At 44.5% G+C, this 65,504-nt stretch overlaps 3 protein-coding genes across 3 annotated transcripts; all 3 read left to right on the forward strand.

The window, feature by feature from the left end:
* Positions 1-32,710: 32,710 nt before the first annotated feature.
* On the forward strand, positions 32,711-38,223 carry LOC101774777 (putative disease resistance RPP13-like protein 3). The gene is made up of 5 exons (XM_022825427.1): positions 32,711-32,849; positions 32,939-32,974; positions 34,105-34,973; positions 35,585-37,667; positions 37,751-38,223. The coding sequence occupies exons 3-5, from the start codon at positions 34,135-34,137 to the stop codon at positions 37,940-37,942; spliced, it is 3,114 nt and encodes a 1,037-aa protein (XP_022681162.1). The 5' UTR covers positions 32,711-32,849; positions 32,939-32,974; positions 34,105-34,134; the 3' UTR covers positions 37,943-38,223.
* A 10,800-nt stretch (positions 38,224-49,023) lies between these two features.
* LOC101775185 lies at positions 49,024-49,573 on the forward strand. Its single transcript, XM_004954621.1, has 2 exons — positions 49,024-49,224; positions 49,343-49,573. The coding sequence occupies exons 1-2, from the start codon at positions 49,024-49,026 to the stop codon at positions 49,571-49,573; spliced, it is 432 nt and encodes a 143-aa protein (XP_004954678.1).
* Positions 49,574-53,894: 4,321 nt separating this feature from the next.
* On the forward strand, positions 53,895-54,521 carry LOC101757068. The gene has a single exon (XM_004951543.1). The coding sequence runs from the start codon at positions 53,895-53,897 to the stop codon at positions 54,519-54,521; it is 627 nt and encodes a 208-aa protein (XP_004951600.1).
* The last annotated feature ends 10,983 nt before the right edge of the window (positions 54,522-65,504 follow it).

Raw genomic sequence — 65,504 nt, forward strand, 5'->3', positions numbered from 1 at the left:
CTTGATATTCGATGTGTGATATTTCTTTGATCTCTTATATTATGCACCCAAAACTATGCATATTTCTTGACATATGATGTGAAGTGATGCAAGTTGCCCGGACACAGCGTGGTGAGGGTGGCGGACGTGGAGGCACTGCTGAACGTGTCGGAGGTGCAGCCGTACCTCCATAAGGGCCACCATGTTATGTTCTTGAACAAGCGGCTCATGGTCGGGCAAGGCAGGGCCAGCGAGATCAGGTGCCACAGGAGTGTGAGCGGGCACTGCTCGATGCAGCTTGTCGCTTCTGCTCCATTGGATGCAAGGTGAGATCTCTCGGTTCCTTGTGTGGTACTTGATACACACATGTTTGATGCTACACATGTATTTGTGACCAGACGAACTACACATGTTTTAAATATTTTATTACATATATGTGCTTGCTACTTGTATACTTGCTGACACACAGTTTCCATTTACTGATGTTAGCTTGCAGCGTTACCTGAGGATCTGGATTTTACCATCTCATTTCGCTGTTCCACCACCAAAAAGTGGCAGCCAATCAGGTGGCAGTGATTCAGACTCCTCAGAGATGATGATAGCCCATCCAGCCTGACCAGTCCTGTGAAAGTTGGGAAATGAACTTTAGCTCAGGAGGGCGGAGACGCAGGGATCAACGCCGCCTCCATGCTACAAACCACTATGGCTGCCGAGCCGTCGTCCATCCAGCATCACCAGAGAATGGTGTCCTTGATAAAATCTGATGTTGTTTGCTCACCATGCATCGCCTTCATGTTGGACCATGTAAGAAATAATAATAGAGTTGGAACATAGAGGATGGTTTTAGTTTATATATCAACTCGATTAATCGATGGGTGATATTTTCTTTCGTTTCTATTATTGTGCACCCAATACTATAAATATTTCTTGACATATGATGTGGTGTGTAAGTATAATTTCAAAACTTCATTCCGAGGCATTTCTGCTAACTTGTTGGTCTGTTAAGGTTTTATACATATGCAATGTTGTGCAAAGTATCTTTAAAAGTTAAACTTGTGCGAAGTGTCAGAAAGGAGAATAGTGTCAGAGAGATTGAAAACGAAATGAACTTTCTTACAAATTTTCAAAAATATTGGAAAACCCCACATCTATGGGTAAGGTTATGTCATGATTTTATACATTTTTTTCGTGTCTAAACTCGATTCCTACCATTCATGAGGTACAATCTCCTCGACGCAGCATGTCGCTTCTGCTCCATTGGCTGCAAGGTGAGATCTCTCAGTCTCTCTTTCATACATGCTTCATTTCCTCTGTGTACTTGATACACATGTGTTCGCTACACACAGTTTTGTGACCAGATGAACTACCATGGTAGACTTCTTTTTGTAGAATATGTTTTTAGGTAACTGATTATGTATGTGTTTGCTACTTGCTTGGTGTAATTGCTGACGGTCCCAGCAGGGATAAAACCCTCCTGTTTCATCAAAAAATTGCTGACGGTCAGTTTCCATTTACCTCTGTTAGCTTGCAGTGTTGCCTGAGGATTTGGATTTTACCATCTCATTCGTTGTTCCACCAAAAAGCGACAGAGAAACAGGAGGCAGTGATTCAAACTCCTCAGCAGCTGATGATGGCCCTTCTCGCCTTACCAGGTCTGTGAAATTCGGGAGAAGAACTTCCACTATGCTAGAAAACTATTGTGCTGGCGGAAAGAACATATTATTTGTGCAGGTGGGTTCCAGAACCGCAAGCAACCTTCTACCAGCACAATTGTATTTGTAATGGCAGGCGTCTTATGGCAGCCACCAGCACAGCTTGATCCCATTCATGCAACATAATACTACCACTGTGTATTTTCCACCCCCAAAGACCTTCACCATGTACTACACATCTTGGTACGATGCTCAGCATCCATATGGTCATTGTGATGGTTGGTCGTATCATATGGTTTTGTCCAAAGTGCATAAATAGGCCTCCAACTGGTGGCATATTTATGCTGTCATTGCTAGGTACATACATGGTGATATATTGATTAGACAAGAAAAATATTGGACATGAATCATCATTAATCTAAATATTTGACAGGATATGGTGGCAATATTTGCAGTCTCCTACTTTTTGATAAATTCTTTGTGAAATGATTACTCTTTTTAGAGACCCTAAGTGATATGTGGATACAACTTTTTTATGCCAATGCATGAGAAGACATGGTCTCTAGCTCCATAATATAGGCCTTGTTTAGTTGGCCAAATTGGGAGATGCAAAATTACTGTGCCAGCACTGTAGCACACTGTAGCGTTTCGTTTGTATTTGTGAATTATTGTCCAAATATTAACTAATTAGGCTCAAAAGATTCATCTCGCAAAGTACAATAAAACTGTGCAATTAGTTTTTAATTTCGTCTACATTTAGTACTCCATGCATATTTAGTACTCCATGCATGTACCGCAAGTTTGATGTGATGGGGAATCTTCTTTTTGCATAGTGTCAAAGCTGGGAGTTGGGAGGTAACTAAACATGGCCATACTGTAGTGATCTCTCATGTTGCAAATGCAACGAGCTAGTGGAGAGAAGGATTTTTAGCGACACTAATTTTGTTTCAAACCATTTATAAGTTATAGCAAGAAGGATCTGCGCATATGTTTGCTCATGTGGACTCACCATTTATTCATTGTGAAACTATGACGAATCACCTGCACATATAAGTTATGGACATAAAAAAAAAGCCAAGGTAAGGAAAAATGTAGGACACCTGCAACCTGACTACCTGGTGATCCATTTTCGAAGGAATATACTCACCACCACTCGCCAGGTCGTCTAGTTTTGGAGCCAAATTCGAATTTCAGTTATTTCACATATAAATTTGTCACCGTGTGCCATTTCACACAAAGCCTAAAATATAAATATTTTGGTAACTTGTTCTCATTCATGCACACAATATATCTCTAAGATCTGGATCAATTAAGCACCAAATTTCCCGATCATCCAGGTATGTTATATTGTGTGTGTGTGTGTGATGAGTGATCTCATGTCGCTAATATGTCTCTGATCCGGATCAAGCACCAAATTAGAACACACATGCGCTTGATCTCATATCAGGTTTTCTTGGCTGATCTGATGTGTCCTGGTATGTTAATTAGAACACACGTGCGCTTGATCTCATGTCAGGTTTTCTTGGCTGATCTGATGCGTTGTGTGTGTGTTCTGCAAATATATACTTGCTGATGAGCTTCATCTTATGCTGTTATTAGGCTAAAGTAATAGAGGACAGGCTTGATTTCAACATGTCATTCGTTGTTGATCCAAAAAGCGACAGCTCAGGAGAGGAGTTGTCGTTGGAAGCAGATGACGATATCCCATCCAACAAAGTTTCGGAAGCTCAGAGACTTATCAGGATCTAGGTAGGTTGCCGCTAGCCAGTGGCGGATCTAGAATTTTACCATAGGGTATGCCTGAAAAAAATTTTATTCAATTCGATAAAATCATTTACAATTCGATAAATTCAAAGATTAAGCTAGAAATAATAACAAATCACAATATAAATAGTTCGAAATATAAGCATAAAATAAACTTACAATAAACTTACGAACTGAAATAAAAAAAATACTCATACATAAATAAATAAAAATATTTAAGAATATAAGTTTTTCCAAATAAGAAATAAAATAGAAGATAGATTCATCTTTAACCTTCTTGTGAAGTTTTTCTTGTGGATGATCAGAAGTTTTCGTGCAACAGCACAATGTCCCACACGCAGTCGCGCAAACGCGCTGGCCGGCCCGGGTGGCCTAGTGCGGCAGCTGGTGGCGTTGCCGTGGAGAACGGGAGGAGCCGTGGTGATCTGACGTCGTCATGGCGGCGCTGCAGCGGAGGAATCATCGCGTCGAATTGATCTGCTGGGCTGGATGTCGTGGCAGAGCCGCATAGGACTAGGGTCCGGAGGGATGGATCACGCTCATGGAGTCACAGGAGGAATCGTCAAGTTGTGGCCTCGTGGGCTCCTGCCTCCTGGGCTGCAAGTTGGTTTCCACGTCGGGCAGAAAAGGAAGCACCGAACTAGGCAGCAGGCGTGACGATTCAGGAACCAGGCGGGCTGCACGCGACGGATGTACTCCGTTACTCCATACCAGGTAATTAAGATGCTGGGACCAGGGTATGCCTGAGACCACCCGGCATACCCTGTAGCTCCGCCAGTGGCGCTAGCGGACACCGGTCTAGGTAGGAGGAGGCTAAGACCAGCACAAATATGCTGCCAGCTGCCTAGACAGTGTATCAAGAGTAACATGCATGAAATAATGATGAAGAAATTGGAAACATGTTTATTAACATTTTGCTTTGATTTTGTTAAAAAGCTGATTATATTAGAGAAAGTTGCACCTTAGTGCAGCACAGATTAGATGTTGTAACTAGCTAACCTTAGTGCGGCATAGATTAAAATCTATTTCTTCTTAATTGAAAGGCAGAGCTCCTATTATTTACTAAAAAATAATTTTACCGCTCACTGTTTCGAGGAAAAGTACATGACTGCATGTAAAACACTTCAAGTTATGTGTGTACGCGCGTGTTGATGGCAGTTAGCATGCCAATTTGTGAAGCGCAAGCGCACGGATCAGTTGTAGTTCTTCCCTTGAGTACTCCCCCAAGGTTTATCAATCTGTGAAACTTATAGCACAAGATCTATTTCAACTAGCATTGTTAGTATAGACTTGGTGTTCACGAGTGATTCAGATCCAATCTACTAAGCATGTACAGACAGATAATAGATATAGAGCAAAGGTAACTAATCTAGAGCAACCTAGACTATGCATATGTTGTAATTGTGAGCATAGATAGCAAAGCAACATAGATATGATCTTAGTAAAAAATATCTTAAAATCTACACCTCCAATCCGGTTCCCGAAACCCCCTATCTTACACAAGAAAGATCCCATCACGATCCCCTCTATCAGCATAGGTAGACTAAGGGCACGATCAAAAGAACATGTTATACTCATCGGTAGATCAGGCATGCAAATCTGGTCACCACAACTACAAGAACATCATAAGCAATTTATCATCGATTAATAGATTGAAAAGAAAGCAAACCCGATAAAGCATAAAACCATCAAAGGAGATATTTAGATTGCTAAGTACATGAACACATCTATTGCTTCACCATGAATGATTGTACATCATAAGATTATCACCGGGATCCTACCTTGATCTGGATGACTCCTAGCTCCAGAACTCCAGTGTGATCTTCCTCACAGGGTGATCACGCCGGTTGAGGTTCAGCTACACTAACCCCTGACAACTGCACGGTCCTCGGCTCTCCAAAGTGGTATTCCTCAAGCTCCTACTTCTCTGCTGCTTCACGTCGAGTACGACGTCTCCAATCTACGGGCTTGGTGGTTTTGGGGGGTATTTATAGTCCAGAGGGCGCGTGGCAAAAATTGGAAAGTGAGGGGCTGAAGGAAACCCCAGGCTGATCAACCTGGGAGGGTTCAGGCTGATCGGCCTAGGCCTTCCTTTTACCCTCTTGCGTCCTCTTGCGTCCTGCTTCGCGTCCTAGTCTCCTCAGGTGCTCTAGAATCTTCTTTTTTCTTGCATGTCGGCCTGGCGCGTCGGTAGCTTTAGGATGAGATTGATCTTCAATGACTTTCCAAATCTCTGCTTGATCTTCTCGGATTCCTTTTTGATCCCGAGCTGGTCCTTGCCATATCTTCATAAACTTAGCGCCTATGTAACTTTGGAGGATGGCTTGCCAAAGATGGGCACCATAGGGTGCTAGGCCGATCGGCCTTGGCTCCTCTAGGCCGATTGGCCTAGGCCCCTCCTGAGCCTGTTGACCTTCGTCTTCGTCTGATTCATTGCTCGTTCAGTGCTTTATTCAAAAATACGCTTTTAGGTCCAATTTCCTGCAAAAGCACAACATCCTCCAAAATATGTTGCAGATGTGAAAATGACTGGTTTATTAGGTGTGATTAATAGTTTAGATATTAAATTTATGTCATTATTAAAGATAAACATGAGTAAAAGTGTGTCAATAATGAACGTCAACAATTAGCAGAAGGCTTTATTAAGCTATTATGCTTCACACTACAAGGCCTTAATTAAGCTAGTACTCCTATCCTTCGGCAGAAGGCTTTATTAAGCTATTATGCTTCACACTACAAGGCCTTAATTAAGCTAGTACTCCTATCTATCAGCATGTGTTGACGCTTATTATTGACACACTTTTACCCCTATTTATCTTCAATATTGGCATATAAATGATATCATAACTATTGATCATACTCAATAATCGAGCAATTTTCGCATATACATTGTATTTTGGAGGACATTCTATTTTCGCAGGAAATTGGACTTAATTGGAATATTATTGAATGAGGCTCAGGACAAGCAATGACCCAGAGAAAGACGAAGGCCAGAGGCCCCAAAAAGGGGCTAGGCCAATCGGCCTATGGAGCCCAGGCTTATCGGCCTAGGGTCCCATGGAGCCCATTCATGCTCATCTTCGGCGAGGACTCCTCCAAGAAGACTTAGGGGCTAAGTTTCATAAGATATGGCATGTTCACTTTAGGATCAAAGATAGAAGCAAGTAGGACTTTGGAAAGATATCAAGATCCATCCTTATTCCGAGGCTATCAACGTGCCAAGCCCGCATACAAGTAAAAATAAGTTTCCAAAACATCAGAGAAGATTTGGCGACGAAGTTGGACGTGAGGGGGCAAAAGGAAGGGCCAGGCCGATCGGCCTGGACCCCCCAAGCCGATCGGCCTGGACCTTTCCCTTGCCCAATTGACTTGCCTTTTGGATGATGGCCTCTCTGGACTATAAATACCCTGATATTTCATCGAGCACGCAGATTGGATTGAAGATTCGAAGCAAAAGGAGCCAAGGAACTTAAGGGACAACCATCTACACAGAGCAGAGGGCCATGCAGTTGTTCAGAGGCTAGCTTAGGCTAGGCTCTAGCCAGTGTAATCACCCTATGAGGAGGATCCACACCGAAGTTCTAGAGCTAGGATTCACAAGTCACGGATGTGGCCTCAGTGGAGATCTTGTGATGAACAATCATTCATGGTGAAGTAATAGATTGGTTCCGATTCAATAGTGATCTATATGTCTCCTTTTATGATTTCTCCTGTTATGAGTTTGCTTATTCCAATCTATTTACGTAGTCGGTGACTAGAATTGCATGCCTGATCTATCATAACAGCTAGGCATGTACTTTATGTTCATGCCCTTAGACTGTTTGTGCTGATAGGCAGGATCGTGACAGGATCTGATGCTGTGTAAGGTGAGGATTTTCAGGAGCCAGACCGAAGGTGGTGGTTTAAAGTTGCTTTGAATGAGAACCATGTGTTTGCTTTCCATCTAGCTAGAACTACAACATATGCATAGTATAGGCCTTGCTCTAGATGAGTTACCTCTTGTTCATATATGCTCATGCTACTTATCTATCCATGTCTATTCATGCCTATTCACAATCACTTCATGACTCGAATCATGTTTCCTGATGCTTAGTTAGTCTAGATCACGTGACCTTAATTATTTTCACGAATTGATAAACCTTGGGGGAATACTCTAACGGAAAAGCTAAAACTGATTCGTGCACTAGCGGTTCAAATTGGCGCGCTAAGAGCCGTCAACAACATGCACTAAGGCTTCATTGCCGATAGAGAGTCTATTTTCCGTCCACTGCAGAAGCCCCCTCTTGTGCCACTCAAACCACCACCATGCATTAGGAATAGGTAGGTAATTAATTGGTCAGGTCCATAGCCATATAGACCTTGTGGCTACGTGGTTAAGCCTAGTTACAGGCTTCGAGAACTTGTCCTTAAAATCCAAGGCAATAATCCAGCACAAACCCAAAAAACCAAATAAAAAAACCATCAAACCATCGTACCACTCTTTACATCCATTTTCCACACCAACATTATCATTAGGTTCCCAACCTCCTTAACTTTATCACCAGAATTATACAAGATTAACTTTATTAACCCAACCCATCCATGCTTGCAAGGCTACTATGGAACCAAACCTAGACTTCATCTAGTAAACCCTAACATATGTTAGGATTCAAGTTTTACTTAGCATGCAACTAATAGTCTAACTACACTATTAAAATAAAATAAATTAGGTATTGGGATCAAGGACACTTGCCGTAAAATTAGGATTGATCGACAACGTGGGAACATACAATTAAACCTAAGAAAACAATATACCAAACATTATAAAACAACTTATTAAATACCTACTGATGGTACTCATTTCTACGATCATTTGAGCATAAGAGTCGCTGAAAACGGTGTTAAAATGAGAAAGACATAAATTATCGAAGAAAAATATTGAAAGACACAAAAAAACCTAACTAAGATATTAAATTAAATGAAAAATATGGTTTAGATAGATATTTATTTATAGAACTGCTGGACATACTGTGGATATATGGGAAAAGAGCTAGTGTACATGACATCTGCATGATGTGTGTACTAGTTTGTATTTGTCCACATGCAAGCAGGGATTAAACTGGTCGTAGCACGTGATTTGCTAGCATGCATAGGGCACTGTGCTGCTACGTATAGATAAGGGATGAGCAGGCTGTAGAGATCAAATTTAATATGGACGGCCTGGGCGGAAAGCCGGAAACCTCACCCGAACGGCGGCAGCCGTGAGAGTTCTTGCCGGGCACCAAGAAAGACGATAGCGCGAGAGCTCGTTCTTGGAGTGCCTGCTGGATCGGAGGGCAAGGTGAAATGGTAGAGATCTATCTATGATAAGTTGTGAGAGAGCAAGATTGAAGGAAATTGGAGTGGGGAATTATTAGTTTCACACATTGGTGGGTTTGGGTGTGGTTTGAATGTGCACTTGCAGGAACTCGAGCAGTCGTCGACTGTGTCTGCCAGGGGGGAATCAACCATAACAGATTTGAAAGGAGAGCCGGCACAAGCAGTTTAGAAATTGATTTATAGGATTTAAAAAGTAGAACGAAAACCTAACCTTATTTTCGAAATGATTTAAATTCATTTTTGACCCAAAACACTATGTAGTCAGCATGAACGCAACATCCCACATAAACTTGATTTAAAATTTTAGAAAATTATTTTACGTATATATAAATCGATAACAAATTAATTAAAGGTTGGTAAACTTTAGAAAATATTGAAATAATTCATTTTATTTATTGTTATGTATTCACAATGCTTGGTAAATAAATATGCCAAGAATGATTTGCAATTATATGAGAATGACAAGATTAAACATGATTTAGAGTTGTATAAGTGATCCAAGTGCAAGTGCATACGTTCTACTGGAGTAGGGGGCGAACAATCCAGGAACCAGGACCGTCCTGCGGACCATCTGCTGCATTCCTTTTGCTGGCCACCTCCCACCTTAAACTTTATGATACCGTCAAATAGCCCCCTTCATGTGGTTTTGCAGGGCTATTATGGCATGGGTCTAGTTGTTAGCCCTTGTCTCCTCCCTCCCTTGCAATGTCCATCACTAATATGCATTTGTGGATGAGCTCCTCGCACTTTGGCTGACGAGGCAGCGTGTCAGCGTGCTTCACCTACTTTCAAAGATCCATGAGATGCTCTTCTATAGTATGGGCACTGGCACTAGTACCAACATTAGGTTTTATGACTTGAGCCAGGACGAAGGAGCCGAAGGATGGCGCGTCCCCTCATCGAAGACTTGATGACGAACCAGCTACAACCAATGAGCGGGACGTGCAATGCGCAATAGTGATGAGTATATGTGCCTCCCCTCCCTCTTCTCAACTATGGCAACCTCTACACCATCACCATTTTCCATCCGATTCAATCACTCGTACAGTGCGCCACTATCCAATATTACATCCCCTATCGTCATGCCCTTTCTCTCACTATAGCATTTAGCTAGTGGAAAGCACTTCTCCCACAAGCCCTTGGAAGCCACGCGGCTAGAGGCAAAGGACGGCAGCTAGGGGCATGGACGGCGGTGCTAGGACCCTCGGCTGGGGGTGTCAAAGGGCAGCGCACGCACCTAATTGGCTGGAGTGGTGGACGGATGGTGCAGGGAGCAGACTTGATAGGTGTGAAACAGGATAGGTGGCACACCGCTGGCATTTCTGAACCATGTAGAGGTCATAACTTTCCACAACCTTTCTTATCTGTATGGGGCCCATGCCAACATGCATGGCATATATACCACGGTGGCAAAACAGCCTTGCAAAACCACCCAGGGGTCCTCTCTGAACCGTGTTGCATTTAAGGTGCATAATACCTAGTTTTTTAGTTGGAGAATGAAGTAGTTAGGTTGGAGGTTATGTAGACCTTTTCCAAAATGTCAGCAATTCTTAAATGAGCTTAAAAATTTTGTTGTTACACCTAAGTATATTCTCCTTAGAGGGGCCATGGTATTTGTGGCCCCCCGAAGCACGATATTTTGGCATGACCCAAAGCATGACACGGCATGATAAAATTGGCCAGCAACGCACAAATGTGAGGTCCGCGATATCTAGGAGCTTGGTATGATAGGCAGCACAGGAACAGCCTAGCTTGACAGTCTCCATCCAAGTAAATCATAATTAAAATCTACATCGTATGCATGGAAATGCGACCGTTGATTCATAAAACAACGAAATTTGATGCCTTCCATGTTGCCATGGGCAAACCTATTCGCCTGCAATAATGCCTATATAATAAGGTTCATCTCCTCCATTAATTTTTGGAACTTTTTTTTACCATATGGGGCCAATAGCTAGCATCACACATAGACACAACTATGCTTTAGTACGCTCTTATCAACATGGTAGGTTAGCCACCAAGGTCACGATCGACTCTCAGTGCAATGGTCTGGCCTATGCATGAGCGGGCAGAGATGACAAACACAGGGCCATGCTTGGCCTAGCCCAATATATCATGGCCTGTGCTTGGGCCTATGGAAAGGCTTGTCGGGCTGTGCCAGCCACCTAGTGTGTGCCTAGAATTTTTAGGCCCGAAGTGGCATTAGACATGAAGGGGCCGTACTGTGCCAAGGTCCAAGTCCGAGGTCTCTTTCCTATCTAAATAAGAAGGAAATTAATTGGCTAGAAATGAGAAATAATTTTGCACCTAATATGTGACAGACAGTTCATTTGTGTCAGGCAAGCATTTACTTATTTGCTAAGCCGGATTGTTACAGGCTAGCAAATAATCAAGTAAATGTTTGCCTAGAATGTGATCGTCTGGCTCTAAACCCTTATCTGGAGTTGGAATATTCTCTTTTTAAAAAAGGAAAGTCGCAAATAAAGCATACCAGGTTATTTGCATCCTGGACATCTTTACGAAATGGTGCATTTCCAGAAAGGGTTGACTATACCAAATGAGCAAATGTAGGTTTGCATGAGGTGTACTGACGGTGGCTAGGAAAAATCGAATAAAAACCTTTTGGAGTGACCTGGAGTGCTGCTGTCTACACGGATTAAGTTGTCAACTCTTCGTTTGCAAATTCCAGTCACGCTTTCAGGCCGGGCCCTCCCTCCCAAAGTTAATTGTTTCCAATTTTACTCTCATTCCCGCTGGCAAATCAAATTTTGAATTTTTTGCCGCGTCAGCCTCCAAATCCCCACCAACCCTCCGCCATCCTCCTCTACGATTATATATACACAGCTCTTGGTCTTCATTCTTTGCATCTCGAGTCTCTTTGTAGCTCCAGTAGTATACATGCGCGCCGCCGTGTACTGGTTCCTCTTGGTTAACCTGGTCTCGCTCTCGCTCCTACAAGACGTCGCAAGCATGCCAAGCATCAAGGCCATGGCTCTCGCCGACGCCGAGCGCGTCCCCCCGGCCTGGCTGCAGCCGCTGCTGGAGAAGAACTTCTTCGAGGACTGCCCCAACCACCCGCTGAGTAACTGCAACTTCTTCTGCACCGTCTGCTCCGACCGCGCCATCTGCACGGGCTGCCTGCCTGACCACCCCGGCCACCAGGTCATCCAGGTACGGTAGAACACAAGCCTGCAACTTCTCTATATTTTCTCAACTTTTCTTGGCTGATTGTGTGTACTTGTGTGGGTACCTGCAGATCCGCAAGTTGTCCGGACATGGCGTGGTGAGGGTGGCGGACGTGGAGGCGCTGCTGAACGTGTCGGACGTGCAGCCGTACCTCCACAACGGCCACCATGTCATGTTCTTGAACAAGCGGCCCATGGCCGGGCGAGGCAGGGCCGGCGAGATTAGGTGCGAGGAGTGTGAGCGGGCACTGCTTGATGTAGCGTGTCGCTTCTGCTCCATTGGATGCAAGGTGAGATCTCTCGGTTCCTTGTGATACTTGATACACATGTGTTTGATGCTACACGTGATTTTGAGACCAGATGAACTACCAAGGCAGTTTTATTTTGTAGAATATATTCTAGATATCTGATTACAGATGTCTTTGCTAGCTACTTGTATATACTTGCTGACGCTTGGTTTCCGTTTACTGCTGTTATTAGCTTGCAGCGCTGCCTGAGGACCTGGACTTCACTGTCTCATTCGCTGTTCCACCAGAAAGTGACAGCGAATCAGGAGGCAGTGACTCAGACTACTCAGCAGATGGTGATCGCCCTTCCGGCCTGACCAGAACTTCAGCTCAGGAGGGCGGAGAAGCAGGGACCAGCGCCGCCTCCAAGCCACAAACTACTGTGGCTGCTGAGCCGTCGTCCGGCCAGCATCGCCAAAACAATAATAGTGTCCCCAAGAATATCTGATGTTGTTTGCTCGCCGTGCATGGGCTGCCTGTTGGACCATGTATGAAATAATAGTAAAAGAGTTTGGAAACACAAAGACATGGTTTTAATTTATACATCGTCTCGATAATCAATGGGTGGTATTTTCTTCTGTCTCTGTGTTATTGTGCACCTCTAATACATTTCTTGACATATGATGTGGTGTGTAAGTTTCATGGCATTTCTATGAACTTGCTGGTCTGCTAAGGTTCAGTATGTGTGCACTGTTGTGCAAATTGTCTTTCAGATTTTGATTCGATGGACATGCCAGGCAGGATAATAGTGTCAGAGAGATTAAAAATGAAATGAACTCTCTTACAAATCATACTAGCAGGTTTTAAAAAATATTGAGAAATCCCATGAATGGGTAAGGTTATGTCACGATTTTATACATCGTTTTCTAGATCAGCTATACTCTGGGCTGGCTTATAGAGTTAGCTGTCAGGAATTGTAATCATGGTGTGAGTTAATGAAGCTAGCTCTCGATCCCAAAAGAAAAACTCGATCCCATTCATGAAAGACAAAAAATGACAATTTAAAAGTCTAAACTCAATTCCTCCCATTCATGAGGTACAAACATTCCAACACTTATAGCTTCCTGATGAAGAAGGCGGTAAGTTGCATATCAAACACTATCATCAATTTTGTTTCAGATATTTTTTGTCACTCACTGCCATTGCATGCAGTACATCCGTTTTCTTTTGAGAAACAAAGAGGCATACAGGGTTGCCCCTGCTATATATTATATTGAAAAAGAATACACTAGCTAGTATAAACCACCTAGTGTTTTCGGTTTGGAGCTGTTTGTACAGGAGCTTTCTGAACCGTCTGTGGCTCGTCGAGTGCATAAATGATTAATTATTCACCTATTTCTACAGGCGGGTGAGCATCCGATGGTGCAAAACGTTTTTTGAGAATATGCATTTCAGAGAGGGATGGCTACCAAATTAGTCAATTTTTTTTGCATGTGACAATAACATTTTGTGTTCATGTGTTACACTAGAAGAAGCACACATTGTTCAGAAATGAAGAAGGGAAATTTGGCCAAAAAAAGAGCGACGATTTGCCAATAATGGGGGGCAACGTGCTAGGACTGTTACAGCTTTTCCTTCTAAATGACCGGATACTTCTTAATTAAGAAAAGTGCATGTGCCAAGTTTTGACGTGACGACATTCTCTACGCATAAATATGATGGTATATGAAAAGAACCCAATAATATATATTTGGTTCATTATCTCTTGATTGTGTTTTGCGGGTAATATACTACAATGTAGTAATCATATGCCATCCTATATCCAATTATATTTTTATGTGGCAATTGTAACAACTCATATGTGACATCTATACTTAGTGCTTGATCATTCATAATAAAGACTTTGTATAAACCGTGTGTGCTGTATGAGAGGACTATTTATATGGAATTATCTTGCTAGAAACTAATGGTTTATAATGAGAATTTCATAATAAGTTCCCGCACGACATTCACAGTTAGACTTGTGCAAACCTAATATCTCCACTGCTTGAGACGATGATTGTCCAAACCCTTTTGCCATTCTTCTTATTTGCCAGCACCAGTTCTAATCCACCCACTGTTGTACCAAATGCGCTCCTCACTCTCATATAAAAAGGATAGCAATTAACCTTGTAGTACTTCATATCTAAAAATATTGAGAAATTCCACATCAATGGATAAGGTTATGTCATGATTTTATACATCATTTTCTAGATTGGCTATACTCTGGGCTGGCTTATAAAGTTAGCTTCCAGGAGTTGTAATCATGGTGTGAGTTAATGAAGGTCTCGTATTCTCCCAAAACAAAAATTCGATCCCATTCATGAAATACAAAAATAACAATTTAAAAGTCTAAACTCGATTCCTCCAATTCATGAGGTACAAACATTCCAACACTTAGCTTCCTGACGAAGGCGGTAAGTTGCATATCAAACACTATCATCAATATTGTTTCAGATATTTTTTTTGTCACTGCCATTTGCATGCAGTACATCCATTTTCTTTTGAGAAACAAAGAGGCAGAAGGGTTGCCTATTATATTGATAAACAAGACACTAGTATGAACCGCCTAGTGTTGTCGGTTTGTTGCTGTTTGTACAGGCTCTTTCTGAACTGACTGCGTGGCTCATCGAGTGTAGAAATGGATATTCACCTATTTCTACAGGCGGGTGAGCATCCGATAGTGCAAAACGTTTTTAGAATATGCATTTAGAGAGGGATGGCTTCCAAATTAGTCAATTTTTTTGCATGTGCAATAACACTATGTGTTCATCTGTTACACCGGAAGAAGCACACATTGTTCAGAAATGAAGAAGTGAAATTTGGCGAAAATAAGAAGCGACATCATCTATACTTAGTGCTTGATCATTCATAATAGAGATTTTGTATATACTGTGTGCTGTTTGAGAGGACTATTTATAAGGAATTATCTTGCTAGAAGCTAATTGATTTATAATGAGAATTTCATAATAAGTTCCTGCACGTACGACATTCACAGTGAGATTTATGCAGACCTAATATATATCTCCAGTACTTCTTGAGATGATTGTCCAAGCCCTTGTGCCATACTCTTCTTTGCCGGCACCCGTTCTAATTCACCCACTGTACGTTGTACCAAATGCACCCCTCACTCTCATATAAAAAAGATAGCAATTAACCTTGTAGTACTTCATATCTAAACAGAGAATAATGAAAGTCTGATGACTGCTATTTTATTTGGCATCAAATACACATACGTATGTTCTAGAGTTTGTGTGCCATGAACAAGCTGAGCGCTCACAACCAGTTCCTTGGCCCCATATATATGCTTACAAAGACTGACATGCACGGTTTTTTTACTACTCCGTTTGAATCATGGGGAATATGACTATGGGACCAAATCCATTGGATAGGTATCTTCATAAGCTTTCCAACGAGCACAAGAACTCCTCCATTGGACCCATATGAGAGAGTTATGTCCGTATTGTTGTAGTGCTTTTTTGGTGTAAGCGAGGTTGCTGGCTCAAGCTTAAACTTGAGGAAGAGCTTGAAGTTGATAGAGATAGAGATCGGCTCGATGCAAACTATGCAGCCAAACTTGAGGTAGTACTTGAGCTTTGTGTAAACAGTGGTCAGTTGCGTTGTAAGTAGTGCTGATCCCATGTTCCTAATAAACAATAAAACATCACAAGACTTTAGTGCCATCCTATCCTCACAAATGTTAGTATTTGCTATAAGGTATGAACACACCTCATAATTCAAGCGGCGTGCACAAGCTCTTGTCATCTGTGGGTGAGCATCAAATGGTGCAAATAAAAGCATTTTTGCGAATGCATTTGAGAAAGGAATGGCTACCAAATGACTAAATTATTGTACATGTAACAATAACATTATGTGTTCAAGTGTAATTACGCTAGGAGAAGCATACATTGTTCAGAAATGAAGAAGGGAAATGTGGCAAAAAAAAAACATCAATTTGGCGAATTGGCCAACGTGCCAGGGCTGTTAATATATATTTTTTTTCTACATGGCCAGATACTTGAAGCAACGTTCAAGTGCGAATTTGACCCAATAATGTATATTTGGTTAAGTTTTTCTTTATCGAAATTAATTTAGAGCTTGATTATTTAGTGCTTGATTATTCAAAATGGAGATTAGGTTATGATACTGTGCTCCATAAGCATACTATGTATGGAGTTATCATACTTGAGATGATTGTCCAAACCCTACTGCCGCTCTCCCTTTCCTGCTGCCAGTCCCAAATATTCGCCCACTGCACTGCTCTACAAAACTCACTCCTCACTCCCTAAAAAAAAGGATAGTAATTGACCTAAATAGTACTTTGTATCGAAACATAAAATAATTGAAGGCCAAACGACTGCTATTTTATTTGCCACAAAATATCATCTCTTTTCCACGTCACATACCCTGACATGTACTCCACCTCGACATTTTGGTGCATTATTGCTCAGCACCCATATGATCTCTGTTATTGTTTGGCTTCACCAATTGCACGCATGAATAGGCCTCCAACTGGTGGCATATTTATGCTTCACTGGTAGGTACATGCGAACCCCAATATTTCTACTGCTTGCGATGATTTTCCAACTATACTACTGCACTCCTTTTGCTGGCCGCCACTCCCAATTCACCTACTCCTCACGCCCTATAAAAGGGTAATAAATCTATATAACTCCCCAATCGAGTATTATGATATGAACCTTGAACTCTATAATACCATTCAAATGGCCCTCTCGGGTGGTTTTCAATGGCTCTTTTGCCACCATGGCATACCCATGGCTCCCCCTCCCTTGCTTTCCCGACGACAAGCTCTTTATTGATGCACTAGAAACTGTAAGCCGCGCCTCCTAGGATTTTTAGCCAGTTTTTTAACGTGTTGGAGGTACCTTTTAGCATTTTGGATAGTGCCGGTGCTCTAAATTTAAGTAATTATGAGCTCTTATTTTCTTGTGGATGTACTCTATGCATTGGCAATTGACATGGGACTCTATGCAACTTACCATCTACGTGTAATTTTAGTTGCATCTCATAGTTAAAAGATTGTGATCTTGATACGGTGCTAGATCTCCAATACAACACCAATTTTAAACTCCACTCTATGCAACTTACCATCTACGTGTAATGGTAGTTGCATCTCATAGTTAAAAGATTTGTGATCTTGATACGGTGCCAGATCTCCAATACTGTACACCAATTCTAAACTCCATTTCTGATTTGGTTTAAACAATGGTAACATCCACAAAATACTATAGTGAGAAACTGCAAAAGCTGTTTTTTTGGCATAGGTCACCCATAATTTTGTGAATTTACATACAACGAGCATGCAACAAATGATGTAATGTTTTTTTGGACAGATTAACTTACAATAAGTAATATGTTAATACCTATGGGGTGGCAATTAATTTGAAATGCCATGCTACAAATACTTTACCCTGCAATTAATATGAACACAGTTTGATCTCTGCACTTAGGAGTGCATGATGGCAAAGATGCGGAACAGGAGTAGTGTGCAGTAAACTGGCAGTACTCTGTGGAGTAGTACTTGCTATTTGATGCACTCGACAGACTTATTATCGTCACTTTTGTCGGGCTTTAATTTAGATTGCAGGAAAAGAATGATATACTGAAGAGGGAGTGAACATTTTGTCGAACGTGTTAGGAGTGTGTAAGTGCCAGCAGCTGCAGGAGCAGGCGCCAACGGCGACGATGGATAAGAGCGAGTGAACGGAGCTTGGAGAGTAGCCCCTGTTCATGGTTCGGTTATTACGGTTTCTGGTTTGGTTCAGCGGCTGTTTTGGACAACATAGAATTTCTTCAAAAAGTTTTTTAGTCACGAACATGGCATTAAGCTCTCAGAAACATTTCTAGAAGTATCACAGGAATTCTATTGCCAAAAATAATGTAAGATTTGAGCGGGGAACCAAAGATTAGAGTGCCATATGTCCTTGCAGAATGACTAGGGCCAGCTGCTTTACAGCTGCAACCACTGCAGTAATATGGATAAAAAGAAAGCAAATGAAAAAGAAAAGTCCAAGCGTTGGTGATTAACATTAATATATATGAACACCAGGTAAATATTAAATTGATGAACTGATGACGCCAGTAGTAGCTGTAGCCTTTGGACTAGCAGCACCACATGAATGTTTTTCCGTACTTGCATAAAGAATCTATGCTTCCAACCCAGACAAATCTGCAAGAAAACAGGGCAAAGAAGTTTAGACAGTACTACGCTACTGCTCTAGGCTGCCAAAGATGACAACAAAAATTTGCAAATTGCAGAAGAGTGTGTACAATCTAGGTTGTAATATGTAGAACATGAAAATGATTGATAGATAACATGGCCAAACACTTTCAGAATACGCCAGTTGGATTGCCACCAAACTGTTTTAGAAGATGCCCAAAACCTCATTAGTAGAATATCAATGTTTACACTTTACATGCTCAAACCAGTGTCTCTGATGCAATAGAGAAGTGTTTCATTTCAGAGTTTCAAATCTTTCTGGGTATACGCCAGTACGCCACTATCTTTAAGTTATGGTAGATAAATGATTAGCACACTCATGATCTAATCTAGCTCTTGCTGTCTAAGAATGTTACAGGCCAAGTCATGTTGGTATGTCATAGTGTATCAAGATGCCAAAATTGATTATCGTCAGGATTAGAGTAATTAAGGCTCAGATGTGCAATCCTGAAAAAATTCGATAGCAGAAACTATACCCTCTGGGAAGATTAGTTGAATCATTCACTGAAATATTCTATCACAAAATCATTCACTGAATGCACAACAGATACGGAGCAGCTTCTCTTATAGTCTCATTCTCTGCACTCCCCCTCATTCTATCAGCTGCTGCTATATTCTATCCACATTAGTCACTGAATCCTCTGCATGCCAATTTGACCGGGGCTGGCTAGTTAACTGAAATCCATCAGCTTTTCACTGGTACCTTTACCTGTTAATTAACAAAAACAATTCCCCAAACACAATATGTACCTGTCAATTAACAAAAACAATTCAACCACAATCTGTAGTGGCTACTTCTATACTATCCTTTGAGGCGTACTCATAACATTAGCGTGCTTAATTGGACGAGTGGGGCGTATCCATACATGGCACCTTTCATTCTAAAATCGAAGGATTTTCTTGCAAAATCGCCATGGCTCGCGACTGAACGGCACGCGTCCGTGGAGCGTGGGGAGGAGGGCAAACAGGAGAGGATTTTGATTATTTTGATACCTATGCCATGCTTCGGATTTGGAGTCTATAGAATCAATCACCTTACTTTATCAGAAAGCCCAATCCCTGACCAGATCAGTACCCTGAACAAGCGCATGTTTTAGTAGTTCTCAAATCCATATCTCCAAACAAGAACCAAGAAATTCTTCCTATCTCTTGAATCTGAACGGTTCCCTTTCTTTGCAAACACTACTAGAAAACTGAACATTGATCCTAGCTCTTAGTACCGGTTGGTTTTTAACCCGGTACTAATGTGAGCATTAGTACCTAATGTGAGCATTAGTACCGGGTCTAACGGCTAGTTCCCAGGAGCTCCCGTGACCCCCTTTAGTACCGGGTGGGGGATCCAACCGGTATTAAAGGTCACCCATTAGTACCGGGTGTACTAATGTGCCTGAGAGCCTTTAGTACCGGGTAAAAGCTCCACCCGGTACTAATGGATGATCTTTAGTACCGTTTGGAGCGTCTAACCAGTACTAACTTCCCTCCTATAAATCAGGCGTCTTTTTCCTACTGCTCGAGCCATTTCCTCCAGCTCGGGCTTCATCCATTCATGGCGAAATATGGGGAGGTGCTGCCGGATTTTTGACCATTTCGTGGGGATTTCACTCATTCAAGTGTTCTAAATGTTAGAAACTTCATCCTCCCTTGATACATGGTTAGAATACTAAGTTTTATGCTTTAGAGCTAGAGTAATTTGTGATTTTTAGAATAAGGTACAGTGGAGAAATTTTTGATTTATATGCATGTATTATTTAGAGCTCATATTTGTGATTTTTAGAATATGCTATAATTTTTTGGATGCTATGTTTCGTATTAGTCAAAGAAATTGATATGAGGTTAGAGGAATAATTTCATAGTTTAGTCCTTTACAAATATGAGCTAAATAAATTATGGAAAAAATATAATTTGTTTATATTTTAGTCATTTGCAATATGAGCGAGATAAATTGTGTTACATAGAGATAATAAGATGAAAGAGAGGTATGTAATTAGTCATTTTTAGAATAAACTACAATGGAGAAAAATTTCATTTATGTGTTATGTGTGAGCTAAATAAATTGTGAGGAAAAATATAATTTGTTCATAGTTTAGTCATTTGCAAATATGAGATAAATAAATTATGGTACATAGAGATGGTTACTGCTGCCGGAGGTAGTGACAATGGTGGGGGCGATCGTCATTCCTCTTGGGCAAGGGGAAACCCATAGTTGGCCCTCATGATAAATCAAAGAAAATAAGGACGTGGGAGAGAGTAATGCTTCGTTATTTGGAAAGATGTCATGAAGATGCTGTTGCGGCGGGTTAGGAAACTCCTTTTGGTGGTCGTTATGCTCCACCATCAGTCCTAGGGGTTTCAGGTCCACTTAGTAATACCATCATAGGAGGCACAAATAAATCACAGGATGAGGCTAGGTCAGCGAAACCTTTGTCTTCGCCACCCAAGGATGCTGAAAGTCCTCCTAGATAGTACTCAGTGGATGGATTGTCGTAGTGTATCATGTTGTTTGGGTCTAAAATTTAAATTTGTGTATTTCTATCTAAACTTTCAGCAACATTTGAGTTTGTCGTAGTGTATCATGTTGTTTGGGTCTGAAATTTAAATTTGTGTATTTCTATCTAAACTTTCAGCAACATTTGAGTTTAATGAAATTTGTATCATGTTTGTTATGTTTCATGTATAATTCTATGGATGATCATAATATCTTTAGTTTGGTAATACTTTGTAGATGGATCGGTAATGGATGTACAGCGTGGACAAATGCTCCATGGAGTACATTAATGGCTTACGTGGTTTTCTCGATCTGGCAGAGTCCAACAAGCCGCCGTTTGGTTTCATTTATTGTCCATACTGAATTTGAAAAAATGAGAAGGATTACTCATCCAGAAAGACTATTCACGTCCACATATACAGTTCGGGATTCATGCCTAACTATTTTGTTTGGACCAAGCACGGGGAAGGAGGAGTTATGTGTGGCAGAACTGCCCAAATTAAACCGTCTCAATTGTGCTAACCATCATCTTAATATTTAATCCGGTCATACGCACTTAAAATGGTGTAATCCGACAGTCTGTCGGGTCAAGCCCGATTCAACCACTGAATACTTAGATCGAAACAACATGCAAAAAGTCTCACACGAAAGTGAGCGCAAATGATACAACATGGTATCTCAGTTTACAAATATAGAGTTCTCAATTAATTTACAAATCGAGTTTGAAATTCATAAAATATTACAAGCATAGAGTTCTTAAATAAAACACAGTGGAAGTCTAAATGATAAAGCACGAATAAAGATACATGACGATATGAGTAGCCCGCCAACATGTCATCCAACACGAGACCACCTCAAGGCGAGGCTGGAGACCACTCAACCAACCACTCTTCAGGTGAAGGATGGTCATCCCAAGGTTGACCGGCAACCAACTCTATCATTTCTTCACTAAGATCTGAAAGTAAACAACAAAGCAAGGATGAGTATATTAATACTCAGCAAGACTAACCCGACTATGGTATATACTTAGCCGATTCCTAGTATGAAAGGCTTTTGAATGAGGGATGTGTCTTGCCAAAAAGCAACTAAAAGTGGATCCTTACTTTCAGGTTTTAGCATCCAATTTAAAGTTGAGCTAACCATTCTACATGAGCACAAAACTTTTTAGTGTGAAAAAAAATAATTGATTAGATAACAACATCAACATCATTTCACATTTCCTTTCATTCGACCTGTTACTATGATGTGACACGGTGCGCATCCACATGGGCACTAGCGCACGGGGGACGAGGATGAGCAAGGCCAAGATGATTATCTCACTCATAGACCTCGGCGAGCAGGTGAAGTGCACTGACACTCTACCTCGTTGGCCAACACGAGGAGTACATCCACGGATCTCTAATATATTCAGTGTGATTCTAATGGTAGTGATGAGCATCATTCTGACGACAACCTTGAAGAATCCAGTGCTAATGCTCAGCCTCCCAAAACTACGGTGCAGGTGATGCAGTGTTTATTTGTTTTATATTTTATTAACAGGTGTTGAATGTAGGATCTTGTTATTGTTTTGAAACTATGGTTAATTACAAGATGCAACCATCATGTCTGTAGAGTAATGCTAAAGCCACTAAAACCAATGAGGGTTATGCCAATTTATCTTCACGACATGAGGGCATGATTGCAAAGGTATGTTACAAAACATTCTGCCATGGTATAGACAATGCCAATTATTTTGTTATAGCATTTGTTATAAAAAGAATGCAATTGATCTTAACTTCAATTGCAGCGGGTGCATATTGAGAATCATAATCAAGGGAATAAGGGCTATGCAGGTTTAGCTTTACCACGTGAGTACCTAACAAAATTAAGATAGGTATGTCCAAGCTATGACTTGAAATTACTTAGTGTTGCAACACTGCTTCCTATAAATAGTATGACTGAGGTTACTTGAGCAAAGTTACCTGTTGTTGATTAAAAATACTTCTATTATAGGGATCTCATAACAAAAAAGTAGCGGATCATAGCCGTCCAGTATGTGTATGTTTGTCTTTACTTTGTTATTATCTGAAATAAACATGGTTACATGTTCAGATATAATAGTACACAATTTCTTCCAATGGTAGGATCAAAAGCAAGTCTATTTGATGTCACTAAGGCACGAAAACAAACCTGTGGCCAAAGGAAACTTAGTGACTACTGATAGCACACATGTGGTTGGAGGAAACATGCTTGGGTATGAATATGTCGCTGTTGCTGTTCACATTGTTAGTGACATTGGGGATGAGGATTTGCCTAGACCATATGACAATATTTGCACAGTAAGAGATGTCATAGGCTATGTTATTGCTTGGCCTCGATCACATGTAAGTTTATCTCCATACTGATAATGTACATTCCAATTGTCGTAATTGCAAAAAACTTTTACTGATTTAAGTGGGATCCACATGTTTTTAGGTGAAAAGACCTAGGGGTTCAACGCCCAAACGTCCATAACAACTTGGTGAGACATTCTTCAATTGTTCCAACAAAGTTTGCTATGTTGATTTTTTTTATTATCTATCGAATGCCATCATCTCCTTTCTTTTTTTGAATATTATTTTGTAGACAAAACAAAGGGTTCTCACGGACTGAAGATATGGAGATGCTTCAGCTAACCTACTACTTTCTATGTCAAGAAAACTTATGTATACCAAGGGATAGCTTCTAGATAGACCTTTCTTTTTTTGAATATTATTTTGTAGACAAAACAAACGGTTCTCACGGACTGAAGATATGGAGATGGTTCAGCTAACCTACTACTTTCTATGTCAAGAAAACTTATGCATACCGAGGGATAGCTTCTAGATAGATTTATGCTACTTGATAGAAAAGTTCATGCAAACCTGTATTGAATTTGCACTGTGTATACACTTCTTTCTATGGATGTTTTATTGTATTTACTACTGCACTTGCCTGAAATATATATTTGCTGCTTCTGCTAAGTGTAACAGCTTTATTTTCTTTGTTGATCCTTACAGAAATATTTTAATACAAATCTCTATGTTTGTCAAATTTAATTTGTGCAGGAGGTCTCTCCGATTTTTAACCAAAACCAAAGAGTGCTAATGTATCTATAAAATGGCATATATGTTTCTAAACAATCCAAAATATAAAGCAGACATGTATATTGATGTATTTGTAAAAGCGTATCTATGTATCTTCATACAAAATAAAATGTCACTATACAGCGTGTCTACATCGGTAGATGCGTAATGTAAATGTGTCTAGTAAGGCATGTTTATATGTGTAGACATGCATCTAGCGTATTTACAAAGCATCTTATTTTTTTAGACACGCTTAATAAATCGTATCTACAAATCCTGACACGGTCCATACGGAGACGCTCCAGACACGCTTTACTAAAACGTATCTACACTATACTAGAGATGAATTAAAGCGTAGCTTAGAAGAAAATAAAGCGTATCTACAGGGGGTTATTGTTGTAGTATGCCAAGGTGCACCTCATGGATGTCCTCCACACGTCATAACTGTATAAGTATATATATAGGTTGGGTCTCTCATATCGTATGTAATATGGACTTAGAGTCCTACACATACAATCTCCTTCTCCTACTAGGAGTTGGTCTTGTACCCACCTACGTCTAGGACATGTTCCTAACTATATAATGAACACCACAGGCGCCTGTGTTGGTAAGCTGTTCCATACAAACCTTACATGGTAACAGAGCCAATCCTCCACAAGAACATCTAGTTGCACATTGCAATTTTTTTGTCGTCGACGCTCATGGCCTCGACTTCCTCAGCGGCTTCCACAATGTTCAACATATCTGTCTCGGAGAAGCTCAATCGAGGCAACTTTCTTGTGTGGCGAGCATAAGTTCTCCCTGCAATCCGCGGATGCCTGATGGGAATTCTAGATGGATCCTCAGCTGAGCCGTCTGCAATCCTTCAAGTTCAGAAGCTGGACAAGTCTTCAGAAGAAGTAGAAAATCCAGCCTATACAGCATTGATTGCTCAAGACCAGCAACTTCTTGCCTATCTTCTCCTTACAATAACCTCCCGACTTCTCAAGTTTGGGCGGGCACCAGCAGGAGTTAGGACGAAGGAGCAGGAAGTCGGTGCATCCACTACGGGAAACAGTAAGTTTGCCGAGTGCCCCAGGCACTCGGCAAAGCATTTGCCGAGTGTAACACTCGGCGAACAGCACTCGGCGAATAGCACTCGGCAAACTTTCCCTCGGCAAACAGTGGATGTGCCGAGTGTCAGATGTTGGGCACTCGGCAAACACTTTGCCGAGTTTCAGAAAATACTCGGCAAAACAAAACACTCGACAAAAAGGCGTTGACGGACTGTCACGATAACGGCGCCTTTGCCGAGTGCCAAACGGAAGAACACTCGGCTAACGTTTACGTTTTGCTGAGTGCCTCCATCCCGACACTCGACGAAGATTCTAAATTTGGCTGAGTGCCTCTTCACAAACACTTGGCGAAGATTCTAAATTTTGCCGAGTGTCGTACCCATGACACTCGGCGAACATTTAGTGTTGGCCGAGTGTCGGTTTCGTGGCACACGGCAAAGAAGAAGCTTCCGCCAGCTTTTATGGCACCTTTGCTGAGTGTTGTGTCGAAACACTCGGCAAGTAGTCACAGAATTACAGAAACTAGCCTCTTTGCCGAGTGTTAACACTCGGCAAAGTGTCCTTCAACCCCCTGTAAAACAGACTTGTTACATATAAAGGACCCCTCTCAAAAAACAACCACGGAAGCATCACAGGCATATAAATTGCATCACATGCATATACATTGCATCACAAGCACACAAATAATATTCAGAAGTACATATAGGTTCTAGTCTAAACAAGTAATTCACAAGTTTGCTTAACACAATAGCCATTCAAACAAGTCACTGAGGAGGATGTGTAGGTGGCCACTGCCCCCAAGATGATTGTGCATTGGATGCCGCCGATTGATTCTGCACAAAGTTAAAGAGATTGCATTAGTCACTTTCTTAGTGTAAGTTTCTAGTGCCTGTAGTTTCTAGTTTAACTCTAGATTGATTGTAAAGTTGAGAAGTGACTCACAGGAGTAGCTGCAGGAGGTGGAGGTGGCAGGAATAGATTCGGTGGCATAGGTGGTGGAGTTTGACCTAAACTCTGAAAAACACTCTGCATGTACTGGAACATCGACTTCGTCCTCTGCCTTTCTATCTGTCGATCTGCCTTGATCCTCGCCTCTAGGTCCTCCCGTCGCTTCCGTTCTACCTCCACCTGGGCCTACAATATTTCATCCCAATGTCTTATTGCAAAGCAAAAGGTACGTAAAAATCAACGAAAGATGAAACAAACAGAAATAACCTCCAGAGCTTGCATCTGTAACTGTGCAGTGGTTGGCCGTGCCCGTATCGCGGGGCTCGAGTCCGTGCTCCTTGCTCGGATCTGGGAGAGACTGGGAGTACTGGCAGTGTCGATCACGCTATCTCCAATCCAATACCGGCCATGCTTCTTGCCTCCTCCCACCCTCATCACAATTTCTGCATCAATATCCTGAGAGCTCGGATCGAACTCTAGCCCATGAACCTCCCTTGCCATTGATGTGTACTCGGTGACGCGGCTGTGGATGCTTGGATGGCTATACGCCTCGGGCGGGTCCTCCGGGTTGAAGTTGATGTCTACCATCACCTTGCCCTTTTTGGACATAACCCATGCCTTGAACCGAGAGCACTCCTGGCCATCATGTGATGACGTCTGCGGCAAAAATGCAAAAGGATTAGAAAATATGCAGTATTGGGTGTGAGAATAAAGAAATGAATTCGCGTACCCATGTTTCCTTGTATTCATCAAGGCTCAGGCTGCCTTGATGGTGTGATGCATATGGCATCTGTAGACGCCGCTCCCAGCAAGCAAGGTGGTTCTCCAACCACCCGGGCTGCAACCACACGTCCACCATTTGTTCCCAGCACCGGGTATAGGCTCGGCACCACCACGGAGGCACCTACATCATCAAGTGTGTGACATATAACAAAGAAATTAAGCGTAATTAATCTCAGAAATAGTAAATATTAACTTTCTGTACGTACCGCCATGAATTCTTTCTTGGTCAGGTTCATTGTCCTTGCCTCTTCCTGAACCCGCGCCTCGTAGTGCATGTCCTTGACGAGCTTCTTGGCGGCTTGTTCAGTGACAGAGGCCGCCCTAGCCTCGAATCCCTCCTGGCATCTATAGAAGTCCTGCGTATAAACACGTTGCATACAGTTATTATTTCAAGAATGTGCAGCGAAGCTGATGTATTAACCAATGTAGTCTACCGAATACTTACCCACAGCTCGGCCTTCACCCACTCCGCCTTGTTGGCGAATGTCTTGTGGTCACGATCACCGACGTCGGCGGCGGCGACGTAGTGGCCCATGTGTAGGCCGGCTCCTCCTGTCCGGCGAAGACCACTAGACCAGGGAAGTGTAGCCTACACAAAAGACCAAGGATGTCATTGACCTTGCGGTTGTGGCCACCCCCACTGAGCTTAATCCAACTCCTGCACATGTGATTAATATAAATTATTAGTTTATATTGTAATTTTCAACATATCAAAAGTACTGAGAATATGTAAAGGAACTTACTTTACCCCAATGGGTTGAATCAGTGGGCGTCTATGAAGAGGGATCAGTCGCCTTGGGAGGGACGAGGGACCTCGCAACCAGATCTTGGACTGTGAATCCCCTGCCTCCTCCCCTTCCTCCCTCTCCTGCTCCTGCTCCTGCTCCTCCTGTACCTCCGCCTCGTCACTAGAGGCGTGCGCGGAAGGTATCTCCTCCTCCTCAGACGACCGGGGCGAAGGTACAAGCGATGGGGGTTTCACCCCTTTACCCTTTCCTCGACCCCTGCCTCGACCTAGGACCTGTGCCTCCTCCGTTTCCTCGACCAGTGCGTCACCCCTGCCTCCACCCTTGCCTCGACAACTCCCTCGACCCCTCGATGCGTCTGACCTTGTACTTGACCCTGAAGCTGTAGCTTTGAATTTTTCGTAAAGCACTGCGATCTTCCTCGTACCGCCCACCATTGTTCAATCACCTGCATTTAAAAGTTAAATTTTCGACAGCACCTCCCCTGCACGTGGAGGTTTCCATAACCTGCATCAAATAAAATGGCACGATGGCCGACAACCACATCTACAACAACAGAACGGCACTATGGTCGACTTCCACATACAGTTCTTATACCTTAGATTGCCAAGTCAAACATCCTTTTCTAATTTCTGAAACAAAAGCCCTACCACCTCTCTATCTTATCCTTTCCTATTTACTAATTACTTTTGTAATTTCTAATTTCTATTTCATCCTACCACCTCTCTACCCTTTTCTAATTTCTAATTTCAATTTTCTAACTTGAAGAACAGAGATTGATTACCGGGAGGGGTGAGGGACGCCGGCCTAGAGAGGCGAGGGGACGTCCGGCGGCGTCGGGCACGCCAGCGGCGGAGGCGGGGACGCTGGGCCAGGGGCGTTCCGCGGGGCGGGGCGCCGGGCTGGGGGTGACGGGTGGGCCGGGGGCGCCGGTGCAGGGGCCAGTGGGGCGGGGGCGGCCGGCAGGACGGGACGCCGGGTGGTGGGACGCCGAGGCTGGGGCGGGGCGCGGGGCGGCGGGCGGGGTGGCCAGTGGCAGCGGCGGGGGGCGTCAGCGGCAGCGGAAGCGACACGGGCAGTGAGATTCGTTTTGGCGCCTAAGTGTTCGAGTGAGAAGGCCGGGGGGGCTTAAGTCAGGTGGTTTGCCGAGTGCCCGTGATCTGGCACTCGGCAAAGTCAGCTTTTGCCGAGTGCCCTAGATCTGGCACTTGGCAAAGTGAAGTTTTAATTTTTTTAAAAAAATTTCAATCGGAACACGGGCGGGTAGCGGGCCCATGTACATACTTTGCCGAATGGGTAGCAAAAACACTCGGCAAAATATTATATTTACCGAGTGTTTTCACTAGACACTCGGCAAAGTATACTTATATTTCAATTTGTTTAATAACGTGTTTTACTAACCTTTTTCTGATATACTTGAGAAAAACCTTGTCAAATTCACTCAACAATGGATATATGATTTTTCTACTGATATTATTCCATTATTTCATGCAGTTATAGCTCAAATTTAATTTATATCTATTAAAAATCTATAATTGCATTTAATAAATAAAAATTATCAAACGGATCCTAAAAATTTACAAAATTTCATATGAACCAATCTATGTTGTATGTTGCCTATACAAAAAGCTTTCAAGTCAAACCCCAATTCAAGTGTCACTTGGACTCCAAATCTTATCGGATTCTTTCTAACTTCTATGAATCCTTTTGGGAGATGAGTCGGTTTCTAAGCATCATATGTCAAAAAGTGGGCGAAACCTTCTCAATTTTTTACCATAGCCTCCACATATAATATCATGACACCTTGACAAATCTTGTGATTTTCATACTTCGTTTCCTTTTTTTAGAATTTAACAACCATTCAACCACACGTTCGTGGTCGTGTTTTCTTAAAAAAATATTCAAAATTTCTTTTGAGTTTCTGGTTGAGACCTCAATCCAGATTCAATAATATGAATATGATTTTTTTCACTGATTTTATTCCATTATTTCAATCACTTGCAGGTAAAGTTTGACTTAAATAAACAAATTTCTATTAATGCTATCAATTCATTAAAAATAGCAAACAGACCAAAAAATAGACCAACTTTTAAGATGGATTACCAAATGTCGTACGTGGGGAGTAGAAAAAGTATGGAGGGCGGAGGTGGAATTTTTTTTTTGCATTTGCCGAGTGCCTACAAAAACACTCGGCAACATTCTAAGTTTGCAGAGTGCCTGTGGAAAACACTCAGCAAACCTACAGCTTTGCTGAGTGTCTGGACGGAGCACTCGGCAACCTACAGCTTTGCCGGCAAAGTACTAACGGCTGGCAGACTGCCCTGACAGACGTCGCACGTGCGAGCCACGTGCTAGAGATTTACCGAATGTCAAATCATTGCCGAGTGTCGTTTGGATTTTTGCCGAGTGTCTTTTTCGCGACACTCGGCAAAGCTGTTATTTGCCGAGTGTATTATTTATGCCGAGTGTCTTACAGTATACACTCGGCAAACGTGGTCTTTGCCGAGTGCCCGATATAAAGCACTCAGCAAAGATTTTACACTCGGCAATGTTCCTGTTTCCGGTAGTGATATGCTAAAATGACCTACAATTTGGGATGGAGAGACTACGTATGCTAAAATGACCTACATAGATGAATACCAAAAGTTATGACCCTATTCTTCAGTAGTATTTTATATATTACATTTGACATTTACATACGTACATATATCCGTTCTTGTGTCTAAGTTCCATTTCGGCATTCAACTTCTCTCGTACTAAACAGATATTTATTTTCCTTGATGGCCCTCATGCAGGTTAAACTTCTTGGTGGAATGAGTTAATTTTAGGACCCAGGAATGGTGGCAGTGCCTGTTACCTGGCACATATTTGGTTTGACATGCCTAAATTTGTGGCGCATGTGCATTCCTTTAAATATCGTGTGCACAATATTTTCATTGTTTCTTAACTAAGAAAAAATACAAAAAAAGCAAAACCTAAAAAACTACAAAAAATATTCATATTTCTATATTTTTGTTTCTTTTTTAGTGGGTGGGTAGGGAACTCCGCCTTTGCAATTTTAAGGTAACACTTAATTTCGTATAGCTGGTCCCAAGCCCAGAAAAAGAAGGAGGGACTACCCATACGCATTCCTGAGACGATGGCAAGTTGTTGTCGTGCATGGACTAGGATTTAACAGGTACAAAATACCAAAGATGGACAACTCTGTGCTGAATTTAGTTCTATCATTGTTGAACCTAGATTAATCTATGTCTGGCCGAATTTTTTTTATGTTTAGCCGTGCACTTTTGTCTGATATATCATATATGATGCTAAACCTTGCACATTTGGTACCACATAGGTTAGTTTTGGACTGAAATATATATGTTCCTGAATGAATCTATGTTTGTCCGTGCATTTCTCTTCTTCACCTGTGGCGGCGATCACGGTCCCGACTCTCGTAGCGACGGTATATCTTCCCCTGTCCCTCCCTCTTTCCCTATCGCGGTCTCTGCTCTGGCTGCGGCGCCGCTCCCTTGCATGATCACCTCTGTCGTAGTCGTGTCTACCACGATCCCTGCTCCTCTCCCTGCCTTCCCTTTCACTGGAACCTACAAACAGCGAATTAACACCAGGTAAGTAATATTCATAACAAATACACTACCAATAAGCACGAACTGGGTGTAAGCAATCCTAAAACAGTCTGGAACATGGACTGTGTCGAGAAGAAGAATACCTCGCTGCTCAACTTCCCATCCAGCACGTCCAGACCCAGGAAGAGTCTGTGCACTTTCAGTAATGGTTAAAAAAACATAATCAGTAAGCATCCTACCTCCTCAGCCTCTTTCCCCCGCTCTTTAACTTCCTCTAGTTCTTCTTCATCAAGCTCTTTGTACCCACCACCAGGGCCACCCCTAAAAGAACAAATAATTCGTGAGACAATTCTCAATATTTAAAATAAATGTGTTTTAGTTATGAATAATTAAATGCATGGTTGCTCACTCATGGACATAACATACAACACCTAGTTGTGCTGTTCTATATATACATTTGTGTGCCGGTTTTTAACATCACATTTCACAAAATATTCACTGCAAGATTCACTACTAGCCACCAACCTTAGGAGTATTGAATCATTCTATTGTTTATTGCACTTGGTAATCATGCTTATTAACTAAATTCGATGACAATAAGCAGGCAAAAGCTGGGCTGACGTCTTAGTTTACATTTTCTAGACTGCTTTTAGCAGCAAGTTGTCACCACTTTCCAACTGCCCCACTACTTTGCATCATTTAGCTAGCTCCACGTACTGATGCTCGGCACTAGACCTAAACAACACGAGCTAATAACGCATTGTTTCACCACTAGCTACCATGGACAAGCTGCAGTAGTGCTTGGCTCATTCACTGAACCATCCCTCTGCTTTTGGGCGTCAACAAACCCCGTAGAGAGAAAGCAAATGCACAGATGGCAAATGCTCTATTTACAGGGAGTAGGAGACGATCATCGTCATCGTCAGTGTCGTCTATGCGTCCATGCTTCATGAGGGCGTTGGTTGGTTTCGAGCCCGGAATGATTCATTTTAATGAAAAGGGAAAAGCTTATGATTTCTTTGATTGATTTAATTCAAACTTAGATTTGATTTTTTGTTGGTCGAAATTCGTTCGTTCCGATTATACAGTATATGGACAATTGCGGAACCATCATGAGCTTGGGTCAACAGTTCATCGGTGCCATGGAAGAATCAATAATTCCGGTTCCAGCATACAATATCCCATTCTGTGACGCCTGGACCAGCTTGCCACTTGCATCTGGGCCAGCTTGCCTAGACTTTTTTATGTACCATCGTCCAGTGGTGTCCAGCTGATAAGTCATCATTGGAGCGGCCAAATCCTATTCCGGCCGGCATTAGCTATGGATCTTGTGGCTGGGGCCGTGGGCAGCGTCATCGGCGAGCTGCTCCAGGCGCGCGGAGTACAATAATCCTTCATCTTGAACTCAACCACCCATCAAGCCTTTATTCTTTCCTCAAGCACAATCGAAGAGCTGAAGTCGATGCCAATAAGCAGGCAAAAGCTGGGCTGACGTGTTAATAGTTTACATTTTCTAGACTGCTTTTAGCAGCAAGTTGTCACCACTTTCCAACTACTTTGCATCATTTAGCTCCACTGATGCTCGGCACTAGACCTAAACAACGCGAGCTAATAACGCATTAATTGTTCCACCACTAGCTACCATGGACAAGCTGCATTAGTAGTGCTTGGCTCATTCACGACAAGCTGCGCTTCATCTTCAACTCAATCGAAGAGCTGAACCAGAAGTAAGGTGCGTGACTTTAATTTGGCTCCGATCCCCATATCTTATCTATAATTCTTGCTTAATCCACCCGTCCATCCTTCATTCTCTCTACCTAGATCTGAAGCACACATTGGAGGAGCTGAATCAGCGAGGTAGGTGTCTTCGGCTCTCCCTAGCTTAATCTTTTCTCGATCTAGCTTTCTTTCTTTCTTTTGAACGAAAAATCCTCGATCTAGATTTCCACCCTATTATTTTTTTTCTTTCTCTTGCTTGTTCTCGATTGTGCTTGAAATCCTAGCCGGTACTAGCAGCATGTTCTTGGTATCCTGTGTGAAATCCTAGCCGGTAGTAGCATGTTATCTTGGAATGAGAGCGTTAGCAAAGGTCATACACAGCTGCTGTTTTTCATTGCTCCTTATTAGAGCCCGTAGAGATCTAGTATCAGTGACACACTGCTACCACCTTGCTACCGTTCTTACACATATCTCCCTTTTGCTACCGTTCTTACACATATCTCCCTTGTTTGTGTCAAGTTGATGCATGCCTGGGTGAGTCCATAGTCATCAGTTACTGTAATGTTTATTGCATATATCTCCCTTTTGTACCCCTGTTGACTAAGATGTATCCAGTAGCACTAGATCTAGCAGCAGATCAATGAAATTAGCCCCGTCCACCAGTGCTTAGTTATCTTTATTCGATTGTGATCACTTTTTCATCCACATTTGATATGTGTTTATTACACGAACCTTTAGTTTGAGCTATGTGTTTCGCATTAGAATCTTCATTTTCGTCACTTTCTTCGTACATGTATACACTGTCTATACAGCGATATATAGTCATCACGCATACATACATATTTCTATACATGTAACACTCGGCAAAGGAGTCAAATTATGACATGGCACGCAAAACTTTGCCGAGTATTTTGTATTCGACACTCGGCAAAGTATTTGAACTTTGCCGAGTGTTTTGTCGTTGACACTCAGCAAAGTTCATAAACTTTGCCGAGTGTTTTTCCATCTGACACTCGGTAAAAGCGCCGTCACCGTGCCATCCCGTTAACCTTTTTTTGCCGAGAGTTTATTGTTGCTGAGTGCTTATTGACACTCGACAAAAGTCTTTGCTGAGTGCCCGATGATTGACACTCGGCAAACAGTTCTTTGCCTTGTGCTCTTTGCCGAGTATTTTTAGGCCTTTGCTGAGTGCGAGGGGGCACTTGGCAAAGCTACTGTTCCCCATAGTGTATCCCATGTTTACTGTCAATAGCCTTGTATGCTTGCAGGTGTTTTTTCAACTCAAGAGCTAGCTAGGCATGGATCTTGTGGCTGGGGCGGTGGGCAGCGTCATCGGCAAGCTCGGCGAGTTGCTCCAGGCGGAGTACAAGCTGCAGAAGGGCCTGCCTCAGCAAATTGAGTCTCTGAAACATGAGCTCGAGAGTGCGCAGACGGCTCTCAGCAAGGTGGGCGAGGTGCCACCAGAGCAGCTGGATCCACAAGTCCGGCTCTGGGCTCGCGAGGTCAGGGAGGCGTCCTACGACATGGAGGATATCCTCGACACATTCCTCATCAAGGTGGCTGACCCAGCTGAGATGGATGGCCTGCTCAAACGTCTCCAAAAGAAGATGTCCAAGTTGTTCAACAAGAGCAAGGCGCGCCACACCATTGCCGGCACCATCGAGGACATGAAGAAGCGACTCCAGGAGGTGGCTGACCGCCGTGACAGGTTCTCGGTTGCGCTGTCGCAACCTGCATTGCCAACGAAGCCGGATCCTCGCCTTGCGGAGATGCACAAAGAAGCGGCGCAGCTCATCGGCATCGAGGAGTCCAAGGCTGAACTTACAGCCATGCTTCTGCCGACGCCTCACGGCAATGGAGATTCTGACATCTCTGGCAGCAATAACAAGATGAAGATAGTTTCTGTGGTTGGAGTTGGGGGCCTGGGAAAGTCCACTCTTGCCAAGGCGGTTTACGATGAGTTTCGTCCACGATATGATTGTGGAGCCTTTCTTTCCGTTGGCCGGAAACCTGACCTGACACAAGTCTTGAAAGAAATCTTCCTTCTTCTCAACGAAAAGGAGTACAAGGCCATTCGTGATGTAAAGAACGAATCCCTGCTTATTGGCAAACTCCGAAAATTCCTCCAAAACAAGAGGTATTTAAGATGACGAGCATATGTCACTATATTAATAGTTTCTCTGCTAGTTTTGAAAATGTTTCTGTTTCCTTATGAATTAGTCGAGCACAACTTTCACAAATTTTTACGACAGACCGGCACAGGAGACAACTTTATAAATTCACAAATTGAAGGCTTCAAAGTGAGCACCACATTAATTTCGGAATAGAATTGATTTTTTTTATAAATTCACATTAAAAGGCTTCAACGTGAACACCATGCGGTTGCTATTCCTTAACAATTCCAATATAGTCTTTGATATGCTATCTATTGGCTGTAAATATTTAAAGCTACTCCCTGATATGCTATCTATATCATTATACTAAAACAATTGATCTTTAAGGAATGAGACTCTATCGTAGATAAAACTCTCCTGTGGTTATAAAGATAATGTTTACTTTATAAAGTAAAATAGATAACATCAAGATCATAAATATTGAGTAGATTTCAGATAATAAAATACATTACATTGGTAAATATTTGCTAGTATTTTTAAGATTTTATTCTATACTTTGTCACTCTTCTTTTCTTTTATACATGCTCAATGGTTTACCAACTTTGGGTAATGATCTGTACTGTCATGTTGCTAGGTACTTCATTGTTATTGACGATGTATGGGACATACCAACTTGGAAGACAATTAAAACAGCCTTGGTTGACAATGATAGTGGAAGTAGAGTAATTACAACTACTCGCAATCGAGATGTAGCCAGCATGGAGGAGGTTTACAAGCTACGCACACTTTCCCTTGATCACTCGAAGAAATTATTCAAAACGAGGCTTTTTGGTGTTAATGGTGAATATCCTGCTAATCACCCTGCGGAGGCATCGGAAAAGATTCTAAAAAAATGTGGTGGTGTACCATTAGCTATCATCACAATGGCCAGTTTGTTGGTGGGTAAATCAAGAGAAGATTGGTTTGATGTGTGCAACGCTCCTGGTTTCTATCGTGGTAAGGTTAACCAGCAAGTAGATGATACTGAGTGGATATTGTCTCTTAGCTACTATGATCTGCCTTCTTATCTAAGGACCTGCTTACTGTATCTAAGTGTGTATCCAGAAGACTATGAGATTGAGAAAGATTCTTTGATATGGAAATGGATAGCTGAAGGTTTCGTGGAGAAGAAAAGAGGGACCAGCTTGTTTCAGCAGGGAGAGGAATACTTCAATCAGCTCGTAAATAGAAGCATGATCCAGGTGGTCGGGTCAGATTACATGGGCACCAGTGTTTGTCGAGTTCATGATATGGTGCTTGATCTCATCAGTGACTTGTCAAATATAGAAAACTTTGTGACTATCTCATCTAATGATAATGAAGGAATATCACCACATCAGAACAAGGTGCGCAGGTTAGCTCACCAGAATAGAATTATGAAGCAAACTCAGCACGACGATCACATGGCACAAGTGAGGTCGCTGGTTGCCTGTAGGTGTAATATTGAGAGTTGGGTCTTGCATCCAAGCTTTAAACTCATGCGAGTGCTAGATTTAGAGGGGTGCAGATTCGAACTTTGGGAAGGCTGGCAGGGTCTTAAGCACCTTGGAAATCTACTTCATTTGAGGTACCTTGGTCTACGACATACATATGGTATTCATGAGCTCCCGGAAGAAATAGGAAAACTGAAGTTTCTACAGACACTTGACTTGGAATATTCTAGCATAGGGGTACTGCCATCGGGTGTTTGCCAGTTAACGCAGTTAATCTGCCTACGTGGCAACTTCGATACGTGCGCACCGGATGGGTCGTTCCTGAGGAAGGTGACGTCATTAGAGTACCTGTCTATATGTATTAATAATTTGGATGAGGAGTCCCAGCGGCAATTTATGAAGGACGTTGGCAACCTTAGCAAAGTCAGGGTGCTCAACATTATTATTAACTCGTTGGAAGGGATGGTGCTGTCAGATCTAGTGCATTCACTAGGCAATCTCCACAAACTCCAGCATCTGGAACTGACGGGTTATAATTATGAAGCCGCAATGAGGGAGTGGGACAGAGTGGTGCTTTCGCAGCATCTCCGGCATTTGGATTTAGGTCCTATACTGCTCCGTCAGCTGCCATCATGGATTAGTCCCACGCATCTCCCCGTCCTCCGCTACTTATCATTGTGTGTGGATCATATGGATGAGTCAAGTCTGCGAAACTTGGGTGAGTTGCCAGAGCTCCGTTTCCTCTGGTTGTCAACGGATCGGCCGTCGATGTCTTGCACGGTAACTATAGCTAATATAAATACTATGGTCGATGGCTTCTTCAAGAAGTTGATATGTTGCTGGTTGGATGGCTGGATGGTCCAGTTGGTGCTCAGTGAGGACTCCACTGGTGTTTCGTTTAGCATCTGGAATGGGATGGATGCTATAGCCTTTGGTTCCAAAACAAAGGATGAGTACAACAGATCAATAGCACCACCGCCTGTGATGCCGAACCTCCAAGAGCTTTCGTATGACGTTCCCGTCAGGGCCTTATATAAGGATGGAAATGGTAGCTGCGGTGATGTCAGGCTGTCGTGCCTCCCTTCGCTTTTGAGTGTCAAAATATATGTCGACTGTGAGGATGCCTCTGCTGATGATGTGGAGAAGGCAGAGGCTGAGCTGAGAGATGCAGTACAACTCCATCCCAACAGGCCCATAATCAGTCTCGAACGATGCAAACAATCGACATACCAAGACGGCAAAGAGGTGCGTGCAGTGCATGGTAACTTCCAAGTTCCAACACGCAGTTCAACTTTTTTTTTACTAATTAAATTCCTTCCCAAATTCAGTCCAACGATGGTGATAATGTCCGAAACATGGCTACTGCAAGGTCGACGACGGCAAGCAAGGTCATCGCCAAGGCAGCTGGCCGCATCAGCAGGCGGCACCGCGAGTTCGAGTGCCGCACCTGCGGCGTATGCTTCGCCACGATCAAGGCGCTCGGCGGCCACCGGACCAGACATTTCAATCAGATTCTTTAACTCATCACTTGGACCATTCTCAAAACTGGCGAGTGAATGTTTGGAACTTTGGATCATGCTGCCTTGCGGCCTTGCTTGATCATACTGGAGTGAGTTAATTCCTTCGCTAACGAGAAGATGCTTATTTCTCAGCCTGGACTATTCCTAAATTTACCTTAAGCTATGTGATGCATTCGTGCATTTGCATATAGATGCGATAGATTGCGTTATTCCCTTATCTTATTAGTCTTTTATTTTGCGGTCACCACATGAAGGTCTCGTCTGTGTACTCCTCGAATATAAAGGGAATAATAAATATGAAATAAAAGAAGTTTACAAATCTCAAGGCCCATGACTGCCACATGTTGATGACCCAGTTGCTTCCGGTTGCACTGAGGGGTGTTCTACCAGAAAATGTCCGGTTGCCGCTCGTAAAGCTATGCGCGTTTTCTCAATGCGATTTCACAGAAGCCAATCGATCCATCCAAGCTATCAAAGCTACAGAACGATGTGGTGCAATATCTTGTCAGTTTTGGGTTGTTATTTCCACCATCCTTCTTCAATCTTATGACGCACTTACTGGTTCACCTAGTAAAAGAGATTAGTGTTCTCGAACCTGTATACCTGCACAATATGTGGCCTTTTGAGAGGTTCATGGCAGTCCTAAAAAACTATGTTCTTAATCGTGCCCGTCCAGAAGGAAGCATCACCAAGGGATATGGAACAGAGGAGGTGATCGAGTTTTGTGTTGATTTTATTGATTCAATTGACTCGATTGGGGTTCCAACTTCATGCCACGAGGGGAGGCTCCGGGGAATGGCCACCCTTGGAAGGAAATCAAGTTTCAGCAATGATACTGATTTGTTCGACAAGGCACACTACACTGTTCTACAACAGTCATCCTTTGTGTCTCTGTATATCGAGCAGCACAGGCAGATGGTAGTTTCCAAAAACCCGACCAAATCCGATGCTTGGCTTACCCGTCATCACATGGAAAAATTTTCCTCCTAGTTGCGCCAACAACTTATGGGTAACTCTGAGATTCACCCACAGCTTGCTTGGTTAGCCAGGGGACCTGCTAGCACAATCGTGAAATTCCAAGGCTATGAGATAAATGGTTATACATTTTACACGAGAGCTCAGGACCAGAAAAGCACGAAACAGAATAGTGGTGTCCGCATAGATGTCATAGATAGAAATAATAGCAAGGAGTTGTATTATGGTTTCATATAGGAGATATGGGAACTGTTGACGCCAGATTTCGTTACTAGTAGAATCGGCGCCAAGAAGAAAGGGAATCGGAAAGGCACAGTTGGGAATCGGCCGAATGGTGCTACAGTGTGAGATCGGCCGGAGACCTCTGTCTCGTTATGGGTCGAATATACCAGGGTCCCAATCGGTAATCTTTTGCCAATAAGGAATCGGCCGATTAGGAGGATGGGCTAATTGGGCCTGTATGGGCCTGGAGAGGAATAGAAGGATAAGGGGGAAATCAGCCCACGAAGCGTGGAGTAACCAACCTAGCACGAATTGTGCTTGTAGATATTCGTTTTCTGTTTGAATTAGGAATAGAATTCTAGTCGGTTAAGGAGATATCTGTACGGGGCTATAAATAGCTACCTTTGTAAATCTGTAATGATCAACCAATCAATACAACAAACTACTTTTTCCTCGTACTTACCTTCAGGCAGGCGACTTCGCCATTACTTTCCTCTTTTTCACGAGTTCGTGCGGGTTGGCAGGGCTGCATCATCTTGATCTCCGGCCGATTCTGTAAGTTCCGCTTATCGAGTAATTTCTAAGCTTTAACTTCGGGCGCATCGCTGTTGTTTCGTTTAGATTTATTCACTAGTTATCGATATTTGCTAGATTCATAGGTTTTACCTATTTTTCTAGTCTTTATCACCAGTTATCCAGCTAGGAATCGGTAGTGTCGGCTCTCTTTACTTTCTGTTGTTAAATTCATCTATTGCCGATTAGATCTATTCCTAGTGTTGTTATCATAAGCTCTGTACCGATTACTCTAGTAGTTCTCTGTCTACAAGGCTACAGTGATCGGCTGCTTTATAGCCGATTCCTTTATTAACGCAAATCGGCCGATTCGCTGATAAGCTCCTTCGAGATCGGAAACTTAGCCGATCGTAATTTCTGGACCTGACACGCGTTCTTCCTTGCCAATCAACAGGTCAGATTGGCTGGCACGCCGCGCGAACCGCACCAGGGCATTCACCCGAACAGGAGCTAAGCAGATTCTCCCGGGTCGTGTGTCGGTCGCTGGGATTCGGTTGACCGATTTCTAGCGCCAACACACTTTTGGCACGCCTGGTGGGACCCATACAACCACTATCATGTTGAAAGCTGCTGAAGTCTCTGAAGATAACGTCATCGAGGTGACGGAAGCAGATCTAAAGGACGACCAAAAGGAAGATCTGAACAAGTATATGGAACAAGTCCGGAAGACTTGCTTGAAATCTTTCAGTCGTTCCAGGAGCGGGGAGACTGTTAAGAAGACTCCTTTCCCTACTCCCCGTCAGATCACAATTTCTGAGGATTCGGATAAAATGTCCGATATGATTCAACAATCTATTCATCACGCCTTCATCGATCAATCCCCGGTGCTTTCAAACATGGTGCACAATGCCGTTGTCAACTCCTTCGCCGGAGGCGTACCTCAAGGATACAGAGGACCTACATATTTTCAGCCGATTCCACCAAATCAGACTTATCCGTATTCGGCTTCACAGCCGATTCAATTTTCTGTTGGGAGTTCAGGTGCATCTGCATCATCAACTCCGTTGGGGTATGGCTCCATCCAGCTGTCCTCTGCATCGTTCCCTCCAGTCAGCCCTTCACCCTGGGAGGCACCTTTAAACACGGCCGGTCTGAATCAATCGGCCAGTCAAGGAAACCCTCCGTTCCAGGCATCCTCCCAGGCGGCCATTCGGCCAATCATACCACCGTACCAGCCTGTCGCTCCGGAGGTTAACAAGACAGCATCACTCATGCTCTGTGATGAAACGGGTGGTTCATTCAAACAGCCGTCCTTTACTACACCGCCGGCTTACACTCAGATACCACATTTTCATCAGTCTCCTTTTATTCAGCCTCCGATTTATCAGCACGTGCCGATACCGCAGCCAATTATTCCCCAGCAACAACCAGATTGGTCGGCGCAAATTGCGGAAGTGATGCAAGAACAATTCGGCTTGAAGCCGAAAATGCAAACTTATACCTATAGAACACCATACCCATCTACATATGACTTGTTGCCATTCCCCCATCGGTACAAAGTTCCTGATTTTACCAAATTTTCGGGGATGGACGATACTTCGACCGTGGAGCACGTGAATAGATTCATCATCCAATGCGGCGAAGCAGCTACGCAAGACGCCCTACGGGTACGGCTGTTCTCGTCATCTCTGTCCGGATCGGCCTTCCAATGGTTCACGACTTTGCCACCAAACTCGATTATCACATGGGCCGATTTAGAAAGACAGTTCCACAAGTACTTCTATGCTGGGGTCCATGAGATGAAGCTGTCCGATTTGACTAGCCTCCGGCAAAGAAGTGATGAGCCGATACCCTCGTATATACAGAGGTTTCGGGAAATCAGAAACAAATGCTACTCCCTGGCTCTAACCGATGCGCAGTTGGCCGATATAGCTTTCCAAGGCCTTCTGCCACACATTAAAGAGAAATATGCTTCACAGGATTTCGAGAGCCTGAGCCAGATTGTTCACCGATTGTCCGGACAGGAGGTGCGTCCATTCGATCCGCGGAGGAATTTCCAGAAGAAAGTGGCATTCCTGGAAGAATTAGAGGATGAGGAAGATGTCGAAATCGGACTTGCAGAGTGGATCAAGGGAAAGAAGCCGATATCATGCCCATTCGGCAAAAAGGAGCCGGAAGCATTCGGTTTTGATACAACTAAGGCCGATAAAATCTTCGATCTTCTCCTCCAGGAAGGGCAGATTAAACTCTCGCCTTACCATACGATACCTTCTGCCGAACAATTAAAAAAGATGAAGTATTGCAAGTGGCACAATGCCACATCACATGATACCAACGCGTGCAAGATCTTCAGGCAACAGATACAGTCGGCCATTGAGCAAGGCAGACTCAAATTTGAAGTGCCGGCAAAATCGGCCAAACCAATGAAGATCGATCAGCACCCCTTTCCTACCAACATGGTTGGTACGGGGAAGAATTCTCTTCAAATACGGATCGCTGTACATCCCTCTATTTCTTTGCAATTGGGTGAAGCTAACTGCCGTAACCAAAGATCAGTACGGAATGACAATAGTATATCTGAGCAGGACTGGATACAGTGATGACCCATTCATACTTGCTAATGATGTGCATCAGGTGTTCTATGTGAAGGACATGTGTATCAAACCTAAGAGAAATCCAGAAGAGACATGCGAGCCAAAGTGCCACATAGTTCTTCCAGGTAAAAGAAAAATCATGGGAGTCAAGGATAAAACAGACCAATCAGATGATTATGATCAGTTTGATGGCATGCCTCCATTCGCAGTTGAAGTTGATCCAAGCATCCTGCTATCCAAAGAAGAGGCTCCGTACTTACGCCGCAATCATAATCAAGGAACTTTCGTGAAGAAGAAATTTTACAACGTTGTATTGTAATACGCTAAATTTCCATGACCTTTGTGTAGTACTTGATACAATTTTTAATTTACCCTACGTATGATTTCATGTGTTCTTAAATTTCTTAGGTGAAAATTTATTAGATAAACATGAACAATGTTAACCATATACATACATGAATTTTTTTGCGCGTTGAAATTATTTAATTGAATAATTTCTTGATCACAACGATGCAGTAAAATAAATATTTTAGAGGCTAAATGAACTGGTATAGAATTAATAACTAAATCACACTTATTGTCAATATACTCGCTAATTAAATATATTTTTGCATGTACAAAATATGTGAAGTTTTTTATTTTTCATCCTGAAATGCAGTGAAAACATAAATAAAATCCTTTTCCAAAAAACAGGCGGGAGATGAAAGTGTGGGAAAATGCCCTTTTATCCCGGGTGCCAATTGAAACCGGGACAAAAGGACCCCCTTTTATCCCAGTTGACAACTGCAACCGGGATAAAAGGGTAGTTTTCGATTCCCGCCGGGGCGTACCCTTCTATCCCGGTTACAGTTAGCAACCGGGATAAAAGGGCTCCCCCTTTTATCCCGGTTGGTGTTGCCACCTGGGATAAAAGGGTAGGCGTCCAGTCCCGCCTGGTGGACGTACCCTTTTGTTCCGGGTCCCATCACCAACCGGGATAAAAGGGGGGGCCTTTTATCTCGGTTGGTAATGGGACCCGGGACAAAAGGTCCTTTAGTCCCGGGTGCCATTACGAACCTGGATAAAAGGGGGAGGATAAAAGGCACTGTAGCCTCTTCTACCCCCACGCCAGTTACACTTAGCCAAAATTTTGCCAAGATCCCGCGCTCCTGCTCCGTCGCCGCCCGTCCACCTCCCTCGCTGGCCGCCGTCATCATCGTCCCCCATTGCCCTGGCCATCATCGTCTCGCCGCCCGACCGCCTCGCCCGCGCCCGGACCGCCTCCTCCTCCATCGCCCCGGCCCACCTCGATCCTCCTCCGTCGCGCCCCCTCAACCTCGTCGCCGCCGGCCGCCTCCATCGCGGGGCCTCGTCGCCGCCTCCGTCCTCATTGCCGCCTCCGTCCTCGTCGCCACCTCTGTCGTGCGCGTCGCCTCGTCGCCCCTCGTCGCCGGCCGCCTCCGCTCGGCATTTGCTTCGCTCCGTCCACGCCTTCGCCATCCCGCCGCCCTGGCCGCCGCCGTCCCGCCGCCCTGGCCACCTCGTCGCCCCGGCCACTGTCGACCGCGCGAGGTCCGCCGGCACTGGCGCCGGGAGTACCGCTCTTGCTGACGCACGCCCACCGGCTTGCATCAGCAAGGGCCTTTTTTTTAGTTAGAAAATAAATACAAATGAGTAGTAATTAGTTAGAAAATCAATAGATATTTGTATATGAGTTAGAAAATCAAATTAGTGGAAATTAGTAGTAATTAGTTAGTCCCGGGTTACGAAGGGCTCCGCCTAGGTTAGAAATTAATCGTCTTTTGTCGTGGTTCATTCCTTCGCATAGGAGACGCTGCCTAATTCCTGAGACGTCCGCCCTCGCCTCCGCCTAGGTTAGAAATTAATCGTTGCCGCGGCCACCTCGCTCCGTCCCCGCCTCCGCCGTCCCGCCGCCCCGGCCGCCGCCGTCCCAACCTAGGCACCGTCGACCGCGCGAGGTCCACCGGCACTGGCGCCGGGAACGAATTAGTTATAAAATCAATAGATATTTGTATATTAGTTAGAAAATCAAATTAGTAGGAATTAGTAGTAATTAGTAGTAATTTGCTAGAAATTCTAATAAATATGTATAAATTAGTAGAAATTTGGTAGAAATTCGTACAAAGTACTACTAATTTGTTAAAATTTGTATAAACATTCCGGACTTTGTGGGATTCATGTTATTGTAAAATTAGTAGGAATTAGTAGTAATTTGCTAGAAATTCCAATAAATATGTATAAATTAGTAGAAATTTGGTAGAAATTCGTACAAAGTACTACTAATTTGTTGAAATTTGTATAAATATTCCGGACTTTGTGGGATTCATGTTATTTTATGATTTCATGTATATACCCTTATGTACATATAACTAAGGCGATTTCTATGACTGTCATGTATGATTCCATGTATGTTTCAATCAATAGTTGAAATGGCAGACGACGAGACCGCAAGGTATCTCATGGAGCAGATAATCGCTGGTGATGGTAGTGACGACAACCTTCCACTATCGTACACTGATGAAGAGGGCACCTAGGCGGACATGTTCCTCAACATGTCCGCCGATGGGAATGAAGAGCATGAGCCCCAGCAACACCTTGTCGTGGCGGAAGGTTCCGGCGAGGTATATATAACGAATCTTGTATTGTTTCTTGCCACCGTTACTACTACGTACTAATTAACGAACCTTGAACTGTTAGCCCTCTGGATCGACGTAAGGGCAGAAGACCCGAGGTCGTACAAAGGTGATGGAAGGGAGGCTTGTCATCACGGAAGTGACAGAAGAGGGCAGGCTGGTTGCTCCCGATAAAGTAGCAAAGAAGTACGTGAGTCAGATCGGGGCAATCGTCCGGGACAATGTGCCTATCAGCATCAGAGAATGAAAGGGCAGAAGCACTAATCCGTACGCCCTCCTGGAGACAGAAAAGAATATGCTGTGGGAAGACGTCAAGAGACATTTCACATTCCCCGAAGGATATATTGAAAAAGATGTGAAAGCGTGGACGCTGAAGAAGATGGCTACACAAATCCAGACATTCAAGAAGATGCTGGATACCAACTACATTAAGAAGGGCCGAACTCCAGACTTCAACGCGTGGCCAAAGTTGAGGGACCACTGGGAGGCATTTGTTGAATATAAGAGGAGTGAAGACGGTGTGAAAAAGATCCTGACCAACACTACAAATGCTGGTCAGAAGGGCTACCATCATCATCTAGGGCGAGCTGGTTATGGCACAGCAATTCCTAAATGGAGGAAGATGGAACAAGATCTGATCGAACGGGGAATCGTACCTGCAACTATTGAATGGCCCGAACGATCAAAAAATTGGTATTATGCTCATGGAGGCTCCCTGAGCCAAGAGGATGGGACATTGATTTTCAATGACACAATACGTGAGAAGGTCGAACGTCTTATGAAGAACATTGAAGATTCTAAGGCTGGGAGGTTGAAGGTGGACTGAGAGAATGATGAGCTCACATTGGCCCTCATTAATCCCGAGCACCCAAGACGTTGCCGAGGGTTCGGGGTCATTTCGTGGAAGTTTGCTTTCCGAGGTGACAGCGCATCGTATAGAAGCCACAAGCGAAGAAAGGAACAGATCGAGGAGAGCTGGCGGCAGATGCTAGAATCCAAAGTGCAGGCACAAGAAGAAAAGAATGTTGGAGGAAATCAATCGTCGAGTGGCCCACGCAGTTGTGGAGTTGGTCCAATCTGGAGCATTGCCAAATCCAAACTACGCCAGCCCTTCTCAACGCCTCTTGAGCAGGTGTGCTTCTACAGGGGTCCCCGATGCGCAGACGCCCAGGTTACCCGTGGAGGAGCAACGGTTCCCCATGGATGCCATCACACAACGCACCACATGTGAGCTGCAAGCACCGGTCGGCAACCTCACTATTAAGGTATACTTATACATAATATTTATGCAATCTTGTCAATTGATCCACGCCACGTGATCAGAGATTAATAACTTGTTTACTTCTGCTATATGTACAGGTAGCGTACGGGAGTGCGTTAGCAACCCTGGCGGGGCAGAGCAGTCATGGTATGGAGATTCCACCTAATTACGCCAGCGTCCGCGTAGAGCAAATTGTTGATAGCCAATATGAAGGCCTAGAGCTCGAGCTCTCGGGAGGCGACGGGGAAAAGACACTGGCAGATGTGCTTCATAGGATCATTCTATGGCGAAAATGCTACATCATTATTCCCGGCACGGAGCCATCTCCTCAGAGCTCAAGACCGCTCCCCGTAGATCCCTAGCAGCGACCTTCTCCTCATAGCTCGAGACCGTCATCTCCTGCACAACCTGCTCCAGGACCGTTGCTTCCTGCTATATCAAGGTCTCCATCTCCACCACCTCCTGGTTGTGGGAGCGACGACGACAATAACAACACCCCTCCCCGATCACCATCACCGGCACCAAGAGCCGCTCCCATGAAGGAAAGGAACCTGTAGCACCACTAAAGAAGTCACGAGCACTGTCTCCCAAGCAAAGACAGAGAAAGAAGAAAACAAAGGAGCCTAAAGTGACTCGTAAGGAACGCTAGGAGGTAATGACTCATGCGGAACAGTGGGCAGAAATCCAACGAGAGGCCAGTGAGTGGTTCAAGAAACAAGCTGAAGAAAAAATAGCAAGGGAGATGGAGCCACCGCCAGTAAATCGAAGAGATTTAAACTTTTTTATCAGGATGGAAGAAGGAGCCAAGAAAATGAACCACTCTTATCAAACTATGAACGGGCTTTAGTAAAGGCTGATGAAAAGGACAAAAGGAAAGGAAAGTCATCTTTCAGTGGTGCTGTCCCCGACCTCAGCCATTTATCAAAAAAAGACGCTCAAAGGGTAGCAGCAATGCCCTTGGATCAACAAGCAGAAGTATTGAAATTCATGCAAGAAACAGGTCTAGGACTTGATGAATGCTTAGGGCAAGTTGAGACGCCAACTGCACCGCCCCCTGAGCCGAGATGGCCTTATGAGCTAGGCAAACCTCTTGTAAGGCCTTCGTTGGTACGGAAGCTATCAACAAAGATGTACGCATTCCATCAATGGTACATGATGGCATCCGCCGACTCGAGGGAGATGTTCGGCCTGAAGGTAAAACCGATAGATTTTTACGGCGAAGGCAAAAAAGTGTTGTGGGTAGACTTCAAGGATATATACGAAGTGTACCATCATGATGCCCTCGACATCTTTCTGATCAGCGCTTGGGTTCTGTAAGTGTCCGTTTATCTCTACATGTAAATTTTGGCGTGCGTCACCATACTAACTTCGTCTTCCATTTTATGTAGGATGCTAATTCAGACGTGCCGACGAGAGGCGTACCTACATATAGGCTTCATGGATCCATCTGTAGTTAACCAAAAACAGATACAATTAGCGCCGGAAAAAACCTTGGTGGAAGTATACAATTTCCTAGACAAACAAACATTCAAGGACTTCATACTACTTCCATACAACTTCAAGTAAGTGTGTGTATATTGTCTACTTTTGTTGTCTTTTTCCTTATCTCTACATGTTAGTTAGCTCTAATATGCATGAACATTTTACATACGCAGCTTCCACTGGATCCTGATTATAATTGAGCCTGAAAGAAGCCACATCACTGTCTTCGATTCGTTGAGGAAAGATCCGGTGGAGTACCAAGACATGCAAAACATGCTAGGCTTGTAATAATTCTAGACCTTTATCTCTATGTAAAAGTTTGTTTCTTAAATTTTATCCCTGTTACACTATATCATTCATTATTCTAATATGCAGCGTATAGAAATAATTCATAAGGACACACAAAGATCCATTCAAAGAAAAACTTACATGGAACATAGACTTCCCGGTACGTATGAAGTCTGCACATTTATTACATTGTATAACACGAATATTTCATAACTTATTTTTTTCCGCACTGAAGTGCTTAAGATAGGAACCCGGGAATAATCTATGTGGCTACTACATCTGTGAGCACATGCACAATTTTATGGGACCCAAGGGACTAAAGATGACGCCGCACAACTTTAAAGTACGTAAAAGAAAACTATTACTAGTTAATTATTTTCTAGCTCCTTATATTTATTTGTTCGTGTAACATTCACAAATTTCCAAATTATAGATGTTAAATATTCAACAAGGACTCTTGAAGGAAGAAAGAGTAGCGGCAATATGTGAAGGTCTCATTGGATTCCTAATGGACGAGGTGGTAAATCCAAAAGGAGAATTTTATTACGATGGACGACAATTAGACGCTCCGAGCAGCAACACCTCAACGGGAAGATTGTAGATATATAGTTTGATTTATTTATTTATATAATACGTGCTAATTATGATCGATTTGTACTAGTTGAATTGTGTATATATATATAGTAATTGTATAATTACAAATTTCATTCATTTAAATACTAGTTGATTTCATTCTAAAAAAATCTCAACTACTAAAGGTTAACAAAAGGGCCTAACGTACGTGATGCATGAAAATTTTAGGCGCCATGCAGGACGCCATTTAGTCCCGGTTGGGAAATCCAACCGGGAGTAAAGGTAACCCTGTCCCGCGCCTGGCGTGGCAGGCCCTTTAGTCCTAGTTGGTGACACCAACCGAGACTAAAGGGTGATCTTTACTCCCGGTTGAAAGACCCGAAACTAAAGATCCCCTTTTATCCCGGTTAGTTTATCCCGGATGGATTTTCGGGAGATATGCACCCTACCAACCTGGATTAAATGTCAATTCTCTACTAGTGGTCAGCACGCAGCCTGTAATTCTTGATCCAGAGAGAGGCCGGCGACGACGACGCAGCCATGCGCGGGGGCCTGAAGGAGATGGCGCGCCTGGGTGCGGAGCGCGCGCCGCCGGCATGGCTGCGTCAACTTCTGGGCACGAGGTTCTTCGAGCCATGCCCCGAGCACCCGGCCGTGACCGCGATCCGTTCGACGAGGAGCGTCGGCTGCAACTATTTCTGCACCAACTGCGCCGGCGGCGCCCTCTGCTCCGGCTGCCTCGCCGGACACGAAGGGCCATAAGCTCATCCAGGTTTGAATCGGCTGTGTAGTAAAACTTGGTTTCATTTCAAGCCGTCGTGTTCAAGGTGATTTGTTCTCTGACGCGTGCTCTGCGCAGATCCGGAAGTCTTCTTCCCATGGCTTGGTGAGGGTTGCCGACATCGAGCGCCTGCTGAACGTGTCGCTCGTGCAGACCTACCTCGTCAATGGCGAGGAGGCTGTGTTCCTGGACAAGAGGGAGATCTCGGGGAAGGGGAGAGCCGGCACGACCAGGTGCGAGGAATGCAGCCGGGGTCTCCAGGACCTAGCAAGCCTCTTCTGCTCGCTGGGATGCAAGGTGATGAGATGATCTTGCTATGCTCCCTTCCTCTGTCGTCCGGTTTGTAGTGTTGCCGTACGTGCAGGTTGTTATGCGGGTCATAGGACTGATGGGGTCTTTGGGTGCGATAGGTTAGAAACATGGAGAGATCTCCAGATCGAATGCATGTTGCAAGTTTTTAACTACCGTGTCTTGAGTTTTTTTTTAACGAAAGTACCGTGTCATAACTCATAAGTTAACTATGAAATGGTTGTAGAGTAGCGATAGAGGGGGATTAATTGTTATAGCAGGGTGACGAATGTGATTACCAACATCAACCTATGTCTCTTGGGTATAGCTGCTGGCTGAGAATTCAAAGTGCTTGCAAAGGTTAGTTACCAACACACCCTCCGAGGCATTCCGCGCGCATGACGGTAGGTTGCGCGTGCGATCTCCAACAAAACCCTGATGTTATTTTTTGGTATTTTTCTCTTTCCATAATTTTCTATTTTTGAAAATTTATCTAGTAGATACTTTTGCGCACAACTTTATCGATCAAACTCCTAAAAGAACTTGTCAGAACATCTTTGGACAAATTTTCAGAAAGGTCATTTGGATAACTTTTTATGAGAACTTTTCAAAGGAACTTTTCTAGGGTAAATATTTCATGAGAAATTTCTTCTAAATAAGGTTTTTCTTTCAAACTTCTCCAAATAATTTCTCCAGAAAAAAAAAGAATATCTGGAAACTTCTTCAAACAAGTTTCTGGCAAACTTCTTGTAAACAAGTTTAAAAGAAAGCATCACACGTTTTGAGAAAATGGAGAAGAAAAATGGATATAGATTAACATGAGTAGATCTATTGTTATCAAGAAATGGGAAGTAAGCAAAAGGACTCCTGCAAATCCTCCTATCGTCCAATAGTTAGTTGGGGCCTTATTAAATATAGCGTTTGCATCTTTAATCATTGTTATAATTTGTTGTTGATTTTCTAGTTACTTCTCTGAGTATTTTCCTGTGATTTGCTTATCGACGAACATTCTTATTACTACAAAGAGCATTTTTTGCGAACTGTTGAGTAAATTCACCTCATAGCTTATGCAGAACATTCTTCTTGAAACATTCGCAAAATTGACTGACAGATACGCAAAATAGTCACTAGCCTGCTGTTATGTGCAAATTAGATCTCCGAGCATACTTTAAGATATATAAGTACTTTCTAATTAGATGTTTCAGTGCTTACTTATGTTATTCCTCTTTTAACCAGATGGTAATCTTTTGCTTCCAATGTCTTCAAATCTGTTACATGCATCAAGCTCTCAATGAGCATGTATATTTAATTTCTTATGTAGGAATTAATGGTAGTTCAGGGTTCATCTATACATAAAGAAAAATAGGTGAGCGAGCATTGGATTCTAGGATCTCATATGTTTGTCAACCCCTACATCTCACCACCTGAAAACTGACCCACACCTAAGCTGATACATTTCTTAGTATTCAGCGAGCTGCAATGACATTTGGTTGCAACTGTAGCCTATGTTACATTTGATCCCTCTCCAAGCAAAATGTTACAACTCGACTGAGATATCTACTAGTAATAAACTTATAGCTAACTGCATGTGAAACGCGCTCCAATAACTTATAGCTTGGCACTTTTTTGCATACTTCTTTTGAAACTTCTGATTGGTAATAAGTATACATTGTGCAAATACCATACATGTGTTTACTAATGCCTTTTGCTTTATTTTTCTGTTGTTGATAGGCCAAAGTAATAGAGGACGGGCTTGATTTCAGCATATCATTCGCTGTCGATCAAAGGAGTGAGAGTTCAGGAGATGAGTTAGAATCAGATCGAATCAGACGATGATGACTCTCCCCGTCCAACCAAGTTTCAGAAGCAAGGAGCCTTATCAAGGTCTAGGTCGGTTGCTGCTAGAGGACAGCGATCTGTCTAGAAGTGGCTGGCCGAGACCAGCACCAAGATGCAGGATACCCCAGCAGATTGTCGACCGTGTGGACCATGTGGTTGAGACATGCATGAAATAAGGATGAAATTGGGAACATGTAGACATGATTTAAATTGTTGTCTGGAATATGTTAGCTTTATCAAGTTTGATATTTTTATTGTTCTAGTATTATGCATCCAGAATTTATTTCTTGATATTTTGGTGTGAGTATTGTTTTTTGAAAGCTGCCATCATGCATGTGGATTTTTTTTCTTGAGCGAATCCCATGTGGATGATTATATTAGATAGAAAAGAAGGCTCCATGGAACAGATTAGGCATTGTAATAACTAGGCCAGGAGCCAGAATAAATAGAAAAGAGGAACAAAATTACTTGCAATCTCGATCTCTCATCTGGCATAGAGCAAGTTAGGAGGATGAAATTAACACTTTTGGGGACTCAAAAGAAATGGCATAATATGGTGCAATATAATATGTCATAGAATATATCAAATGAAATAATTGCCGGTTCTTCATTTGTGTTATCATCTTCTTACAGCTCTTGCACTTTTGCAGAACTACTTGACCTAGAAATGTTAATTTTTTGCCATGCATGTTCGTCAAATATGCATATCTAACTTTTATGTTTTAAAATTTTTATAACTATTATTTTTACATTTTGTTCACGCATTAGTTGCAGTAGTAATTGCATAGCACCAAATAATTTATGTGCAGTTGCTTTCACAACATTTTGTTCATGATTTTATCCGTGCTATGTTAAGTTGTATGTTCTTTGTGCTTACTAAGAGGGAGGCGCCACGGCAAACTTATACGACCAGTAATGTTTTTTATTTGTTCTGGAAGCGTGCACTTAACGGTAACCTAGCTTTTGGATGATTCAATAAAGGAAGCACACCCAATCAAATAGCCATGAAACACGAAGGCATGACTGGGAATCGCATGTCTGACCGACTGGTGAGTTTGTTACACTTACTCCCCGTTCCAAATTACAAATTTATTCTAACTTTCTTGGATAGTCAAATAAAAAAATTATTTTATGTTTAACTAAAATTATCGAGAGAATCACAAAGATTTAAGGCACCGAATAGATATACTATGAAAATATATTTAATAAAAAAACTAATGGTACTTATGTGGTATCACGAATGTTAGTAATTTATTGTATAAATTTGATTTTGACTCTCCAAGAAAGTTGGAATGACTTATAATTTGGAATGGAGGGAGTACATCTTAGCACTTTAGGACAGCTTCAGAAAGAACAGGTCTCCGATCCTGCCGGCGGCGGAATTAAGGGGCTACAGGCCGGCTCTAGAAATCTGCGTACACGATCGAAGGAATCCTGCAGCTTGGCGGACGGCGACCGCAACCGGCGAGCCGTGGAAGAAACCAGCAGCAAGCGGGCGTCGCCGTTGGCTCAGCTGAAGTGACAGGGGGCAGGGAAGCGCCCAGGGAAGCCACTGACAGGTGGGCCCTGCTGGGGATCAGTCTTCAGTGGTTGACTACTTGACTCAACTGAGCAGTCTTCGGTGGCTGACTCAACAGTACAGCAGGGAAAGTTTGTCATGGGGCCTAACTAAATGCTATAGTAAGTGTAGTATTATGGTGGCAAGTGGCGTTTGTCGTCAGCACTCACACCATTACTAGCTTGCTCCTGCTGCTAACAGGGATTGTACTTTCTACTCCTAGCCCTCAGGATATGCTATTTTGCAGAGACATGAGCAACCAGAATCAAGGAAAACTGATACTAGGGGTTATTGCATTGGTGGACCTAGTTGTTTGGCTGTTCATAGTACAATTCACTTGGTGGTCATTAGATTTAATAAACATTTATGTTTCGTTATTTGGATGCAACACCCATATCACCTTAAGGGGCGTTCGGTTATCCTGAGCCGCTAGCTTGTCTGACCTTGCTTTGCCGAGCGAGGCAATCCTAAGTAAAAACTTGCCAGCATAGGTCTCAAGACAAGCTTGCCATCAGCGAACCAAACGCACAGCTCAATCTCTACCCTTGCTTAGTAAAGTTAAACTCTCATTTTCTAAACGTACCCTTAATTATCTTCCAACACGTGCTTTTTATCCTCTAGGTGCAAGAATAAATTAAACTGAAAAGGCATATGATGTGTAGAGTATACAAAAACAGTGCTTCATTGTCACATGTGTCATGTGTGCATTCATCGATCCAACCTATAGAAAATTCAACTGATTTGTTTTCCCCAAGAAAAGGGAATCAAGTAGTCAACTTGCATTTGCAAAATTTAACAATAAGAAAGGTGTTGGAATAAAAAAAATCCATCCATTTGTTGTCCCTCTATCCTCTCTCTATATATACAGTACCACCACCCTACCCATCCAAATTCCAGTAGCTACAAAATTCTCCAGCACTTGCACACAAGATTATTCCATTCCATATGGGTCTGAGGCTTTCCTGCATCCGCCATGGCAGCGCCTCGCGGCAGCTGCACCAGCCAGCGGCCTCACCACCGGCGCCAGCCAGGGTCATCGCCGCCGATGGCTCGCTGAAGGAGCTTCCAGCGTCGCCCTCCCCGCTCGCCACCGTCTCCGACGTGCTTAGCCTCGACGGCGGAGGTAATACGGTGGTGTCGTTCTTCGTGTGCAACGCCGACGCGCTCTACTTCAACGAGCACCCGCCGGCGCTGGCCCCCAGCGACTTGCTCCGCCCGGGGCAGATGTACTTCGTGCTCCCCGCGGACTTGCTCGGCCGGCCGCTGTCCGCCGCCGACATGGCCGCGCTGGCCGTGCGCGCGAGCGCAGCGCTCGCGTCGTCCGGCAAGCCGCAGCGGCAAAAACGGCGGCGGCGCGATGGCAAGAGCAAGAAGAAGGCGGTGCGCGTCATGCCGGTGCATCACGAGGACGCCGAGGACGTTGACTTGTTCAACGAGAAGCTCAACGAGCTGACGCTAGGGCAGGTCGGTGTGTTGCTGAGCCCGGCGAAGAAGGGCGATGAGAAGCTCGCTGCGGCGGGGCGGTCGCGGTTGAAGCGCGCGCTGAGCATCATTCGAGAGGATGCCGAGTGAACTAATGAAGCTGTATTAGGCTCTAGTTTCAGTACTCTCTTTTTCTTGCTTTTTGAAAACCATTTTTTATGCTATACAAGCTTAAAATGGTTTGATAGATTTACACAAAAAGGAAGGCTCTTGAGAAAGGGAAAAAAAACCTGAATATGTATGGCCTGTCTGTGTACATAATCCAGTAGTTGCAAAATTAACGTACAATAATCCAAAACGAATGGTTGGTTGATTTTCTTTCTGGTGTTCATATACTTTTCATGTTTTTGATTTTGTTGTCCATCTTATTGTCATGCTAATTTTTAAAAGGGCCAGAGGCTAGAGCAGCCTTCTGCGTCACGTGGACGCTAGGCATTGGGTTCATGCCCCAGCCGGCCCATCCTCCACTCTAGCGAGAATGCGGCCGACGGGAATCAAACCCGGGATGGCCAGCTCCCAATCTAATGAGCTGACCACCCGAGCCCGACGCCCGCTCCAACTGCCATGCTAATTTTACTAATTTTACTGTCTCAAAAGAAGTTAATATTATCGAAAAGACCCATAATTGATCAACGATACAACCAAATTAAAGCACGGTGCATGTCATTTTCTTCGCAATAAGTTATTAGAGCTTATATATTCATCCAGCACACACTGCAAACACTGCAGTGATAATGTTCAGTGAAGGAACAAGCACTCTTGTCCATATCCAAAAAACATCACACACATCTCTGTTCGTTGAGCAACAAAAGTTGATGGACCAATATGATGGAGCTCTTCAACAATGCAAATTGCAGTTTCATGGTAGGTTCCACACCAATCATCTATGCCGGATCAAACAAGACAAGTACGTCCATATCGATCGACCGGTAAGTCACTGTCACGCGTGACATCTCTCTCATGCATGTGGCTCAGATCATCACTTTACTTCTCCCCCAAGGTTGGACCCGAGAGCAACAAGAAATGTAGGAGAGCGTTGGATCAGGTGGGTGAGTGCAGAAACGTCAACGTGAGAAGCAGGGATGAAGTTGCCATACGGTCAAGGATGGAAGTCACTTATATTCAGTAATCAGTAGTCATCAGCAGTAAACCGTGTCCCCGAATCGGCACTCAGATGAATGCTTGCTTGACGCTTGCATCATTGCGTGTGCACGAATTGTTCAACTAGAGCGGCGCGCGCACTGTCGCCGGCCATATCTCAACAACTTCTTCAATTCCATAGAGGACTGGCTAGTATAGCAATTCATGGGGAAGAAAGGCTTTATCTGTCCAGATACCAGGCGAGGGCGCATCTACTGCACGTTAAGCAATCTCTCTGGATGTATATTAAAAGGAGTGATCATCTTTGAAATTTTCATGCATAAATCTTGATTAGGACGTCATAAATATGAAGGGACCGTGATGTTCTAACTTCTAAGAAGGGGTCGAATTAGGGAATCTAAATGCTAAGGTTAACTTGCACATAAAAACCTACACAATTTCTATGAGAACATGTACTCATCTGATTTGTAACTACATTTTGTCCGAGCTTAAATGTCTTCATTTTCTTTAGCTGCTTTAGTGGTCTTGTGATCTCATAAAGTCTTAAACTTAACATGTGCACTTGATATTCATATGAGTCGTTAGATAACACATGCCTACTATCTTGCATCCATGAGACCAAACCTTGTACACCAGCAAACAATGTCTAATATCGTTAGTAGTACGATCTCATTGACCATGTTGTTAATGAACCACCAAAATCATAATTATTCCTAAAGCTGGGGTCCTTTTCCCTCCTTGGTTCTTAATAGTTGAAGTTGAATCACCTTGCAACCGTTCAATTAAACAAATGATTATTCTTTTCATGGGGGAGAAAAGGCTTCATCTGGACAGATACCCACTGGTAGAGAAGTGAGCTTTAATCCCGGTTGGTAGGGTGCTTTTATCTCGAAAACGCATCCGGGATAAACCATCCGGGACAAAAGGGGGGGGTCTTTTATCCCGGGTCACTCAACCGGGACAAAAGACCCCCTTTTATCCGACGCTGCAAAAAAAAAAAAATTCCCGAGCTCCCAGGCAGGCCCCCCACACGCGCAAGTCACAAGTCACGCGATTTTTCACGCGAAATATGCACGTGCGCGGTTCGTGGGATTCGAACCCACAACCTCCAGCCTCGCGCGTGCGCGGTTCGTGGGATTCGAACCCACAACCTCCAGCCTCGCGCGTAGCTTCCTTACCATCCCACCTACACACCACATCTGACTATGTAGGGGATACTATCCTTTTGTATTAACTCGTGGGGGACCCTTTTATCCCGGTTGGTGTTACCAACCGGGATAAAAGGGGGGGTCTTTTATCCCGGTTGGTGTTTCAAACCGGGATAAAAGGCCTCTCAGAGTCTTTTTTTCCCATTAGCCTTTGCAACCGGGATAAAAGGTTCCGGTTGGTGAGCCTCCCACCAGTGACTGAGTTTTAGTCCCGGTTGGTGAACCTTTTATCCCGGGCCAACTTTAAACCGGGACAAAAGGGGGTGGATGGAAAGTCGTTTCTCTACTAGTGACCATATGCGAGAGTGCGGCTAGCCGGCTACCTTGCTAGTGAGCCCAGCCAGCCACCACCTCGTCTACCACGTGTTAAGCAATTTCTGGATATATATATATTAATATAAAGGAGTGATCATCTTTGAAATTTTCATGCATAAATCTTGACGAGGACGTCATCAAATATGAAGAGACCGTGATGTTCAAACTTCTAAGAGGGGGTCGAATTAAACTTGCACATGAAAACCTACACAATTTTCTATGATGAGAACATGCATGTACTCTCATTTGTAATTGCACATTTTCTCTCTCTTTTTTGCCTCCTGATTTGTAACCTTGTACTCTAGTTCTTTATTCTTATATAATATAAAATAACAGTAGGGGGAAACCCTCCTGATTCCTTAAAAAAATCTATCTAGATCATGTGATTTTTCTATCTGCTTTGCTATCTCTCCGCAAAAGAAGTTTTGCACCATACGATATTCAATCCTACAAACTACCTATAACAATTCATCTCTTGAATTTGTGAAACAAGTCCAATTCATCTTCTTGTTCAAGCTTCGATGTCTTCATTTTCTTTAGTTGTTTTAGTGGTCCTGTGATCTTATAAAGTCTTCAACGTAACATGTGCGTTGGACACATATATCATATTGACATGAAGCGTTTGATCACCCAAGTCCACTATCTTGGGTCCATGAGATAAAACTTTATGCACCCAGCAAACAATGTTAGTACGATCTCATTGACGATGTTGTCAATCAACTACCAAATAAAATCATATTATCCCTAAAGCTAGGGTCATTTTCCTCCTTGGTTCTTCAAATAGTTGAAGTTGAATCAACTTATTACAACCGTTTAATTAAACATGCTATTTTCCCCTTCTATATCTAGTCTTTGGAATGAAAAATAGATCAGTACGCCATTTCCCCTCTTGTTTCTTGAAAAATATATTTATATATACTTGGCATTTTCCCCCTTCTATATCTAGTCTTTGGGATGCCGCCCCGATTTATATATACTTGGCAGATGTGGAAGTCAATGTACTATTATAATATCATGCATGATATGCACGAGTACGATCGATCAAAGGGACATTGACAGGGGTATGGTGATCACGGATCACGACCGAGTGCTGAGTCGACATCCTTGACATGGACGATTGAATTTAATCAGAGAGGGTAAAGGCTCCAAGATATGTCACATGTGGGTACCTGCTGAGGAAGTGTCTATCTGCCTCGTTGTCTTGCGACAATAAGCAACCTGCAGAACTGAATATGGACATACGTACATTGGTTTCGGGGGAAAAATAGAATATGGAAAATGCATGTAAACCTCCACAGTTACCAGGGTACAGTGCCAGTGGATGTTGTAACGCCCCAGTCCTAAATATAGCTTAGTCCTACTCACACGCAGAGTAAAACATGCACTCGCATCAACCCCGCTTATGCTTTCATCCTCACTTCACGTAAAAGGGGTTAACCCAGGGGTTGTAATGCATTTGGCATTTGGGTTTATATGTTGGTGAAACTCACCCTCAACTAACAAGGCCGGATTATTATCCACACACATGCCATGCCACTTACATGGGCCTCTAGTGGGCTCAATTCATCCTTAGTTGGCTCGGGATGTCACATACACCTCCCTAAAGGACCCGACGTCCTCGTCGGCAACATACCCGCATACACTAGGGCAATTGACCAGGAACTTTTCCTCTTTGCACACATCCATGCGTCTAGTGCCGGCACATATGCCATGCCGTGTGACCCCACAGGTCTCACAGGCGCCATACACCATATGTCCGCGCCCCCAGCACGCACACGCTCATGTAACCGCGAGGGTCGGCTCTGATACCAATTGTAACGTCCCAGTCCCAAATATGGCTCAGTGCTACTTGCACGTAGAGTAAAATACGCACTCGCATCAACCCCGCTTACGCTTTCGTCCTCACTTCGCGTAAAAGGGTTAACCTCGAGGTTGGAATGCGTTTGGCACTTGGGTTTATATGTTGGTAAAACCTACCCTCAACTAGCAAGGTGGGACTATTACCCATACACATGCCATGCCACTCACATGGACCTCTAGTGGGCTCAATTCATCCTTAGTTGGTCCAGGATGTCACAGACTCACTCCTATAGCGGTTAATAAAAGGGTGATTATCTTTGAAATTTCGAACAAATCTCGATAAGGATGCCACCATTAAAAATAAATATTTAAGTTCAATAGTCGACTTCCACAAAGCTGATTATGCCCTCGCGAGCCAAGAGGCGAGACAGCATGTGGGCCGGGGGTAAAACACCTTGGCGACCAGCCAACCGTGGCGCTACGCAAGTGTGTGTTTTTTCTTTTTTTCTATTCAATTTTTCCATGTCATTTGTACTCGGTAAATATTGCTTGCGTATAAGTTATGTGTAAATTGTTTAACAACATTCTCATAAAACTGTGGAAGTTATGCGTAGAAGTTATGTATATCATGAAAGTTATACATAAGATTGTTGTTAAGAAAAAGTTATGCGTATAAATCGCGTGTATAAGTTATAAGTTTGTAAAAATAAAAAATTGAAGTTGTTCTTTTAGAAATTGTACGTAGAAGTTGTATGAATAAGTTATCCATACCATCAGTATTGTGCTAAAAAATTATTAGTACAAAGTTATACGTTGAAATTATGTATATAAATTATGATGTTTCAAAAATAGTGGGGGAACTAAAACTTTCCACAAATTAAAGTCCTCTCATTTTCCTCAAACTTTCAAAAAAAATTATGTGTTGAGAAATTGAAATAGCACCTCTTCTTATTAGTTTGGAGCTCAATTTCTCGCATTTTCCTAGGCACAACATCTTGCATACGCGGCTAGCCAATTCGGAAGGTAGCTAAGAGCAACTTCAACAATAGCCCCTACTTCAAGATCCCTACTTCTTGAGTAGAGACTATCCCAACTTTATTGCACTTCAAACTTTATGCACAACTCCAGCAATAGCTCCTACTATGTGGTCCCTACTTTTCCCCTTACAGTTGGGACCCATTTGCAAGTGTCTCTTATTTTCTTTTTTCTTTCTTCTTTTTTCATTTTACTTCCCCCGAGAGTCAACCGTCGCCCGTCCCTTTCTTCTCCGCCAGCTCCGATCCAAGCTCCCTCGACCTCCCTGCTCATCTCCACTACTCCCCGTGCTGTGCTCGTCGCCGCCCCTACTCCACCGGAGGAGCTTGCCCGCGGCCACGCCCGCGCGAGGCTGGGCTCGCGTTGCCCGGCGGAGCTCGCCCGCGGCTGCGCGAGGCCGGGCTCGCGTCGACCGTGGAGTTCGCTCGTGGCCGGCGAGGGCCCATCAAGCAGCGCTGGTGGCCTCCACCTCACGCCGAGTCAGAGCCTCTACTGTGTCATCCTCGCTCCGATTTGATGCGGTGGCCTCGATTCATCGCGGGGATCGGCGGCGGCGGGCAGAGGAGCACGAGATCCGGGTGATGACGAGGAGCCCAAGCTCCAGGCGGAGGTCCAGGTGACGACGGAGGTCCAGGTGGGGGCGACGGAGACCGAGCGGCGCCGGCGGAGGTTCGGGAGGGGGCGGGGCTCCAGGTGGCGGTGGAGATCCAGGCTCGGGCACCGCAACATGGAGCTCGTGGAGCCGCAACTCGGCGAGGTGGGAGCGGCGGTCGGTGGAGCCTGAGCTCGCAGCGACGGTGGCAGAGGAACCTGGGCACGGGTGGCCACGGGGAAGGGCAGGTCTTGGGCGGGGAAGGGCAGGGAGGCGGCGGCCCAGGTGGTGGTGCGTGCGTCGGGAGGAGGAAACGGCCACAATTGTAGAGCAGGGGTTTCTCTCTCCACCCGCGGGAGAAAGGGCTGGAGGGGGCCCGAGCGCTGGAGTGGTTTTTTCGACCGACTTTTTTTGTATTTTGGCCCTTTTCGCGAAAAAATCTCACAAATAGGCCCCTGGCGAAACCAATTCCGAAAATGGACCCTCGGCTTGGCGCCAGGCTGGCTGCCGCCAGGCTGGCTGGCGCCAAGGTATAACGTCTTGGCGCTAGCCGTCCTGACGCCAAGGTCCCTACGGCGTGCCTCCGACGTGGCGCCGTGCCCGCTGACGTGGCCCGACGCTTGGCGCCAAGATCCATGGTGCCAAGCCTCGGCGCCAAGATCTGTGGCGCCAAGCCTCGGCGCCAGCCTCCCTGGCGCCAAGCCTTTTACCATAACGGCGCCTTCCTTCTGCGCAGTTTGGTTTTCATCCCGGTAAACAACTATCGCGCGCCCCGTTCCAGTCCGCCACCGCCGCCGTACGCACCGTCGCCGCCCGCCCCCGGCCGCCGCCGCCCGCCCGGCGGCCCGCGCCGATGTAACGCCCGCAGAAATCACTAACTAAAATCACCCGTTAAAAACTGTCTTTAAAACCTTTTTACCGCTGAGCTCCCGGAAATCGGAAACCTCCCCGGCGATTTTGCCGTCCCGGTACCCATGCTGACCCCCCCCCACCTGTCTTTTTATCTGTGCCCGCGAATCTCGCCGCGTGCCGGTGTCAGACGCCGTGCGCGTGCTCCGACCGCGTGCCGCGAGTGCCGCCGGTCTCCCCCTTTTTTCTTTCTCTTTTTCTTCCCTTCTTTCCTTTTTCTTTTTCCTTCTTCTTTCTTCCTCCCTTCTCCTTTCTTCTTCCTCCCTCCTTTCTCTCTCTCCTTTCTTCTCCTGGCACCCGGTGCCCCACCCACTGGCGCCACTCCTCCGCCTGGCCCGGCGCCATTACTTCCACCGGCGCGTGCGCTCACTGGCGCCACGCCGCCCGGCCGCCTTGGGGCCCGCACCGGGCCACGTGCCGCCGCCGGCGCCGGTTTCCCGGCCGGTCTGGCCCGCCGCCCGCCCAGGCCGACGCGCCATCTCCCCGGTCCCCTACCTCCCGCACGCCGCCGGACCCGCTCCTTGCCGTGCCGGCCACCGCGACGCCACCTTCCGCCGCCCACGCCATCGACTCGGGTGCCCGGCCCCTACCCCGCCGTACGCCGTCCGCTGGCCGGACCCCCACCCCTGCCGCCGGCTTGCACGCCACCCCTCCGGCCTATAAAAGGGGCACCGCCCCGGCCGTCTCCTCCACCCCCGCTCCATCCTCTTACACCGCAAACCACCGCCGCCACTCAAGCCGCCGCCGCCGGCACCTCCACCACCCGAGCCACCACCACCGCCGCCAAGACCCGCCGCCGGCCACACCCCTTCCCCTACTCGAGCCCCCAAAGTAAGTAGCCAAATGGAGCTCCCTTCCACCGCCGCCTCCGGCCCGAGGCTCGCCGCCGGCGGAGCCCCACCCGCCCGACCGGCCGGCCGCCGGCCCTCTCTCTCTCTCCCTCTCTCTTCCTCTGTTTCCTGGAAGAAGAAGGAGTCAAAACTCCAAGAATTCCGATCTAACCCCCAAGTTTCCCCAAATTACACATAAGCCCCTCCACTTCCAAAAGAAACTACAAATAGGTCCCTGGTTCATTAAAAATCAGCCCTAAACCTCCGTTTAAGCCCCTAATCCCTGTGTAACCCGTCATTTCATGCGCCAAACTTCCTCCAATTAATCCCAAAATTCACCACGTCATCCTCCAGAATACTTTCGCCGATCCATATCCAAATTTCCAAAAAAATAATCCCTCTACCTATTTTCCGTCCGCATTTCCTGTTCGGAGCTCCCGGTTGAAAACCGTTTTCTCTTTCATTTATTTGTGTGTCTGTTTGTGTGTGCCGTAGATCGCGGATTGCCCGAGGAGGAGTTTGACCGCGAGCCCGAGCCCGAGGACCAGTACCGCGAGCCGGAACCCCCGGAAGGCTTTGAAGACGGCAAGTCCAATCTCACCCTTTTGATGCATACTTAATACCTAGTTTTTCAAACACAACCTATTGGCCTGTTTTACAAAATGCATATTATTTTATCGCAAGACATGGTTGGATAGCCACCCCTTGATTGTTATGAACATTCCTTGTTGTCCTATGCTTATCTCTAAATATGACTCGCTCTGTTTAGTTGGTAACCGCCGCTAGAACGCTTAGGAATCTGTTACTCAAATGTAAACGTTATTACAATGGTGTATTCGGGAAATTAAGGTGTGTGTGTCCAAGTGAGAATAATGGCTTTTTGGTTCGGGAAAAGAAATGTGTGGACGGGATGGATGGGTGTTCCTTGTGTGGGATGCCCAGTTGTTGTGCTCGTACCTTGGTGGTTGAGCAATGTTGGGAGATATCCATCTGGTCGAAATTAAGGACCGAGTTAATGTGTCATCTTGCCTAATTCCACTATCGTGCAACCACTCGACCGTTGTATGGGCAACGGCTTAGCATAAATCCCGCTAGCTGGATGGTTAGTCCTCAGGGGTGCTGGTGAGCAACGGGAAACCCATGGAGAAGGAGTAAGATCTTGGTGACTTGAGTCCCGGTTACGGTCTCCTGAATGAGCCGTGGACCCCTTGGGTGTTCCGTGAGAACTAGCCAGTCCTAGCTAAGGTGGGTAATGGCTTTGTTAGGATCCGTACCGTCACTAAGGTGATTGCGCTACGGTACCCTACTTGTGGGAAAAGTGTACACCCTCTGCAGAGTAAAAACCTATCCGGGTAGCCGTGTCCACGGAATTGGACGAATTACGGCTTGGTCACATAACTAGTGTTTGGGCAAGAATGTCTTGAGTGTGGGTGTGTGGAATTTCAGAAGAGTCCGGCAGTTGTGCCGTGCGCTATGACGGACGGGGAGTCCGATAGCGATAAAAGTTGGATCCTTTGTGTAGGATCAACCCCACTCAGTATTTCGGGTATTAAAGGGAACTTTACAAAAATCCTTTCGAAAACAATCCCCTGCATGTGTTAAAAATTAGCTTTTCCGCAAAATAAACCCTAGCCTATCCTTGTTATACTTGTGCATAATCTTGCTTGTATCCCCTCCGTGGATGGGGTTGGACTTGTTGAGTACGTTAGTACTCACCCTTGCTTCATTGCTACAGAGGAAGACCCTGAGTACGTCGCAGAAGACCTCGAGTAGAGGTTGTGTCCGCACCCGACGCTGCCTGTGGTGTTGCCCTGCCCAAGATGCTGCTGCTGCCTTGTAGTCCCGAGTGCTGTCTTTTGGCAGTCGCTTGGTTAGCCGCCGTTATCTATTTACTGTTTATCGCTGCGTGGCTTTCACGCCCACTCCCTCGGGAGTTGTACGGTAACTGATTTATCTGTCGAATAAATGTGTTATCAGCCTCCTGGGACTGATATTTGTATCACATTTAGTCTCTACTTATGTGGGGATGCTTCAGGTGGTATCAGAGCCGTCGTTGGCTGTAGGACGCGACCTTAGGACCGGATTAGCCCTTTTTGACCGAAACAAAAGAATTACAAAATTTCTTCCTACCTTTGCTCTATTATAAAACTAATTTTTGCCCCGGATCTTTTCCAGATGGCCGAGGAAGGATGGGTCAACAGCCACTGCCTGGAGGAGCCTTGTTTTCCCAGATTGCTGTTCGCCTGCATGGACCGCCTTGGGATTTATGAGCGTCCGGAGTACACCAGCAGGGAGTACGAGGACCGCGGGACCCCTCGGTGTGAGATGATTATCTACATCGGGCGGAGTAGCCGCTATCCGGATATCCAGCCATGGAACGTGACCGCCACCGGCTTCCGACACAAGGATACCTATCAAGTGGCAGCCCGGAAGGCCCTCCGTTTCCTGTGCCAGATCTATGAGAGGCACATTGGCCGCACTCCGATGAGGTTCTACCCGCCTGTCAAGAAGAACCGCCCGGTTTGGCTGGCCCGGGTTCAGACCTTGGAAGGACGTGGACAGCGCGAGGATGACCCCACTGTGTTGCACATGGCTGCCTACCTTCTCACCTTGGATGAGCTCTACGACGAGCAGGCTGCTAAGTTGAAGCAGCAACTCCGTAGGGCCGAGGATGCAGAAATCATGGTGAGGAGGCTTCAGGTGAAGTTAGCCGCTGCCGAAGCTCGAGCCGCGGCCGCTCAAAGCAACGAGGCCATTGCCGTTGAGGCTCTCAAGGAGGCTGAGGATCGGCACACCAAGGAACTGAAGGATGCCCACCTCACCATCCGTGCCAGAAGGAGGATGGTGGCCATCGAGGATGACGAGGCCCCGATCCTCGAAGGGATTCCCATTGCCCCAGGACCCAGTAAGCGGAAGAGCCCGGACGCCACCCCGGCACCACCCCCTTCAGAAAGGTACTCCGAGGTGTCGGATGGAGTGGTTCCCGAGACCCCTCCCACGGGCGGAACTCTGAAGGATGAGGTGCTGGCCCTTCTCATTCCAATAGAAGACCACTCGGTCCAGGGAGAAGACTCGCCCCGCGAGTAGTGTGCCTAGCCAGTATTGCCCAAGGGATGAAGCCGTCATGGTCCGCAGTTAGAGTTGTACCCTCCAATTGTGTTGTTGTAACCGGTCGTGTAGTGCGTGTTTTGGCTTTACCCCCCCCCCCCAGCAGTGTGTACCCCGTGGCAAAATAAATAAAATCGTTTGTGTTTGTTGCTTGTTAGTCTGTGTGTTTGTCGAC

The sequence above is a fragment of the Setaria italica genome, chromosome I (assembly GCF_000263155.2).
Source record: "Setaria italica strain Yugu1 chromosome I, Setaria_italica_v2.0, whole genome shotgun sequence".
NCBI lineage: Eukaryota > Viridiplantae > Streptophyta > Magnoliopsida > Poales > Poaceae > Setaria > Setaria italica.

Coding starts and splice junctions, on each gene's coding strand:
- LOC101774777 (XM_022825427.1), top strand. CDS start 34,135: ATGGATCTTGTGGCTGGGGCGGTGGGCAGCGTCATCGGCAAGCTCGGC. Junction 34,974..35,584: donor AAATTCCTCCAAAACAAGAG/GTATTTAAGATG, acceptor TCATGTTGCTAG/GTACTTCATTGTTATTGACG. Junction 37,668..37,750: donor CATACCAAGACGGCAAAGAG/GTGCGTGCAGTG, acceptor TCCCAAATTCAG/TCCAACGATGGTGATAATGT.
- LOC101775185 (XM_004954621.1), top strand. CDS start 49,024: ATGCGCGGGGGCCTGAAGGAGATGGCGCGCCTGGGTGCGGAGCGCGCG. Junction 49,225..49,342: donor CCCTCTGCTCCGGCTGCCTC/GCCGGACACGAA, acceptor TGCTCTGCGCAG/ATCCGGAAGTCTTCTTCCCA.
- LOC101757068 (XM_004951543.1), top strand. CDS start 53,895: ATGGGTCTGAGGCTTTCCTGCATCCGCCATGGCAGCGCCTCGCGGCAG.